This window comes from Anastrepha ludens, chromosome 4, assembly GCF_028408465.1.
Source record: "Anastrepha ludens isolate Willacy chromosome 4, idAnaLude1.1, whole genome shotgun sequence".
Lineage (NCBI taxonomy): Eukaryota > Metazoa > Arthropoda > Insecta > Diptera > Tephritidae > Anastrepha > Anastrepha ludens.
In genome coordinates this window covers 52,027,483-52,099,571 of record NC_071500.1, presented here as the reverse complement: position 1 = coordinate 52,099,571, position 72,089 = coordinate 52,027,483, and the positions used below count along the sequence as shown (strand labels likewise).

At 35.7% G+C, this 72,089-nt stretch overlaps 1 protein-coding gene across 1 annotated transcript; it reads right to left on the bottom strand.

The window, feature by feature from the left end:
• Window positions 1-23,176: 23,176 nt before the first annotated feature.
• Window positions 23,177-29,268, bottom strand: LOC128862307 (protein bric-a-brac 2-like). Its single transcript, XM_054100864.1, has 3 exons — window positions 29,213-29,268; window positions 26,955-27,382; window positions 23,177-25,916 (listed from the first exon to the last, which is right to left on the bottom strand). Exons 1-3 carry the CDS (start codon window positions 29,265-29,267, stop codon window positions 25,035-25,037), a joined length of 1,365 nt encoding a protein of 454 aa, XP_053956839.1. The 5' UTR covers window position 29,268; the 3' UTR covers window positions 23,177-25,034.
• Window positions 29,269-72,089: the final 42,821 nt, after the last annotated feature.

Genomic DNA, 72,089 nt, shown 5'->3' with positions numbered 1-72,089 from the left:
AGACGCAAAGTTTTGTTTCACCACGACAACGCAAGACCTCACACCGCAAGGCAAACATTAGGCAAGCTGAACGAGCTCGGATGGGAGCTAATCCCGCATCCACCATACTCTCCGGATATTGCAACTTGTGATTATCACCATTTCCGTGGACTTCAATCCTATATGAGTAACAAGAACTACTCCTCAAAAGAAGCTATATCCCACGATCCAAAAGTATCGCTTTAAGTAGATCCTCTTGGATGGCTAAGTCCAATGGTGGCAAAATTAATAAAGCATTAAGAGCAGAAACCATGACTTTGACCATAGTTCTGCGCCATTATATTATAACAGAATAAGCCACGACTGGTTTCACTTAAACTATGTAAAGGGTTTTCCAATAACAGGTGCTATGAATGAATGAATGGCGCTATCGAGAAATGATTAACGATTTTTATGGCCGGAATTGGATGGTATTGATCTATAAAACGTTTAATTTCAACAAGCCGGTGCTACGTGCCACACAAGCAACGAAACCATTTATCTTTTAAGGGAAAAGTTTCCGGACCGTGTAATCTCTCGAAGAGGTGATCAAAATTGGCTGAGACTTAAAAATACCAGACGTAAGAGGGAGACTTAAGCCTCCCTGAGAAATTAGCATAATTATAATGCAGAAATATCATCCAAATAAGCTTAGTTGTGATCAAAGTTTTGATTTCTATTAATAGAGAGTCCACTACCAAACACCACAAGAGAGATGAGGGTGTCCCATTTTGAGGACATCTTCGCTCCATCTCTACCACGCTACAAAGGCGAGTTTCCATCTTGAGTCAAAGCTAGCGTTGTCAAAAGCCTCTCAGTGTCAAGCCTTCCAGTTCGACTTAGATCTTTGTAATAGGGCCATGTAGAGTGGATTCTCAAGACTTTCTGCATTGATACACCCCATCCAGACCTCGTAACTTAAAGTCGAAAAAAAGTTTTCAAAACCTTCACTTGTTTCATAGTCACTACCCGTGAAGCTTTTTGCTAGTTTAGTCTGGTGTGTCTTCTTATTGTGTTGTCCTTTTTCATATATCATTTCTTCTTGCGAGAGGAGTTAATTAGCTGTTTGAAAATGGGTTTAGAGCATAAGATCCGTCAGGTCTTCTGAGAAAATCTAGCCTAACTTGCAGGTCTTGTTGAAATAATTGCATAGCTCTACCTACCCTTGTTATCAATAGCACTTTGAGAGCTTAATTTTTGGCGAACAAATTGGAACAGAGGGAATACCCTCTGCACGAAATGCTCTTGGGATAAGCCCTTATTCGGAGTTGAAGTGTTTCATTCCTTACCTGACCAAGGTCGAACATTTCCATAGAATATCCGCGAAAGTCTCATTATCTTCAATACAAATCGGAAATATGTCGCAATAGATAAGCTAAACTGTGTATGCAAAGCCGCGGGGGATTGTAATATCAGGATTAGTTAACTACTTATTGCCGAACAGATAACTAAATAGTTCAGCTTGTATGCGGTCCCCTATTATTGACCAGTACTTACTAAGTTCTAAGTTCAGCCACTCAGGAATTATAGATCTGGAAGTCGACACACTAAGGAACAGCAGAACTGGTGCCAAGAGCGGAATGGTACGAGTATCATAGTATGCCTCGACAAGCTTAGATATAATCCGAAAAAATAACTACCACAAAAAATAAATCTTCATACCTTTTTCGAGACTTGTGCTGCAGCAGGTGAAGTCTATCTGCGTCTCAGCTTAATACTCGATAGACGATTTATCCATTGCGAAAGAAAGTTTGGTGTCAGAGCAATATGTACCCCTATATACCTGTCACCGTTTTCTTACCCAACTTTTCTAAAAGTGTTATTAAAAGAAACCCCTGTGAAATACTGGATGGTTCTCATTTAGCCGGTGAGTTTTGCATCCCAGCATACCCTGATGAAAGAATGGTGCAGCTACCATTTCAGAAGATAGCAGAGTCCCCCTAAAGGAACCTTCAAGTGTTATGTTTAGATTCCGTGCAGGCCCTGGATCATTTAACATTAACAGTCTATACACCGACTTAGTCAGTACTACAAACTGCTACATATGTTTTCCCCTCTGCATTTTAAGCTTCTAATTTTCAAAATAGAAATGCGTAGCACATCCAACAATAACAACAAAAATTTAAAGAAATTGCAAATATGCTATTTGGAATGACATTTATCGTCCACTGCTCTCAACAGACACAAAATTTTCTTTTACCTACACATAAATACATAAGTACATGGACTGACACAAAAATGCTTCTTGGTATAAGTGTGTCACAACCTCGAATTAACCTCAAACAACCTTGAGGAATTCCCTGCGAACAAACACACGCGTACATACAAACATGTATTCAAGGATCAAACACTTATTTGCCACTTGGGCGTATGAGTAACACATTTTGCCAGGCACACCAACTCACAAAACATATGTACATTTGCAATTGAAGAGTAGTGTGAGCATGTCTGACTAAATGTCTGCTGCCAAGACTCTTGCCATTGCCATTGCCATTGTTGGTATATTCGACTTCATTTCCTTACCTTACTTTAGCAAGCATTTGCTGAGCTGCCATCTTCCAAACAGCTGTTCCGTCTTTACTTTGCTTTTCTTATGCCCACACACAATCCTATACAAATGGTATGTATATGTGAATGTTGGAATTCATGTGCTGTCTGCTTCAGCAGATCTCAACATTCTTGACTCTTGCCAAATGTTGCATGAATGGAATATATTGCCATGTATACCACAAACCTAACCTTCATACATATGAGTGTACGTAAGTAATTACTCGAACAACAACTGGTAGTAAAATTACTATAACAACAACTGATGTCGACTAAGGCAAACCATATGCAAGAAGTTCGAGTCACAGTACTCAAGAAAACGATATCAACAATCAGCCATATGCAGTACGAGATGACTAGCTTCGTGCAGCCGCTATGGTGAGGCGAAGTTCTCCAGAGCATAGGGTGACCGTACTACTATTTCTTATTCGTGTAGAAGTTGAAGCATCATTGTGCACAGTTGTAGTTGTAAATACATATGTATGTGTACACGTTACTTGCAGGAACTTCTTGTGTTAACACAAAACCCAACAATAAAAACAACATTTGAAAATTGCTAAAATAACAAGCGTGCCACATGCCATACAACTACTTACAGCATAACCGCATACACTCACACATGTGTGTATATTTGTGCACAAATGCATAGCAAACAACTTCCACAGATGTACATGCTCGTATAAGTATTTGTGCACTGCCACTTGAAATTTCTCACTTTCACTTTTCATAGTATGTTCCATATTTTACAAATTATCTCTGGTAATTTCTCGGCATTGAAGATGCAGCAGCAGACAGGCAACAGACAAGCAATGTACACAGACGATTGCACTATGCATTTGTATGGAAGCACTTAAGGATGTGTGTGTGTATACAAGTACGTGTGTGTTAGGGTGTACAAATCGTAACATTCATCCAATCTACTTACACTTGAACTTCCCAAAGGGGCTACTCGAATGCATGCTAATCCTCAGATGACTCCTCTTGAGAAATTTCATAAGTCAGACGGTGCATGGAATGCTATGAATTGTAGCAATAAGAACAGCTAAAGGTAGCTACAGAATAGGAAGTGTACATAGCTGTAGTGTAGGTAAGTTTACTTGTACATTTGTAATGCCACACTAAAATAGAGACGGAAAGGTATGTGAGCATTTCTTCCAAATATCATAAAACATACTTACTAACTCAGATTATTCATATGCTCTCGCATTTGTTGTTTGGGATGAGTTTACGTACATAATTGTGCATAAATACATATCACTTCTGAATCATTTGTTCTGTATGTATACTCTACAGGTGCAATTGTATAAACTGTATTTGAATCTCATCATTGGAAAGTCAATTTTGCCATAGCAATTACGACAACAACAAACAAAAATGTTTCTTGCCTGACTTCTCCACAATTACTTGCCAAATATATTTTACATTTTAATAAATGTTACTTCGAAGGACTTCGGTAGAAAAATGAAATTACAAACTCACTTACATATAAAAATATATTTACACTTTGATTTCACAAGTTGTTGGTCACCGTAAACCACCTTTTCATTAGAATCAATAAAACAAGATAATTTTGAAATATAAGAAATGACATTGAAAAGTTCTTTTTTATTAGGTCAGTCCATAAGTTCGTGCGTTTTTTAAAGGTGGTTTTAAAATTATTAAAAAAGAAAAAGTATTTATTAATCAATAATATATTTTCCTTCGTTATTTACAATGTCTTCCGAACATTTAGGCGAAATTTTAATTCCCTGTTTGTCCTTGGAGCCAAAATACGCTTCGATATCCCACGTGCTTCTATCCGCGATTAAGATCACTTGTTGAATGCACAATATATCAAAGAAAATATAAGTAGTTCCGTTTTACTCCGCGAATATTTTTTTGTATGCAAAAATCGTACAAAAGTGAAATTATGGGTAAAATACACACGAACTTATGGACTGACCTGATATACATATATACAGAATCATAGGAACTGAGCTACTTATAGAGCGTGACATTCAACTAATATGCTCTTGGTTCGATACCCAATGCATGTACGAAGCATCCAAAGTAGAAAAAAACGCTTCCTTTAGAATCATGACTGCTCAACTGGCAAACCTTTGCGGGTATTTCTGAAAGAAAAACTTTCTATATTAATAAAAGTGACTTGTCGTACAGAGGCGATTTTCAGTAACTTAAGGCAAAACCATTCCGCTTCATCAGACGCTTGCATGGAGAGAGGTTTATTCCATAGCTTATTGATAGCATCTACTAGAAAACTAAATACTAAAGATACCAAAATATTAAATGGTTTAAGATTGTTTTATGGTCGACCTTTATCTACTGGACGATGCTGCCACACTTACATGCCGATGAACTTCAATTATTTCGCTTCTTTCTTTTTAGAGAAATGTTATAAATACTTAAATACCTTTCATCATATTAGACCGAGTATACACTATAAACTAATATCTTTCTATTAAATGCGAGAGTATTTACATGAAATTCATATGGGATGTGTGAAAAAAATTAGGTGAATTTTCATTTTTCTCAAAAAATATTTATTTATTCATCAATTTCCATTTTATTTCCTTCAAAGTAGTCCCCCTTGTGCCAGTGTTTTTCCCAATCCTCGAAGCAGTTCTGATATGTCCTTGAGCTCTCTCAGTGATTCGGTTTTTATCTCCTCAATCGTCACAAACGCGACCCGATTCCGGGCGTTTTCTTCGTATCGCTACACACAAACGGCGCATTCAAGGTAATACTCTTTATTTACCTAACGACCTTGTGGTAAGAACTCTTGATCCACTACGCCATGGTAATCGAAGAAAACAGTGAGCAAAACTTTGACATTTGATCGAACTTGGCGTGCTTTTTTAGTATTGGCTTTCCTGAGCTCTTCCATTGGGAAGATTGGACTTTGGTTTCGATGTCATAACCATATAGCCATGATTTGTCACCAGTAATCTGGATCCTCGTTGACGTCATTCAACATTATCGCTGATGCGACGTCGATTGTGCTCAACAGTCAGCAATTTTCGAATGAACTTCCCTGCCACACACTTCATGCCCAAAATTTCCGAAAAGATTGCATGTCATGGCATTTTTTTGACCCAGAGTATTCTCCCCGTGTGCCACTACCCATATTTCAAGTGTCTTTGAGCACTTAATTCCATTTTTTACAGTGTATTACACATATATAGGGCCAAGGATAATGTTTTGTGGAAACCCCGTCTTTAATTGGCTTTAGGCTTGAATAAAAGCTATCGTACTTGATCCTGAAGTATCTGTTATTTAGATACGAAGTAAATATGTCTGAAAACTTGCTTGGAAGCAAGATTTATTTATTTCCTTAACATCAAAAATACCTGGACGGGGTCGAAGAAACCAAAATTCCACGTAATTAACTGTTACAACATCGGCACCATAAAAACCATTCACAATTTCAGCGGCCTGGCTTGCATTTCGCCTTTGTCAAAGAAAAACTGTAAAATGTACCGAATTTTCTCTTTCTGGAATTCCATGGATAATACCCTGCAACTCACAACAAAATGGGACAAACAAAAAACAGCAAACGAATTTTTTTAGTGTAAAATGTCATCTTTACAACTAGCATAATCTTTAAATTATTTTATCGATACTTTACGAGACATCGACCACTACTGCCAGCTACCGAGAAAATAAAGGATTTTTCCCCCCAAACTAATATAAACCTAACTTGCAAGCCCCGGTGGTTCGAAACTTTAACATACTTATTTTAATTAAATCAACAAAATGATTTGTAACAGAAAAGTAGAAATTATTCTTACAACTTACAAATTTTCTTACAGACTATTAAACAAATTCAGCTTAATTACTAATAAAAAGAGTGCTAACTTCTAAAAATATATTTTTAAAACATTTTTCAATGAGAAAAATATCCTCAGACTACATTAATTAGATTGTATTTAATCATAGCACGAGCAAGAGGGAAATTACTAATATATTCAGTTTTGTAATTGTCCTCTGAAAATGGCAAAAGGGATGCAAATTTCGCCTAGGAATGTAGAAATAAATTTGTTTATGGTTTAATTCTTCGAACCACTAATTATATTAAAAATAAAAGGCAACACATATTGTTCCCCACCTCAATTATATCCGAAATAAATTTTATGGAGATCGGAGAAAAACCGCACCCACTTCTCACAAGTTAAGACTACATTCGCAACCGTCCGTTTGATATTACAAGCTATAACTCTCAGTTAACAGTCAGCTAAAATAAAATTGTACTAAATTGTGTGAGAATATTTAAACTTCGGTTCGGGTCCAATTTCGCAGTTCTTAACTTTTTTATTTAATTTAATTTAAATCACAATTAAATTTAGTTTGAAATGGAAATGGATTCAACCGATGGCAACGTAAATAAAATTAAATAAAATTAAAAATAAATATAGTTTTGCTTATATTTATTGTTTGTAGACATCACAAAACTGTACCTAATGTTCTCCATTTTTATGAAATTCGAAAATATTTCGAATTTTATATTTTTTCAAAATATCTCACTTAGCGAATACTTTTTTTCAAAAATGCCAATCAAATTGAATCATATATATTTATGTTATATATGGTATAAGTTCAAGCCCAGAGCCGCATATTTCTTTTGATACATATTCAATGAAAAAGGGCTCTAATTTATACATTTGTAAGAGGACCACAAAAGCAAAATAATTCCAATATTAATATGTGATATTTGCCGTTCTTGGCGCTTGTGCGTCACGAATTAAATATAGGGGCGAATTCTAAGCACCCACTTGTACCGATTTTATGGTAAATATTTAAAAACAGTCAAAAGTCCGTTTATTCCAAATATTATGTTTGTTAATTTTATCAGCAAGTATTCACACTTTAAGTGACTCTCCGACCTTTACTCCCGTATACACAAGCTCAAGCTGTGATTTTCTTCATTCATATGTATGTACATACATACATATTTGAGGAAGCGTTCATGCATCCGCCTTCAATGCTGTTTTCTGCTTTTGTGCTTGTTTTCTGGCTATCTTGCGTTTGTTATATCTTGCAGGGTGTTGAGCTGTTAAGTGTCAGTAAGCAATTGTTTTTATTCAACAATAACAACAATTTCATGCTGTGGATTTGCACCCTGCATTAAATCCAGGTAGTGTAGAACTATACGAGTACAATATTTTTGAGTTTGTTCCGAATTGGTGTCATTTACTTGCGGAAGCATTCACAAAAAACAAATTTTTGGCCACTACTTTCACAGATGACAAAAACTAAGAGATCAACAAACCAAAACACTATTTCTCCAATCTTGGAACATTTTATAATTCAAAAATAGATAAACAAAACGCTAAGACTGCCCCTAACTTTTATCCTGCTCACAATGAATTTAAAAGAATTAGCTGATTTGCTGACGTAATAACATAACATTTTCAGTCATTTCGTTATATTGTTTTTGGCTGCCGTAGCCGAATGGTTTGTGCGGGACTACCATTCGGAAGTGCATAGGTTCGAATCTCCGTGCATAAAACGCCAAAATGATAGAAAAGTTGATTTCTAATAGCGGTCACCACTGGGCAGGCAATGACAAACCTCTAAGGGAGCCAGTTATTTATTTATTTGAACTGATTTGCTGACGTAATAATATATTTTTATTCATTTCATTGTTGTATTATTTTTATTTTTTGTTGTTATTCACGAGTAGATTACCCTAAAGGAGGTTCTCGTTTTTATTATGCCAAAATTACAAATGCCAAAATTACAAATTGCCAAATGCAAAGGTGTGGCCAATATCAAACCATTAGCCGGTTATCAGCGAATATGAAGGAATCAGTTGATTTGCTGACGTACATATTAGGGTAAAGACCACGCTGCTATTTTACAACAGAAGTCGCACAAACTAATATTATGTTGGTCATAAAAGATAAAAAATAGTTTAAAAAACTAAAAAACACGCTTTTATTGCTAATCGAACTAAAAAGTATAAAATAAATTTTAATGACAAAGAGACCTATAATGAAGCAATAGCAAATCGAACGATCAGTCATAGTCAACTACCTCAGAACAGAATTATAACAAAAATTAAGATACAAATAGAATAATTCAAATTAGAGTTAAAAGCGTGGGAAGCTGGATATAGTAAATATTACAATCATTCTATTGGCAACTACCTATGTACAGAAGGTTATGAAAGTGAAGCTAAATGCATCCCACGCTTTTAACTCTAATTTGAATTATTCTATTTGTATCTTAATTTTTGTTTTATTCTGTTCTGAGGTTGTTGACTATGACTGATCGTTCGATTTGCTATTACTTCATTATAGGTCTCTTTGTCATTAAAATTTATTTTCTACTTTTTAGTTCGATTAGCAATAAAAGCGTGTTTTTTAGTTTTTTAAACTATTTTTTACTTTTTAGTTCGATTAGCAAAAAAGCGTGTTTTTTAGTTTCTTTAAATTATTATTTTTTTTATTATGAATGAAAATTATTGTTATCATTGCAGTCAGTGAATAAATGATTCGATATATTCGTGTAATATTTAATTCCTTTCTTATCGACTGTGAGTCTAAAGCTATGCAGTTATCGGCCGTGATAAAGAAGTAATCGGGATGAAGAACTTATTTCGTAGAGGTAGCCTGAGAAACTGATTTACAAGAATAAATAAAGATTTTTCATTTTACAACCAAATTCACCTCACTTTTTGCCCACAGTAAAAAAAAGAAAATATTAATCCTGGCAATTCTAATAAGGATTATGGAAAACTTTTATCAAATTATTGCATTGTCATCGGTCCTTGATAGGTGTGCAAAATTTCAAGTCGATCAGATTTTTAGAAGCCAGTGCAAATTAAGCTCAAAGATTCCATTACATACAACCCGACCTAATAAAAGTGTGTTAAAAATCGTTGTAGTGATTGCTCAATATACTTTATAGTCGTCCGAACAATGACTGATTGAACCGTAATAATAAGTGTGAAACGAGCGGTCACAATGGTTTTGACAATTCGCTTATGAAGTAGCCACCAAAATTACTCTGACTACTTTTCTTCTCATAGCCAAATCTTGAAAATTATCACTCTTGACTCTCTTGGTTGTCGCTATCTTATAATCTATGATTCTGGGATATCCAACATCATTTTCCAATTCATTTCTAACTTTGGACTGCAAAAAAAAGTATTTAAGTTTATCTATGTCGTTTCCATTAAAAAGGTACAAACTATTGTATTAACTAATGACTATTTTGATTTTCATTTTCAGTAATTAGTGAGCATGGACGAATAATATCCGGTGGAATTCTACCAGCTAACTCGTCCGTGTTAAGTTCTGAAGCATTTGCAATTTACAAAGCTATTCAATATGATGTAGGAAACAAAGGGAGCTGTATCATTTGTTCCCATAGTTTTTCCTGCTTGAAAGCGGTCAGCAATATATACAATTTTATCACAATAGTTTCTCCAATACGTGACATGGGCTGCAAATGTAGTACCTAATAAATTTACATTGCTCTGGCTGCACTAACTTGAAATTAGTTTGCTGACTATACTGTAAGCTATTTTGAAGCAGAACCGACCTTCCAGTTTGCGTCATTAGATAACAAAGATCTAAAGAAACACATACTGCTCCAGTTTTATTCACAAGTATACAAGTATCAACTCAGACCCTATTAATACCACCCGTCACCAATCAACAAAGGGTTTGGGCCCGCCTAAGGATTGGACACACTAACATAACACATCAGGATTTACTCACTGGGGGCTCTCCTGCTTCCTGTTCTTTCTGCTCCAGATTAGCATCAGTGGAACACTTCTTCAACTAATGTTTCATTTTGGAGAGAATAAGGCTAAAACACTTTGCCTCTGTGAACCCAGCTACTACTCTAAAATATTTAACTTCGCGAAATATTTTAAGTATATATTATTTATTAAAATTTTGTTTTTATGTATACAATGTAAAATTTTTGGTTTAATATCTTTATAGCTCACGTATTTCTTACGTCTTCTCATACTTAGTATTAAATTAGAGAGTCGATGGCCTAAGCTGCTTGCACTCTAGATTTAGACATTAAGCATTTTATATTGCTTTTATATTGTTTAATAAATAATAATAATTGTAACTTCAATATCATGATATGATTTTCACTTTCTTTTTGTTTTTGTTTTTTTGTTTTGCTTTAATTCAAATTTAAATGTTATGTCAAATTAAAATGAAAACATAATTCTTCAATATAATCCCGACCCATCAACATTTTTCACATTATAAAAAACTGCTTCTTCTTTTAATTCGCAACTCCAATTCGTTGACAAGAAAAAATAAATGAGCACGGTCTGCACCAGATGCCTGAACGCTTTATTTTCTTTATTTTCCCGTCGGTGAGCAAGATTGATATATGTCATATTAGCGTTTTCATCCACGCAACTCTAACTGTTTGAAGGCCTCTAAATAATTCGATATTTCGAGGCTCGCAGACAGTTCAATCGGGAGAACATGCTGGACGAGGGAGCAATTCGTAATCCTATTTATTCAATTTGTCATTGCTACTACGAACTAAGTCGATATATGGACCTGTAGTAAAAGTCAAATACGGTCGTTTTTGCTTGAAATTGTTGTCGAATTCACAAAAAATCTCTGCATTATTAGCGCCGGTGAGCCTGGAGGGTAAGAGCAAACCTAACTCATTCCGCATCTTTAATTCAGCATGAAAACCCCACTCTGTGGACTATTCCGCTCGTTCTAGTGTGTTGGGATTAATCCATGTTTCGTCTACGATTACAAAATGAGAACACTCAACTGAAAAGTCCATTTCTATCTCTAATAACTTTCAGCAACTCATTAATCCACTCGCACTTTACTTTTCTCAGACAATAACATAGTATGTAGTATATGACTAGCCCTTTAGGAGGATACCCGATCTTTTCATTACAGGACGCATGGGAGTACCAAAGCATGCACGTATTTGTGAGAATGAGTGCTGGAGTGCCCATTAAAAAGCCACAATGGCATTTCTCTAAACCAGTCGACTAACAAAATTGTATGAGCATGAGCTTGACCTTGGCAATTGTTTTAACAACTTTGGAAGACATTCAACAAATGTATGTGACGGTGTAGTGGTATGTATGTACATACATATTTGCATCTCTTGCTGACTGTCTTCACTTCTCGGTAGCGACGTTTCCAACAAATTTGCAGGCCAGCGGCCAGAACAACAATTATCCCACAAAGTTTTGCATGTTTGAAGGGAGTATACGAGTATGTCAAATGTGTGTCTGGTTGTAGCATGAATTGTCTGAACTAACTTAGACATCCTTTCACACATCCGACTTACATTACATCTCACTATTCATTCTCGAGAAATGGTCACACTAATTCATTAGCCTTCAGCAAATTCTGTCAACATTATCCTTAGCATTTACATGTTCGTCTACAATAATGCCAAAACGCCTCATGCTTGCTCTCGTTCTAGCAGCTATCTTCGCAGTGCCACACTACGCTCGCCCACCCATTTATGCATTCATTCACTCATTCATTCATTCTTTTGAGATCTACTTGTCGGACGATTGTGGCGACAAACCAATTTAACACCGGACAAGAAGTAGCATCAAATGAAGTTGTTCTAAGCAAAACCACAACGGAGATTATTTACCCACTGACATGGGCAGTCAGCACAGAGCATACGAACAATAGCACAGAATAGCAGCAATAAATGGTTGTCAAGATAACTTAACGGGTTCAGGCATCTCATGGCTTGCCTTCCTCTGCGTCTGTAGCTTCTCAATGCTTACTGCTTTCGGCCATTGAATGAAAGTTTGTTCGGCTCCTCGCCTTCGTTCTATACATTTAGAAGTCAAGCGACTGTTTCATTCAATTTACACTTGCCACTAGAGTACTACAAAACTTTGTCCTTGGACCACTTATTCTCATCACACATTTTATATTTATTTATCTATATACTTACATGTGTTAGTTGCTATGATTTTATTGTATTTACAAGTTGGTAAAGCATTCTAGCTTCTACTTCTATGCCGCCTGCATTCAAAGCTATCCCAATAGCCCAAGAATATAATTCAAATAAACTACCAAAATAAAAAAATTATATATAAATGATCTAATGGAGTGGCAGTGTCCATAGAAAAACCTTTGACATTCAAGTCCATCGGAGTATCCAGTGGCGTATGAGTTACTTCATATTTAAGCTTTTCCGTTCACACAACGAGTTTGAATTCGCAGCTGCTTGCTTTTAAACGGGTGCAAAAGGACAAACTATTAAATAAAGGGAAGAAAAATAGATGGAGTAACAACAGTCAAATGGTCAGTGCTAACAGCAATTGCAACTGACTTTTCTGCTAACTTTACTAGCTCCTTAGTGAAGACAGAAAAGAACTATTAAATGGCACCAATTGACGGCGGCGCCAATCACAACAGTAATATAAGCGTTGAAGAGAAAAAAAAAGAATTATATGGTGTGGTAGGAAGAAAATAATAAGGGAAACAAGAAAATATTAATTCAGGTTCGAGCAGATTTGCAAATTTGAACTTTGAGTACGTGCGTTTTTGTTTTTATTTATTTAATAAAAAAGTAAGCAAGTCCATGTCATTATTTATATTCTACTAAAAGTTATTACATTTTTTAGCATTGTTTGGCAACTTTAAAAGTTATCGTTATATAGCCATTTCGAATGAAGATGTACTTCATGTCAAATCCACGTGTTATACGTGGTTTTTTTTCAGATTTCAAGATTTTCAAAATCTTGTCTAATAAAGTCAAATTAAATGCGTCCACCAATTCTGGTGTTTTGTTAAAGAAGTTTCATAAACATACACATTTACTCAAAAGTAAAACCTACCACGCCTATTTGCCTACATTTTTAAATAAATGTACTTATTTTCCAGAAATTAGCTCGGAATATCGTAACTTTTTCATTGTTAAAATTTAGTCTGGACGTGATTAGTGCCCGATTTTTCTTCTTTCCAATAATAAATCCTCTAAGCCCTTAAATTCTGGTATCTTATCCCTAAAGGGTTAAGTAATTTATGATTTCAAGTTCGCTCTCGTTCTTGCAAGATGTTTGTCTACAATATGCACCCTGTTAGCAGCCACATGGTAGAGAACAATTATTTTTTACATTGAATGAGTAGATCTTGATGAGTTTACGCTAAAATATCCGTAGCAGTTCGTTGCCGTTTTGAAGTTATGTGGAGCATAATAAAACATCTTATTTAGCGTCTCTTAAACCTGTTTGGCCGTCTGGAAATATTAAGGTATTTTTATTTGCAATTAGCCTTTATCGTAGATATTGAACAGTATTCTATATTTCCGTCAACTCAGCTTCTCTACTTTCTTTAACATCTTTTTGGCTCGCAATAGTCTTTATGCCTGTTATATAAATTGATATAGTGATATATCCATTTTGAGCGGATGTCCAACTGTATAGTTTCCATTGTTTTAAAGTCCAAGAATAATACGATATGTTCCTTAGCACGTTCATTATGTTCATTGGTTTCGTGCTCAAATTTTACGATGATACAGGCATAACCATCTTCTTTACTTTAGATGTTAAAGGTTTTCCAATAACAGGTGTTATGAATGAAAGGATTGCGTTATCGAGAAATGATTAACGATGTTTATGGCCGGAATCGGATGGAATTGATCTGGACAACGTTTATTTTCAACAAGATGGAGATACGTGCCACACAAGCCACGAAACCATTGATATTTTACGGGAAAAGTTTCCGGACCGTGTTATCTCTCGAAGAGGTGATCACAATTGACCACCGAGATCTTGTGATTTAACACCTTGTGACTTTTTTCTTTGGGACCACGTGATAGAGAAGGTCTACGCCAACAGCCCAGAGTCGATTCAAGACCTCAAAGATGGAATTTGTGAGGCTATCGAGGACATAGGGCAGCCACTTTGCAATTCGGTTCTGGAAAATTTCATGAAAAGGATATTGTCCTGTAAGCATGGTCGTGGTGGTCATTTGCCTGATGTTATTTTCCACTATTAGCGGCATATCTTCCTCTTTATAATAAAATAAACATCCGATCATTTATATTAAAAATAACTTTTTTTTAATATCAAAACAATTAGTTCACATCGAAGATAATTACATCAAAATTAATAATCTTGTTTTTTTTGTTTTCAGATGAAAATTGCAAGTTGTATCTTGTACAGAAGTTGGATACAGGCGCTCTGGGAATCTATTGATAACTCGGCTTACAATACATTGTTGGAGATTGTACAAATTTTTTTTTTTTAGTTCAAATATATATAAAACTATCCCCAAAACTTCATTTGGCTAATTGTTTTTTTTCTCATCCTACAACGCTTCGTGAAAACTACTGAATTTAGGACATCTAATTGGCCCGCCGGCCTTAAATATCATGGATCTCTCATGCAGTGCTGCTTCCGTGAGCTTTTTTTTAACACACTTTTATTAGCTCGGGTTGTATGTATGTATGTATGTATGTATGTAACGGAATCTTTGAGCTTAATTTTCACTGGCTTCTAAAAATCTGATCGACTTGGAATTTTGCACACCTATCAAGGACCGATGACAATGCAATAATTTGATAAAAGTTTTCCATTATCCTTATTAGGATTGCGAGGATTAATATTTTCTTTTTTTTACTGTGGGCAAAAAGTAAGGTGAATTTGGTTGTAAAATGAAAAATCTTTATTTATTCTTGTAAATCAATTTCATCCCTTTGAAAATAATCCCCTCTCCATGAAATACACTTATGCCAACGATTTTTCCAATCCCCGATAAAAGCTGAATCGAAGAAGGTCCAAATAGTCCATTTCCGGTATAGCCATCAGCACCTTCTCCGATTCAGCTTTTATCTCCTCAATCGACTCGAAACGCGTTCCCCGGAGTGGTCTCTTTAGTTTTGGGAATAGCCAGAAGTCACACGGAGCCAAATCAGGCGAATACGGTGGTTGCGGAACGATATGCATGGAATTTTTACCGAAATGGTCACGAAGAACGAGTGCAGTGTGAGACGGTGCATTATCGTGATGCAAAAACCAATAGTTGTTGGCCCATAATACTGGTCTTTTTAGGCGAATTGCTTCACGTAAACGAAGCATAACGCTCAAATAAAATTCCTTATTAACAGTTTGGCCAGGTGCACCACACCACGAAAATCGAAAAAAACTGTCATCATGACCTTTATTTTTGAACGACTTTGACGTGCTCTTTCGGTCTGGGCTCGCCACGCTATTCGCTTGATTGGTCGGTTGTTTCAGGGTCGTAAGCATAAATCCAAGTCTCATCTCCCGTAATGATGCATTTGAGCATGTCCTGATAGTCTGAAATCATTGTTTCACACACATCAACTCGACGACTTTTTTCCAAGAAATTGAGAGTTTTCGGTACCAAACGAGATTTGACTTTTCGTAGGCCCAAATGGTCTTTCAAAATGGTTTTCACAGATCCTTCTGATATTCCGATCATATCAGTAAGGTCTTTAACAGTCATCCGACGATTTTTGAGCACTAACTCCTTCACTTTATTGACGTGTTGGTCATCTGTTGACGTCGATGGTCGTCCGGAGCGCTCCAAGTCATCAACACGTTCTCGACCCTCTTTGAAGTCTTTGTACCACTTATAAACATTTTTCTGCGACATGGTCAAATCACCAAATGTCTTCTGCATGCTAAACGTTTCCGCAGCCGAAATTTCATTCCGCAAAAAAATTTTCAATCAAATCAGACATTGTAAAAATCGAAAAATGCACTCTTGGTCGTTTGGTAAACACAAGCGTAAATATATTACTGATAATGACATTCACATGAAAGTTGGCCCAAATATTATTAACAGTGCTGCTAACTCATGAAAAAAATAACTAGAGCGAAATTTTAATCCCGCGAAGTTTGACAAATAAATTCACCTTACTTTTTGCCCACAGTAGTAGATCTTCTGTAGAAGAGTAAGAAAGACATAGCTAATGCGCGGTCTGCGCATGTCTGCACTCTCCGAGTTACTCTTACGGATTTCGGAAGTCTACGACTTACTCTTTCGAATTCGAACTTGCTCGGGCACGCGGCACTGCAGTACGAATAGAAGGCTAAAACGTTTTCAGGGTAGTTGCATTCTCATTTTGTATAGTCTTTACACATGCGTAGATACTACAAGTCTCATACAGGCAATTTTTCTCTATTCAATGTTCATATAAGATGAAATAATTTTCATATAAGATGGAATTTTGTTAATTACAATAAAATAATCAAAACATAAATTTTGAAATTATTTAATTTTGGCAAATAAAGAAGGAATTTATCATTACCATAATTTCATTTATAAAATTTTATAGATTAAAGTACAATTCACAACAAAAATGAACTAAAAAAAACCAAACTGGAACTTTACATCTCGTTTTGATTGTGTCAATATAATCCACGGTCTCCTTTTTCTGTGCTGAGAGTATCTATTCTGTGTCAAGGCCAATGCTGTCCTTTCTTTTACATATAGTCGGTAAAGAAGAAATTAAATATAACAAAATTAAATCGGACTATAAATCACTGACTAAATGAAAACAATAATTTTCATTCAGAAAAACAAGGCTCGACCCTCAATCAATGATCTATATGGGAAAAAGTATGTAACATATTGATTATGTCAGTATATTTTGTTGTTACCTCTCCGTTTCAGGAGTGAGGTAGCCGTTTCTCAGGCTCCCTCCACGAAATAAGTTCTTCATCCCGATTACTTCTTTATCACGGCCGATAACGGCATAGCTTTAGACTCACAGTCGATAAGAAAGGAATTAAATATAACACGAATATATCGAATCATTAATTCCCTGACTGCAATGATAACAATAATTGTCATTCATAATAAAAAATAGTTAATCGACCTAAAGAGTAGAAAATAAAAAATAGTTTAAAAAAACTAAAAAACACGCTTTTATTGCTAATCGAACTAAAAAGTATAAAATAAATTTTAATGACAAAGAGACCTATAATGAAGTAATAGCAAATCGAACGATCAGTCATAGTCAACTACCTCAGAACAGAATTATAACAAAAATTAAGATACAAATAGAATAATTCAAATTAGAGTTAAAAGCGTGGGATGCTTGATATAGTAAATATTACAATCATTCTTTTGGCAACTACCTATGTACAGAAGGTTATGAAAGTGAAGCAAAATGCATCCCACGCTTTCAACTCTAATTTGAATTATTCTATTTGTATCTTAATTTTTGTTATAATTCTGTTCTGAGGTAGTTGACTATGACTGATCGTTCGATTTGCTATTACTCCATTATAGGTCTCTTTGCCATTAAAATTTATTTTATACTTTTTAGTTCGATTAGCAATAAAAGCGTGTTTTTTAGTTTTTTTAAACTATTTTTTATTTGTTGTTTGATCGAGTTGGCTTAGTTGCATTTAATTATTCGGTATGAAGTTCTATCGGTCGTTCTATACGACTTAATGAAGAAAGGAAACGCTTATAGGTCTGAAGTCTTCTGCTTTCATATGAGATGCCTTTACTGCCTTGGCTCTCCTCACTTACTCGTAATGGGGCTTTGAGTAAAGACTCCTGCAACAACAACTGCGTATGGCCGGGTTTTTCAACTTTTGAAATTATTATCAAATATCCCATAAAATACTCAAATAAGTATATTTTTCATTTGAAAATAGTTTAATTTCATCAACGTGGTGTCGGCTGTAAATTTTGACAACTGAGTATCTGCGTGAGTAACTTAGTGTTATTTTTGAGTACCAAATAAGCTAATCTCAGAAGCCTTTATGAACGTCTTTCTAATATCCAATACCACAAAAATATCTTCTTACTTAGAATAACATTAAGGTTTGCTTCGTCTGCTTTGTCTACATATATCAGCTATATCTAAGTCACTATATATCTAAATATGTATCTATTTTTTAGTTCATTTATTTCTGGTATCTATACATTGCGTTGAGATAAGAAGAGAGAGAAAGAAGATGGGGCACGAATAATAGATAACCAGGTTTGGGCTTCAACTATGGTGAAAAACGAAATTGAGCGAGTAACCTCGAATGCCACATCACCAGGGACTCAGCAGCAGAATTCTGCATGCTCATTTCACACGAATGTCCACACTCGTCCAACCCAATCTAAGTTTTTTCGTAAACAATCCGCTGTCATGACTCCCGTCACGTCAGCCAATAAGCTATTTTTTCTAATTCGCTGAGGCCGGTTAACGCTTATTTAATTGGCCACACCTGTTGAATTTTCACCGTAGGCTTGAAGGCTCTTGAATTATAGACAAAACAGAGTTAAATTTTAGGAAAATTATTTTATCTTCTTCAAAATATGACCCGTCTGAGCTAACACACATGTGCAAAGTTTAACCCAGTCTTCCAAGCACCCCTGGTAGGCCGAGGAAGGGATGGTCTTTAGCTCCTTCGTCGCATTCCCTTTGATATCCTCTATCGACTGAAATCTCCTTCCACCTTCCCTTCAGCTTGGGAAACAAAAAGAAGTCGCACGGGACCATATCAGGCGCTTATACGGTGCTTACACAATGGTATTTACTTGGAGTTTGGTCAAATAATCCAGCACAATTTGGGCTCGGTGCGATGGCGCGTTATCATCATACAAAATCCAAGAATTGTTTGCCCACATGAATAGTTTCCGGCCGTTTGCGACATGCAGCATTTCTCAAACGCTTCAAAAATCCTTGTTGACTGTCTGGCCCGATGAAAGGTATTAATGGTGCACTACGCCTTGGCAATCGAAGAAAACAGACAACATCACCTTCACTTTTGAGCGGCTTTGGCGAGATTTTTTCGGTTTCGGTGCACAATAGTGCGCGGATATAAAGATAGTGCTACCGAGTAACAGCAGGAATAGAAGAAAATGGTAAATAATAAAAAATACAGAAAATAGAAAATTGACAATGAACAATGCACGTTTCAAAAATTTCTGGATTAATCGAAGGCGGAAAGGATGAGTCATAAAGCAAAAGGAATAAACTCAAAAGACACGCCTATACGTTGTTTTAAATTAAAATATGTAAATATTGAGATTCTTTAAGTTTTCACAATTTTTATTCACAAACTCTAAACAATTATAGGGTCCAGCATTCGAAGTGTAACCAACTGTTGGTTAGTTGGCTAAATAACAGTCCAGAGTATTGTTTGCAAGAGCGCGGAAGCATTTTGTCGAGAGTAAACCCGAAAATAAATAAATAAATTGTTTATCGCACCATTATTCGTTACAATGATACTGGTAGCATCGCGTAAGGTCATGGAGGTGCTCATCAACAGACTACAACGTTACGTGTAATGGTTCAAAAGTGAAGAAGAGACTTGAGCGAAATCCCCGACGAAGTTAAAATCTTTTGGCGAAAAAACTGAAAATATTTGACCTTAGCATCCCCGCATACTGAAAAATGATCACTAAGTCAAGCCTTACAAGATCCAAAAGGCGCATGATCTCACACCAAATTAGCAACAAATCAGACTTGAGAGAGCGAAGGAGTTGCTTTCTGACGAGAGAACTTTTCAAATTGAGCAATTCGTAAACTCCCAAAACGATAGGTTTTATTTGACCGACCGTTCATACGAGAATTTGAGTCATCGATTGGCCACCAGGAGGCAGCAACCGCCGTTGTAACCGAAAATTGTCGCTCTCGTTACATCGAGCCTGGCGTCAAAGTAAATGCGAAATATGGTCCGGAAAGTATTCTGGAGGTTGGTTTGAAGCCGTGGGTAGACAAGCGTTTCGATGGTAGTCCATGAGCGTTTCAACAGGACTGGGCCCCGTCTCACAAAGCTCAAGTGACCCAAGCACACGAGTCCGAAGGATTATTCTCTTTGGGCCATTTTGGATAGCAACGTCCGATAACAGATTAACCAGTCTCGAGGTGCTGAAAAAAGCCATTGTCCGCAATTGAAAGTCACATCCGGACAGCTCAAGGCTCAAGGCCATTATTTCCAAACATTTTTTTTTTTTAATTGAATTGAATAAAAGTAATTTTCCAAACTAAATTTATGGCCTTTTTAATTGGTTACACTTCGAGTGCCGGACCCAATTTACTTGGAAAATTGTTCATTTGAATGTCCACGTATACGTCTGCTGGTAAAATCTGCTAGACAGTCGGTTCATGAATATCTAATTGATGAAAAGGTCAAGATAGCGATGTGCTAGGTTGTGTAGCAAAATTTTGCGCTACAGCAGCAATATTGTTGACTCATTCACACGGATATTTTCACCAAAAATGTCAAGAACTTTGAGATATGAAAGACCCTATAGCTTCTCGAGTGGTCTAAAATTCGACCAATAACAATTTTCACTATATATAAGGTTTTATTCAATTTCAATTGAACTATACAATTTAAATATAAAGGGTGGTTAAATTTCAAAAGCCGATATTGAATGTGAACCACACCTAAACGTCAAGTTTTTTTCTGCATTTCATTTGACATTTTTCAATTTCAGACTAACTCAATTTGAATCATGGCAAAATACACAATCGAGCAACGCGTTAAAGTTATTCAGACTTATTATGAAAACGGGCATTCATAATCATTGATGTTTGTTTTTCTTTGTTTTTTTTTTTTCTAAGTCCAATCCATTTAGTGAGGTCCAAGTATAGCAGCAAATTCTTTATCTCGATATCTGAGATCTCATTCATTTGCTGCAAGCAAGGCTTTCCAAAGAAGCCCTAGCTAGCCCTGGACATTCACGTAAGTAGTGGAAAAGACTTTCCTTCGCTCCTTCCGCTTGACAGCTTCTGCAGATAGGATTGAAGGGTAGATTGAGTCTAGCTGTATGATCTCCTACTTTCTAATGTCCTGTAAGGATTGCAGTGATACGTGAGATGTTTGGCCGAGAGCATCCTAACAGATCATTCGTCCTTTGGATTTTGTATGACCGCCATGTTTTTTTGTTGTAATACATGTAGTTAGTTGCTTCCATCTTCTTTCGGCTAAAGCATGTTAGTGTGAAGCAATGGAAGCTTTTAATGTGTTGAGTGGGGTAAAGACTGCCACCGCCTCTGCTATTTCTAGTGTCGAACCGTTCCTTGCTAGCTCATCCGCTATCTCATTACCCCGTATGTCCCTGTGACCGGGAACCCATATCAGAGTGATTTCGAGCCCATGACTAAGCATTTCGAGCTCCTCTCTACACTGTAAAACTAATTTGGATGAAATGGAGTTGGAGTCCAAGGCCTTTATAACTGCTTGACTGTCTGAGAAGATAGCTACTCTTGTACCAACTTCCTTGTAGAGTTTTAGCGATTTGCATGCTTTTCTAATCGCTAACAGTTCTGCCTGGAACACACTGGCATAGTCCGGAAGTCGAATTGACTGAGATAGGTTGAGCGGCTCCGAATGGAAGCCAGCTCTCACACCGAAGATCATCTTAGAATCATCGGTATAGATTTCGATATCGTATTTTCCAATCACCTTCCCTTTGCTCCATTCGGCTCTCGGTGAAAAACGTACCGTAAGGCCTTTCTTGATGTTAAGGTCGGGGACTGTGTAGTCTGATCTGTTTTTGAGCAGCGAGGGTCCTTGTAGGAGTATTTTACTGTGACCGTACGACCTTGTGGTCCAGCTTCCTATGTCTCTGAGTCTCACCGCGCTGCAAGTAGCTATTGTTTTAATGTGTAAATCTAATGGTAGCAGAGGAGCTAGTACATTGAGCGCTTCAGTAGGACTGATGGTAAACGCTCCTATAGTTAAGATACACGCTGTTCTCTGTATCTTGTTCAGCTCAGTTTTGTTGTATTCCTTTTCTGTTGCAGGCCACCAAACTAGTGCCGCATATGTTAGTATTTGCCTTACAATGGCTGTATAGGACCAATTGGATAGTTTTGGTTGGATACCCCATTTTTTACCCAACATTCTTTTACACGTGTAAAGTACTATATTCGCTTTCTTTACCCTGTACTCTACGTTGGACTTCCAGCTGAGTTTGGGGTCTAGGATAATACCTAGGTATTTTGCCTGTTGGGTTAGCGTGAGACTGACGCCGTTTAGTTTTGGGAGTCATATCACAAGTCAACCAAAGCAATGGCAAAACTACTTGAACTTGAAATGCTCCCACATTCACCGTATTCGCCAGAATTGGCTCCCAACGACTACTGCCTGTACGTAGGCCTAAAGAAAAATTCTCGCCAGTAAGAAATCTCGCACAGGAATGATTGCGTTGCTCCTTATGAAAATTACATTAATTAATAAAGCTTTTTTTGAACACAACAAAATTTGTGTTTTCTTTGTTAGGCTCAGCACCTTTAACCCATGACTCGTAGCCGCGGAAGATGTAAGCCGACTATCATATTTAAAAATAATGCGAACGTATAACGAAATCATGGATCCGATTATAAAAAAAATTCATTCCAATGATATTTCTGTTTTGTACTATCATTTTAAATTCTCAAGCTCTTCAAAAACACCCAATAGTGATGATAGCGCTTTATATGGCGCTATTATAGGAACCACTGTTTCCTTTTGAGATTTTATTGTACGCTCAGGCTCAAAACAACCCCCTCTACTTTTCTTAACAGCCTTGCCAAAAACACGTAGTTCGACTCCAAAGCAGATTTACGCGCTTCATCTGGTGCAATATTATATAAAGATATTGTAAGTATATAAGTATGTGTTTGCTATACTCACCACACCTTCCCATTTGAAATAAAAACGAGTAATTTATTGTTTTTGTTTCATATTCACGATTAACTAAAATATTTATTCACGTCATTTTATATGTATGCATGTTTGTTGACTTTCTCCAGCATACACCAATAATTATCATTACATTACATTTTATGTAGTATGTTTGTATGTATGTATATAATTTTATTATTTCTTATTTCGTACCTACGTGGCTAGTAAATACAATGTAAAGTAGATATATTTATGTATATATGTATGTATATTACTTATAGTAAACACCAAAGTCGCAAAAGCACAAGTCATGGAATTTGTTTTCCAAGTATGCAAGCAACACTTTTGCTTGTGTGCGCGTGTGTATGTGTGTGAAACACAAACTTTCTATATGTTTATATTAATTATGATTATGCAATTGCACCAAATACACATACAGGGTGTTAAAAAATATGTAAAATATTTAAGGATGTACTGGTGTGGACCATAAGAAGGAAAGAAGTCTTAATAAGCATGGGTCCGCAAGCTAACGATTCTGAATATATGGCATCATTAGATATTTCACATTCTTTATTTAATACCCTGTATATGTATGCATATATATGTATACTTTTCAAAAGTATCTCACTTATAATTTAATATTTTGCTTTGCTTTAGTTTTGAAGCTTTTTTACACTTTTTAATTTCATTTGTACATTATTTACAATTAAACCATAGTTTTAAAGGAAGTCAAGAAATACTTAGCTTAGTATTTTTCAGAGAACTTAATTTTGGAATTTTCTTTGTTTAATAAAAAAGGCATTTGTAATTTGGAAGGGATATCAAATGTCAGCAGACGTGAAGTTTAGGATTAAAAAACATTTTTAGCAGTCTAACTTTTTTCTATTTTTCACTATAACTAATTTTCTCTTATTATTACTAGTTTTTGTTTTTTGTTGTTTGTTTGACAGCATATACAAACGCCTATGCTTAAAATATTAAATATAATGACACTTAGACACCTATTCGCACATTTAAAAATGCTCAAGTCTATTATTTTCAAAAACTTAGTTTCATAAATATTTTTTAATTACGTAAGAATAATGTTTTAATGAAAATTATTGTATTTATGTGTGTAAGCATATGCATATGTATGTGTATGTATAATATGCAAGCATTAGACAAACACTGGGAAGCAAATAAATAAGAGAATACACTACATATATGTATACTTGTATGTGTCATACAACGAGATCTTATGCATGTAGAGTAATATATTATGTGTATGTAGTAGTGGAAATAAAAAATAAGGTGTTTTCTTTTCCTTCTATTTTTCCTTCTTCTTAATTTACTACGTCAGTTTTTTACTATTGTATTTTTGTCTGTTTTAGTACCTAATGGAAAACTAACTGTAAATATGTATATAATTTACTTAATTTTTTTAACATACTTATCAGCGCTGCTCAAACGATTGCGTGTAGCTTCAGCACTCACCTACGGCTAATCAAATTATTATACGTACTTACCTTTTTAAATATGTATATATTTTTTTTGTATTTAATTTTTTCAATTGAGTGCTTACTAGCATATTTTTGTGTGTACATGTGTGCGTGTATACTTGCATGTTTTTATTTTTGTACCTAAACCTAAAACTTATCAGCTAACTTACAAACGTTGGGGTTTAATAGCAGTCAAAAAAGTTTATTCTTAAAGAATTCTTTCTCCCTCCTTTCAACTTTATTTCCTATATGCAGACATTTTCATATACATATACGTACGTTCACTGGTATGTCTTCCAGTGACTAAATTATTATCTTACCCTTCCCTATTAAAAGAATACTTCAACTATTTCAGCATTTTGTATTTATCCTGCTCCCTTTCCTAACCTCTCTCTCTCTCCCATCTTTTCATTTTAATCCTCATGCGGTACTTCAGCATTCGCCTGATGCTCCAGCTTGATTTTCATTAGCGGCGATTCGCGTGTCGGTGGATATGCCGCTCCAGCGCTGGCACCACTTTCGGCATTGCCAAAAAATTCACTAGGGAAGAAATCTTCGAAACGCGGACTCTTATTTACCGTCTTTTGCAGCAATCCATTGGCGATCGCCTCGAAATCTATGCCAGGCGGCAGCGTCTCGGCAAACCGCTTATTAAATGCATAGTTGGTGGCATGCTCTTTATTCTTGTAGTGGGCATAGGCGGCAGCCGGATCAGCGACTGCAGCTGCAGTGGCTGGCATCTTTTGACTACCACTACCTCCACCACTTACCGCGCCGATAGACCCACGCGATTGATTGCCATATTGACGCGCTTGCATGGCTTCTTTTAGATCACGTTCTCGCTCGCGCTCACGTTCTCGTTCACGTTCACGCTCTCGGGCATAGTTAGCACCACTCTGATGCAGTTGACTAACACGTGAGGCTGCTTGTGTGGGCATCACATTCAACCCGGGTATACCCATCAATCCACCCAGTGTGCTCAAATCAGGCATGCTATCTGAGCTGCGGCGCGCTTCCGCATGCTGCTTGGCATTCGCAGCCGATACTTGATCTTCGATCTCGGAACGTTGCAAATATGCTGGCGATTTGTACATATTCATCGTCTGCGAGATGGGTGATTGCTGCTGCTGTGACATTATTTGGCGGCGCAATGTTTCGGTCATGGTGGAGAGTGGACTGGGCGAATCGGGTGGCGCAAGGGCAGCATTCTGTGCGGCGAGTTTGGCGGCATTATGATAGCCATTAGCCGCAGCGGCTGCGACAGCAGCATTACCAGCTACACCAAATGAGGAAGCCTATAGAATAAGGGAGAATTGAGAAGAAAGCAGAAAGGAAATTATTAAGTACAAAATTATTAAAAAGGAGAAATTAAGATAAAGTTTACGCATAATAAGTAGATTCTAATGAACTATGGTCTAAGCGTTTCAATGCATTTATTTTTAAATAAAACTTCTACATATTCTAAAAAATTTACTTTTATTCATTTTACAGAGGCGTCTCACTGGCAATACTGTCGAATTGCTATAATCCACAGAATTACTATAGTCCAGCGCGAGCGAGAGAAAAATTTACCTTTTAATTTCTGCAAAGTTTTGGAAATAGGGAGTTCTTCTGCGATATGCTTGTTTTAAATTAATACTTTATTAATCGATGGCAAAATTCTCTAAACAAAATTGATATTGGTATGAAAAAGCAACATGTTTATTTCTAAAATCACTATTTAAATAAAATCGAAAATAATTTTGTAAGAAAAAAACTCGTGTGACAACTTTACAAACTTTAGGTCCTAAGCGGAATATTTTAACATACTTTTCATACCCGTGTTTTAGCATCTACCATTTACATTTAAAATATGTATTATATAAATAAACATTAGAGGTGATGGCAACCCTGCTATTTTTTTCCAATATTAAAAAGATTCTGAAATGCTGAGAAAACAAACCCATATCAAAAACAGTTTATTTTCAATAAGAAACTAAGTGGCAACCGTATCAAAAATAAATCCTTTATATTAGTGTGTTTTATAATGACCTTTAGCAGATACTTAAATGTTAATCTATTTTACCTGTCTGTAAATTTCATTCTAAGACGGGTTAGTGTGGAATTTTTATATATGGTAAAGCCTTCTTAGTATAGAATGATCATTAGTACAGACAGATATAGTAGTAAATTTTATAGAAAATGAGTTTATCCAAATATCTAATGGTATTCATGTACAGACCCCAATATAACGCTTAAAAACCCAAAAAAATTGCAATAGACCGAAAACTACAAAAACTATTCAATCATATTTCTAGGCGTTCATATGAACACATCCAGTTCTATTGACTTACCGCTTGCATTTGTCCATTGGCATACACATGCCCCATATCCTCTTTAATTTCGCGATAATCCCTAAACACAACCGCTTTTATAACCGAGCGTATCAGCTCCTCCGGCCACATGCCCAACAAAATACGTTGTGGACGTCCGCGCGCTTTTGGACGTGGATCAGCACCACCATCCAGCGATGGGCCCAACATGTTATGCACACGATTTGCATATAGCACAAAAGTGGGATAGGGAATATCATATTTGCGTGCGGCCTGTGATAGCGAAAGACCCTCCTTCAACACACTAAATATAGCTTCGGCCATTGCTTCGGGACGCCAAGACTTTAACGGCCCACGTTCACGAAAGCGCAATTGTTGCACCAAATTTTGTTGATTAGTATTCCAACATTTTTGCCACATTGATTGCAGTTGATATTGATAACTGTCTGCTGAGACGAAAATGAGAAAGAAAAGGAGATAATTTGAAATGTCGAAAAAAACAATTTATAGTGTCTTCTTTTCTCGAAAAAAATGTCATCACTTTATATGACAACCAAGGCGAATTCATTAAAGGTCACGTCGAAATAGTCATTTATTTCTTTATTTATTTAAAACAAATAGCAAACTTTCTCATTATTTTATTTACTTGTAAAAACTTTGTGAATTTAAATTCATTAAAAAATTTCAATTTTCAAATTACAAATTGGAATTTAAATAATACGTTTTGTTATTTAATTTTGTGCTGGCATCCGAATGTACATGCGAAAGAAACAAAGCAAATCAGCTGGTCTACTGCTACCACCCAAATTCGCTAAACTCGCCTTGGTGGCAACATTACGAAAATATTGACAAACGCCTTATGAAAATGTTGTGCTTTTATATGAGAATATTTGGAACAAAAACAATTCAAGACTTCCGCAAAGGTAAATACGTATGTATATTAAATACTATACAATACAATATAATGAAATAGAACGATTTTAAATAAAAACTAGAATTAAAGTTTTCGTACAACTGCTTTGAAGAACTTATTAAACTTAATAGATAAATTTAAATCAGTTTGACAACACTCACCCTCATTGTAGAGGGAGGGAAATGCCACAGAGAGGAACCCTTTAACACTAACCGTACCGGTGTATCACGTATACCTATTCTTACCACAACCGGTCATTTGACCGGTTATGAAATAATTTTTTTTTTTTTTTTTTCAAAACAAATTTAAAATTTTTTTAAGCATAAATCAAACACAAAAAAAGGCAAACTGCTAAATTAATATATGAATTTATATAAAATTATTAAATTAACCAAGGAACAAATAGTCAGTTTATATTTTTAAATTCAATTTTGTAACCGGTCAATTGACTGGGTGCGGTACGGTTAATGTTAAATATACATACAACACTTAGAAAATAAACCTAGACATTTAGCGCACTAACGCAAAGCAGAATAATTGCGAGGCTATTACGAGAAGAGAAAACACCATTACAGAAAATGTCCATATATAATCATTTTTATAAATACAAGGTGGCGCAAAATTAATCACACTATTGGAAGATACGTTAATCTCATTTGACACTTGTGAAATAGACAGCTACAGTATACGGGCAGACAAGCACTGGAGCGCGAAAGGCCAAAATAAATATTTCCAATTTCTAAAAATATTTTTTTTTTAGTAAAAAGGTTATGCAAAAACAAAACTGGGCTTCATATAGACTAGGAACTTCATATACTTAGCCTAGGACAAACGCGTATCATATGCCTCATAGAACAAACCGAAGATTCAAAACTTTTAGGCGAAACTCTTCAAAAGCTATTGTGTGGCCTAAGCAAATCGTTAATATTGATTTGATTGATTTGAAGTTTCCCAAAATGAGAGAATAAATTTAATTCATATAAAAGGACAAAGTAAATATTTATTAATTTACGTAAGCTAAGAGTTATTCAGCAAATGCTGAATTGATAAATTTACTTTCTTTTTGTTTAACATATTATATATGGGGGGGAAATTTATTTGAAAACTATTTATATTTGTAATTGCGTTAATACTTTTTGTTTAATTGATTTTTTGGTAATTAAAATATTTTTGAATCAATATATCAAGAATTGCTGGTAGTAAAATTCAGGCTGGTTGGTGCAAAATTAATCACCATATCGGAAGGTTAATTTTACGCCGCCTTGTATAATATGAGATAAAATCAAATCAACAATCCGAGCTAAAAAGTGATTTGTTTAAGTAATTAACTAAATAACAAATAAAACAAACTAATTAATTAACTAACCTGTTACTGAAGAGGTTGATGCCCCACCCATCCAGGGATGTCCGCTTTCAATCATTTTAGCCTGTAAAAATAAAATATTTAATTAAAAATTAACTTTATTATACCCATTTGGTTTTACTTAAGTAATAATTATATTTGATTTATATAAGCATAATTTTATTTATAGTATTCTTAACCAAATAGAATTTCATCAAGGCTTTTGGAATTCAATACCTGATGCTTGGAGTACGTAAGGTGCTTACACACTTCGGTAGTAGCTCTTCGACGAGTAAGACGTCAAAAAAATCGGGACAAATACGGTGGAAATGTGGAAGAATATAAACGCTTATCTATTTCTCTTTCATTTTTGGATCAGTATTTAGAAGAACTTACTACTGTGCACGATACAAAAACATGTGCAGAACTTAATGAGGAAGAATTAGACACAACTATCAAAAAACAAGAAAATGTATGCCTTCCGAGAAGTATGGCCGACGAACGTTCCAGAATTCATTGAAAATTAAATTGCGCAAAAAGTTGTCGAAGAGTTACTCTTGAAAACCCTTGTCTCATATCAAGCAAAAATTTGCTCCTGGCTTCAGATTTTGTTCCAAGATTCTTTCAAAGAATCGACCAAAAAAATTTATAGAATCTTTGGACTTTTGCGATATACAATTTATGACCACATGCACCGATTTCTGCGACTTGATGCTACTCTGCCAGTTACTGTTGAATCGATGAAACGACCATTTTTCGCCTTAAAAACGTTAAAAACTTATCGGCGCAACAGGACTGAAGGAGAGCGATTGAAAGTATTGGCGCAACTCAATATTCAGAGAGATCTAAATACATCACTACTGTTAGTTCAATATATACTTCCGTTTTGTTTATAAAATGAAAAAAATAAATAAATTTATTGGCGAAGTTCATTGAGCACTCGCCACCATTCAATCATCTTTTCTCACGAAACACATTCTCATATTCAACAGTGTGGCCTATATCAGAACGTTAACTAACTCTCAATGATTTTGAAGGAAACAGCTGATTGACAGACATAACCGGGTATACGTAGTACAGGTATACGCTCATGCTAATGCGTGGCCTTCTGGGCGACGACAGATTGGACGAGTGAACAAATACGTGTGAAAAGAGTAGTCGAATTCTGCGTGACAATCAAAGTTACTCTCACAATTTGGTTTTTCACCATAGCAAATGGCAAAACCTAGTAAACTATCATCCGCGGATCGGAAAACCTGATCATCGAGAAACCAGTGCAACCTCAGAGATACAGAGAGTGACCCTTTGTTGCAAATTTTGGAGCGTTGGTATCACTGGCTAATTTTTCTTTGAAAATGCTTTCGGTCAACCGTGAGCGTTACAGAGCGCATAAGTACATGATAAACGATTTTTTGTAGCCGGATATTGAAATCGCGAAATCGATCTTTTACGGACCAAGTGCGGTAATTGTATTATCAATGGCCTACATATGTTATGCGAATAATCCAGTAACGATTGAGGCTCTTAAGACGAATATCGAGTAAGCCATTCGAGAGATACAGCCAAAAATCGTCACCCAAGGTTTTGAAATCTAAGATAACAGGATGCCTTACTGCGAAGCAACAGAGGGAGCCATGAATGAAATTGTGTTCCATAAATAATGAAATAAAATTAAAACAAAAGAAATCTTCAGACAAAAATGTGTGTTAATTTTTTTTAATAAAAAAATGAATACTACCCCGTATGAAGACCTGTAATAATTTCAAGAAGAGCACGTCTGGAGTGAGAATATTTTACATAACTTATTAATAAGACTCTATTTTAGTTCTAAACATTTATGCAAATCGGTTTAAATTATTATTTTTTATTTATTTATTCAAATGAGTAATAATTATGAAACTGTATGGCCAATTCTCAGACAAACGACGATCTTAATATTCCGGCATGATGAAATGACGGCTATTGATTTTTGAGCCTCGACGGATTGAGTAGTTTGTAGTGATGTTGGTACTGATTCCATTTGCACAGCGAACTTACTCATTTTTTTATATCTTCTGGAAGAGTGTATTCAAAAATTATAATGGCTCTTTGTTTGCTTCCTTAGCTCTACTATCAGCGTGTTCGTTGTCTTTGATGCCGGTTTGACCCGGAACACACATAATTTTGACTGAACCTATTTGTTATGTGACCACGTTGCCAATTTTTGTGATTACTGGGGAGTTATTAACTGAGTTCAGAATATCCTGGATTGTCGATTCGCTGTCACTGCAAATTATGTATTTATGGTTTTCTTGGGAAGCGAATAGTATGTGTGGACCAAACTATACTCGAGTCAAAAGTTGTTTGATATCATTTGACAACAATGCAGAAAGCAACTAATATTTTTTTTTTTTTGGTTTTTAGATAATTAATCTAAATAAAATTATGTTGTTCTGAAATTAAATGGCAACGATATCGAAAAAATTGAATTAATGCTATATAAGATACTCTTAATTTCATACCCATATTGCGGTGCATTATACATGCATCCACACAAATGTTTGTAAATATAACATTCCACTCTCTTCTCTCTTAATTCTATATCGTAATAATGTATTTAAACTTTATAGATAGCTGATTAAATAAAATATTCACTAAAACCCTGCTGGGCACCCAAACTCAAAACAGCCTCAGGATCAAATTTTCAAACTGATTTTAATAAAACTAAGTAACTGAAATATGATTTTGGTACAAAATTTCACTTTCATATATTACATAAATATTTACTTGTGTGCTTCAACGAAATAGGAATACAAATATTCGAAACTTATGAAGTGCAGGTAGTTTTTCAATTGATTTACTCCTTCACAGCACATATGTACATATGTACATACATATACTAATTAAAAAACTTGTGTGTAAATAAAAAAGCAATAATAATAATAAAAATAAATTATAATAAATTATTAGGAAAATAACATATAATAATCCACAACAAGAATCGCCTGTGTAAATCATACCACACAAATGTCAAATGTAGAAAGAACGAAATGTAAAAATATTTCAGGTTTCTCTACGAACGCCATCTTGTTTAGTGAGCTACTGTCATAAACAACAGCTACAGGCAGTTTACACATGTATTCACAAATACTCACACAAACATGCACACCTGTTTTTGCAAAATATTTGTGATGAGAATACGTGTATATGTATGTATATATAGGCTCTACTAAACTTATACAACTAAACTGCTCCTCGACCTTTGCTACCTTTGAGTTGTACATAAAGTTCAGTGGAGCTTGTTTAGACTCATTCGCGCGCCTGCCATAAAAATGTTTCCGACTTGTATATCAATTATTCATACATTTTATGACTTTTTAGCGTAACCAATATAAGCTCACACACCATCTCGTAGGTTCACATATGGACTTACTACCAGCTTAGATAAGTACGAGTATTTGAACACAAGCAGACAGCGCTTTGCGAACTGTTATGGATAGCAAGAATATTTGGATATGCTACTGCAAATAAGAATTCACATCCTAGTTGGAAAATAGCTCTTGGCGGACAATGTCATCAACAAAGTCATCGATGACCTTCAAGCCAGAAATATAAAATTGCAAATGACTTCGGTATGGCTGCCACATATTTGCTCTCTTCAAACACAAGCTACCAAAAAAATTGCAAAAAGGCTCGGTCTGTGCGTCTAACCGATCTTCTGCCCGTGCGTAGAACACGTATTTGCGATTTATGATGCTTAGATCCCATGTGAATATGATTGAAATCGAATAAAAACCATGCCCAGTTTTTATATGTTAAGACAAAATTTTCGTTCGTTCGCCCGTTTGAATTTACAAGTCCTATAACGTCCACGGCCGCCGTAGCCGAATGGGTTGGTGCGTGACTACCATTCACAATTCACAGAGAGAGCGTCGGTTCGAATTTCGGTGAAACACCAAAATTAAGAAAAACATTTTTCTAAAGCGGTCGCCCCTCGGCAGGCAATGGCAAACCTCCGAGTGTATTTCTGCCAAGAAAAAGCTTCTCATAAAAATACAAAAAATATCTGCCGTTCGGAGTCGGCTTGAAACTGTAGGTCCCTCCATTTGTGGAACAACATCAAGACGCACACCACAAATAGGAGGAGGAGCTCGGCCAAACACCCAAAAGGGTGTAAGCGCCAATTATATGTATAATATATATATAACGTATTTTTAAACAAGTAAAAATTTCAGACGGAATGTAGAATTTAATATGGACTGACAGTTAATTTTTCAATAGAGAAAGAAATATGAAATCATTTTCCTCCTATTTATTATACTCGTACCAGCATCAAAATTACATTTTACTAAAATGTGCGCGGTATTAAAATAAAAAGTTGGGATTATATCAAATTATATGTGCTTATGGCTTGAAGAGAAAGTGAGAAATGTCATAATGGGTGTCACACATGACAACTAATTATATTTATTTTGAGTAAGTAGAGTTTAACCTTGAACTTTGATATATGGAGAGCAAAATATGGCGCGTTTTCTTGGGTTATTCAGCTCAATATTACGATCTATTTCCAAGGGAATGATCCGCATAATTTGTATGGATGTTGATACAACTATTTTGGTAATAATAAAAAATATAATTATGTGTGGAAGTATTCTTACAATCTTTTGCTGTTTGAAACATGACAGCATGGAAGATGAAATTTTAAGAGAAGATAAATGATAATAATAATAATAAAATAATATAATATCACATTTTCTAGAGAACGATATTCAAGTTGCAAATCGGCGTAACATAGTTCTTCAACAGCTAATCAGTTCAAATGTTATCAATTTGCCGTTGCTATCAATTCGTTAGCATAGAATCTGCTGCCGTAAAATCAATTTTGTTTTGAATAACTTTTTTACTAAATAAAGAAAAATTATTTCGATGCATGGAAATCTTTATTTTGACCTTTAGGCATTCGATTGTCTGTTTGTATACTGCAGATGCCTAATTCACAAGCGTCAAATATGATTGACGTACGACGGCATTTGCAAAAATTATAAATCTTCCGATAGGGTGATTAATTGTGTGCCACCTTTTAGTTGACACCTAATGCGAAGCTTTAAAATTTTCTACAAAAATCCCATTCTAAATAAAATGCATTTATAAAATAATAGATTTTCTACTTCACTTTATATAACTTCACGTTTCTGTGCACATTCCCTTGTCGGCGCTATCAATTGCAAAAGGCTGTGCTGCTGAACGAATAATCAAAAACCAAACGAATAAAACGGATCATAAATTCAACCAGATCGCTATCAGCATAACCTGATTGTTTTTGCATTTGAGTGGAAAATTTTTATTCGAATGGCGATCATTGTTCATTGGACTACAGCAATAGTCTGCACCACACGATAGGTGGCACTTCATGATGAGCATCTTGCAACTTTATGGAGCCCTGGGAAACGCAACTGTTGTTCGAAAAAGCCATTGACACTCCTTTTTAATAGTTAGTGGAAGGTCATCGATGATTTTCCATGGATGACCTCAGTTGTGGATTTCCAACTGGCATGGCTAGTATATGCATGTGTATGAGTGTATATATATGTATATTTAGAGTTGTAAGCATGTTTACACATCATAAATGGGACGTGTTATACATGGTAATAACTTGTCCCTTAATTTCAAATATTTAGTGCAAATTTTTCAGCTTCCTAATCAAAAAACTAGGTATCCAACATAAAGCTATCCATCCCTCATTTGCCAATCTTTTCTACATTCATCTACCCGAGATAAAAATAGTAGAATTTTCTTTCGCATGAACTATCTATGTTTAGACAGCATGTGATCATGTTTATACGCTAATATGAAAAACATGCATAAATATTCCTACTTGTCTATATTTATGCGCTCAGGAACTCGCGCACAGCTGAAGCAAAAAAAGAGAAAAATAGGAAAAAAGAAAAAGCAGTTATGACCGACTCGCGCTTTTGCCTTGATAGGCGTTGAATGCCAGCAGCTAAGACCAATGTGGCTTTCCAAAAAAGCTCGATAAGCATGACAAAAGAAAAAAAATTCTGCTTCATTGGTCAAGCAAGCGGAGGCGTTATGTACATATGTATGCATGTATATGCAGGCCGCGTACAGCGCGAAGTTTATTACTTTCCTTTGCAGACATTTCATTGCATATTTTACGTTGGCACGAAACGAACATCAATTTGTTGCCGCCACAAAAAGCAGTCAACAATGTAATAAAATAGTAAAGTAACTGTGTACTTGCACCTACTTGTGTTAGTGAATTTGTATGCACACATATGCACGAGTGTGTGTCAGCTGTTCAGCAATGATCAACATGCAACAAGAGCAGCATTTTTTCGCCAGCTGACTGCTTAACTGTTTTCTGTTTTCTTCACAAGCAACTCGCTGATATTTTCTTTTTCACTCTTTTGTCGAGCTTATCCTGCGAGGATAGCGATTTATTTAAAGAGGAATTAGTTGCTTCCTCGCTAAGCCATTTCCTTTTCTACACTTTAGCCTGGCATGCGTTTTTTGCAGAGTTAATGTACTTATTTTTTGTTCCCGGTTGCACAAGCTGTATGCAAATGTTGCACGTTTATTAATAAATTTGAAAGAATATGTACGGAAAAAATGTGAGAAAAAAGTCGAGCAATTGAGCAGTAAGCACCACAATGATTCTTGTTAATTTTGTTACTTTTATAAATTTATGTAATTGTGTTTGTGTGTACTCATGTACGCGGTTGCCTTTGCCGCTTAGGCTGGCTTTCACATCGCTTAGCATTTAGCAAAACGGAAATGCAGCCTTTTAGGCGCTAACGCCAGCTATGGCAATGACTGGCTTCGTTGCCTTGCTATTGCAAATTAGTTTCTTATATTTTTTTTTCTCAACTCAGTTACTACTTTCTTGGTTGCGAAGATGGCAGGTTGCATGGGATTTGTGGCAGCGGATGTGAATTTTAATAGATGTTAAAACTTCCGTTTTTCATAGTAAAAAAGAAGTTTGCCAAATGAATTCAAACGTTCGTACCCGGCAGCTATTTTGCAATGCTAAAGTGACCATATAAATTTTGTGAGCGTATATGTGTATGTCTCATGTGCCAGTGTATTAAATGAGTGTACATTCATTCGTTATTTTCCAATGCAGCTGACACGCGCAAATGTAATTAAAGTTTTCCGCAGAAATCCGAAAGAACAACCAAAATACAGAAAAAAGAAACAATAGAAGCAAATAATCTGTTAATGGTTACTGGTAATTAAAAATCTTATATCAGAAATATTAAAAAATTATTTGCAGGCAACCTATTTCTATTTAAACATCTATTAACAAATTTAGTTTGATTTAAGTTAATGCGGATTTGTTTGAAATGAAGCTGAAAAATAAAAATTAGCCTGAGATGTTTATAATTCATAATTAGTTTGCCATATGCGTCATGCAAAGAAAAAAATTTGTTTGAGATTCCTATTGAAAAGAAAAGGCGGCCGTCAAAGCCGATTGAGTTGGTGCGTGACTACCATTCGGAATTCAAATCCAAAATAAAGAAAAAGTGTTTTCTAGAGCGATGGCTTTCGGTAGGCAATGACAAACATCCAAGTGTATTTCTGCCATGAAAAAGCTCATCGTAAAAAATATCTGCCGTTCGGGGTTGACTTAAAACTATAGGACGAAGAGGAGCTCGATCAATTACCCAAAACGGATGTAAAGGCCAATTATATATAATGTATATAATGAAAGAGATCATTATTTTATTTTATAATACAATAATTATGTGATAATCGAGTTATTTGCCTCTTTCTTGTATATCACTCGCCAGAGCACGCATTCCTATTTCTGTAAATCCTGTTTTTTTACTTCTGCCATTTATTGGACCAACCCAATTTTTCGGCTTAACAAAAACAACATAAAACAGGAAACCAATAAATGGAGCCAAATAAGGAAACTGGAACGGCACAAAGGGCCTTTATCTCTCCAAAAAATTGCTGAACTTTATTAGGAACAGAGCAAAATCTGCTCTCACCCTAGAAGAAAAGGGTCTCAGTTTGCTCTGTAGAGCACTTACCGGGAACTTTGCCTGCAATAAACCATTAAATACAATAGGATAATCTAGCCTAGTTTATGCAGGTTCTACTGTGAGGAGTAAGTGAGTGTGAGGAGCCCAGGTGATGAGTGAAAAGGAGTCCATGGAATACTTAATCACCAACTGTTAAACATTAGGTCACACTAGGAGACACATGAAGACTTGCAAATGCTGCCTCCTAAGGAGCTGCTACATCCTCTAGTAGGTTCGAGCTAATAATAGGAGGAGGAGCTCGGTCAAACAGCAAAAAAGGGTGTGCGTCTTGATGTTGCTCCACAAATGGAGGGACCTACAGTTTTAAGCCGACTCCGAACGGCAGATATTTTTATGAGGAGCTTTTTCATGGCAGATTCATCGAAGTACTAAGTAATAAAAACTAAGCACTTAGAGTCGGCAATAGATCAATCGGGCCATAGTACATAAAGGCCTTTGTCTAACCCGTACAACCGTTACCATTACCCTTTATTCGGACATTCTCATAAGTTATTTGAAGGAATCGGTAAAGAAATGTCTGCTTTATATCATGACAAAATAACTCCATTTGCCACCTCAGATATGCTAAAGAATTCAAACAACTAGATACAAACTAAACCAATAGCATTTATTATAATTGGATTTAAGTAATTTTTTTATTATTTATTTATTATTTTATTATTTTCTATTCGAATTCATTGGTATTGTTGTGTTTTTTCTATAATTTCAAAGAAAAATTAACTTTAAATTTTATTATCGGAAGAAATATTTGTGTTATTTGGTATTTCGTTGGTGTATTCAGTTTTCGTAAATACCGTCAGCATCAAAATAAAGTGTACACCAGATATTGTTACGTTTTGACTATGTGTTTACTTATTTTATAATTCCAATTACTTGTTTATAAAAATAGGGTTCGTACTAAAATAAAATTCATATAAACTAAGGTTTCAAACTTAACACAAAATTTATAAAAATTCTGCAAATGTTCAGCAATATTTCACAATTTTTACTTGGAATTTATAGAAAAATTCCAGGTACGCAGTTTTGTAGATTATTAAATTTTGGTAGTGCAAGTTTTAAGCACATTCAAAATTACACTGATTTTTGACAATTTTTTTTAGGAAGTGAACTTTGCGCATTTCGACACAATTTTCTTATATAGAAAAAACATCTTATACCGTCGTTTTTCACACAAAACTTTATACAGGTACTTTGATGCATCTTTTTTAATATGTAAAAATCGAAGACGAGCCGAAATACGTGCAAGCAAAGCAGCTGTCATCAATTAACTGAACAATGAAAATGGCCGAACTCGTCGGCATGAGTGAGAGACATGAGCACCAACATATCGCCTTAAAAAAATCTAAATTCGAATATACGTAACCTGCGAAAATTCAAAATTCGCAATACTTTTTGAACACACTTCGTACACCGATTTTCCACTGGCTTGCCTAAGACCGGCATGAAGCATTCAACAAGCTAATTTATATAAATGTGTGCATGCGTGTTTATATGCTTATACGAATTCTTGTAAATGTAAATATGTATATTATTTATTCGTGAAATGTATTAAATTAGAATCTAATGCAATTTTGTCTTATTTTCTATACTCCATGTCGTATAAGTAACCCGCAAAGAGGGTTGCAAGCACCATCACCCCTATCAAATTCTGCACTGCGATGTGTCCAATATCCAATACCGAACATAGCTGCGAATGCTTTACGTTGCTATTCAAAATTTCTTTGTTTTCAATATAAATAGAATATTTTCCTTGTCAGTTGGACTGCTTGTGCGTGGGTATGGAACGTGTGTACACATATATGTAATACTATATGTAAATGTACAGGCATACTTGTCGTCTTACTCATAAGTTTTACGTTTCTTATATAATTTAGTAGTTTATTTATTATTCATTTTCGATTCCCATATTTTACTACAACCAGCACTGTATTCGTTAACTGAACAGCCAGCAAACCAATTGCCCAACTTTACCAATGCCAATAAAAATAAGAAAACCGACAACAAACCTATATAATACGCGAATAAATCAATATGCATATGTACGTACATAGTTGCATACCTATGCACATGTATATGTGTGTATATAAATATGTATGTAAGCATTTGTTCGTAAAATGAGTATCCTTTTCATTGCGCTGATGGTGGCGCGCACTACACCAATCCAATTCTTTGCTTTAAGACTGCTTCTGATGCTACGAAGTAACTTCATTCCCATCAGAAAGCTCACTCACTTGTCCATTCTCTATTTGAATTAACCTCTCATTGTTTTCTGCTTGCCCAGTCTGCAGCTCACTCATCACAACAAATTTTTTGAGCATTTCTATTGCTTCACTCCAAGTTTCTTCAGCTGCGAGTCATTCTTAGTATGCATATGTAACGATGTAGATTTGTACGAGTATGTACAACTACACTTGCATTAATACCGATGCTTCTTGCTACCACTCTTACTGCTTTTGCTGTGCGCCTGATAGTTTTAGCGGCATTTTCTTCTATAGCCCCTTAACATTATCCAACAACCAATAACAAATCCTGTAGTTGTAGTTAGTTGGCCACATCCACACTATTACTTGTACCATCACTTTGATAACTGTGGCCAACTTAGTTAGCTTACTTCTCCTCCCTGAAACCATGGTTAGTCTACATTTCCTTCTCACTCTTTCCCCACCATAAACGATGACATTACATACATATTGTAGACATTTTATATTGTATTTTATACATTGTTTGCCGTTGAGCTCACTCCGTTCATTAATTTTATAAGAACCGTAACGCATAATAAATAATTAATTTAAACGCCGCCGCACCCAACTTTTGTAGATTCAAGATATTAATGTGTTATGGAATGGCCAACGAGGGAGTGCGCCGTGAAGGTTCACATTTAAATAAACTAAGAAGAGGCATTAATAGTGCTTGTATAAGTGTGAGTATGGATATGGTTATATTCATTGATTGATTGGAGTGCGAGAAGCAGTAAGCAGGAATTCGCAACATAATTCGTTTGGGTCTCGGAGCTCCTTTAGCAGGTCGAACTGACGATGCGCTTGCGAATAACGGAAATGAAAGATCAATTTTAATGAAATTGAATCTTATCGTCACAAAATTGCACAGTAAAGTATAAAAAACGTAAATGCAAAACTATTAAATGGCATTAAAAATAGTGTTTGGACTAATGTTAGAGAAAATGTGCAAGTAAAGATATTTATCAATTGTCGCTACTTCTTCGCGGGTTAGAATTAATGAAGCTACTGGAATTAAAGTATAAGAAATTGCTGCTAGGAGTCGAAGGTATGGATTTAAATCGTAAACAAGAATTGTATCGCCAAAGTTTTACGACAAATATTTATATATGATATTAACCATATTCATATATAACCGCCGTAGCCGAATGGGTTGGTGCGTGATTACCATTCGAAATTCACAGAGACAACGTAGGTTCAAATTTCGGTGAAACACCAAAATTAAGAAAAGCATTTTTCTAATAGCGGTCGCCCCTCGGCAGGCAATGGCAAACCTCCGAGTGAATTTCTGCCATGAAAAAGCTCCTTATAAAAATATCTGCCGTTCGGAGTCGGCTTGAAACTGTAGGTCTCTCTGTTTGTGGAACAACATCAATACGCACATCACAAATAGGAGGAGGAACTCGGCCAAACACCCAAAAAGGGTGTACGCGCCAATTATATATAATGTAACCATATTTTACTGAAGCCCTCTTCCTTTCGCCAAGCGTTAGCAAGTGGCGAATGATGGAGCAAATATATAAATCTTGCTCGATAACTAAGGATGATAGAATACTAGGTTGAGCCCATGAATAAACAAAAAGTGGAAGAGGAATTCTTGTTTGTGAAGAGAAAGAGCAGGCGAAAGCAATAGAAACACAAGAAATTATATCCACTATCTTGCAGCAGCGTCTTCCGCATAAAAATGCAAAAACACTGCATTTGGAGGCATTCACAATTTAACACGCGGTACTTCCTTTTCATTAGTTTGTTTAGTTTAAGTCTCACAAATCACAATATTGCCAAGTCATTCACTGAATTTTCACAAACATGCAAGTTTTCTTCTGTTTGTTTGTTTTGTATTGGTAAAGGTCCTGACATTACTCTTGTCAAAATTCCGAAAAGTAAACTAACTGTTTTGGGAAAACGTCACAAATTTGCATTGTTCGAAAGCTTTGTTGTTGCTTTCACATGTAAATTGTTTGTCAAGTGCGTTAAGTTTTTTATATAATATCTGTTTTTTTATGTCAGTAGTGAATAATTCCTAGACGGTTGCTTTTTTATGTCATCTTCGGCAATTGCCATATAGACAGATATGCAATTTTACACGAAAGAACAACGTGAATCTTAAAGAACAACATATCTTAAAATTCGTAATTTTTTTAGTTCCGTTGGGGATACAAAGAAAACTGGGAGAATAAAAACCAGAAGTTCTGTTCAGAATATAGCGTGCTGTAGCGCAAAGTGTTGCTGAATATTTACATGTTTTACATGATGCTTCATGCCACAATGAGCCTCAAACCTGGGCTCTACCGGGTTCTCTTTATGTCATATGGTAGATGTAGTAGTACGGGTTTCTGTAAGCTTAAGTATAGCAGAGGATAAGGTAAATTAATACTATTGAACTGCTTTTAATTAAAGAAAAAAACATTTATGTTAGAAACTAAATTGCTAAATGTTATAGATCAGGATATGAGAATAACAGTTTTATGCACTTCCCCATGCCATTTAACATATTTGCCTACTTAGACATGCACATAATTTGTTGTTAATAAAAGGCCAAGTGTCAAATCGAACAATTTTTCTATTTGTAAATATGTATTTATGTATAAAATGGATTACATTTTATGCAATTTTTCTGTGGCACTGCAACAAATGTTTACTTTATTTCATATACCTATAAACGGAATTTTACATATGCGGCTCATAAATTTTCATATGCTTTCCCAGGTAAAGCAGCACGAGACGGACGGCATCGTTTATGATATTTTATATTGCACTTAAATGTAAAGGTTAATAAGCCAACTATATTTACTTATTTATGCGCATACGAGTATGTAGCTCCAAATAAGTTTATGTTACCGAAGACGCAAAAAAGATTCCTATTAACTAAATGTATTACGAGTAAAAAACTTTTATTCAAAATGACTTTTATAGTAATTTTATTCAAACTTTTACTTCAACAAATAAGAAAAAGAAATTGTCATACTTGTTACTTTGTCTTTATTTCTAATTTTCTTCTTTCGTTATGAAAAATCATAAAAGCCTAATGTAAATGTTTTTTTTTTTTTAATATTGTACAATATAAGACCAGAAGCAATTGCAGAGAAGCCTTTAAGTGAATTTCTACCCAAATTCTTGATAAGATATATAAACAGTCTTCTTAATATTCTAATTTTGGTCTGACCTAGGTCGATCATACACATGAAAAAATCGATATTCGTTAAAAAAAACCAATAAATCATTTCAATAGAAAAAATTGTGCGATATGAGTAGAAACAGAGTTGTATAACTGCTAAACAACCATGTATCAGTATGTTTATAATTTTTTTGAAAAAGCTATTCCTAAACAAACTTTTAGCATGGCTTTACTGTAGACATTCAGCAATTTATACTTTAGATGAAAACGGGCCAAGAAGGCGAACAGAAAATATTCTAAATAATTATATGTTTCTTACTATTATTTTCACTATTCTATCTGAAAAGCAAGAGTTAAATGATTAAATTAAAAATCAAATTGCATAACGTTATTCACTAGATAGCCATTTTAAATGCCTTTCTAACTGCTAAATGCAATTTTTCACCAACGATACCCTTCTAGGGCAAGTGAGTCATATATCTTGCTGGTATATTCCTGCATTTTGATTCATGTATGTACATACCTTCACAGTACTATCAATCTGTATTTATTTGTGCAACTAAGTTTATTGCTACAATCATATCTAATTAATACATTCCATTCGGCAATATGCTTGCCAGCGTTTGCCGCAGTTAAGACAACGCCGCCGAGTCTGAAATAAGTAATTAATTCAAAATATACGCATACCAATATCTAACATCAATAAACACATACGCATATATGCACGCATTTATATGTACTCAGTTGTCTAGTTGTGGGGTGTGTACTTAAGAGCAAAGTGGATGTAAGTTGTTAAATACAATATTTGCTAGTATTGACAAAATTGTATATAGGTATGTACATAGGTATGTACATAGGTATGTACAGGAAGGTGGTGCAGGGTGTAGTGACCGCAGTAGCCGAATGAGTTGGTGCATGGCTACCATTCGGTAGTGCAGAGGTTGGAACCCACCATCGCGAAACACCATATGACGTTTTTTTCTAAACTCCATACACGTTTTTTCTAATAAGAGTCGCCTATCGGCTAACCTTTAAGCGTATTTCTGCCATGAAAAAACTTCTCATAAAAAACCATCTGCCACTGGCAGTAGCATGAAAAGGTTGGTCCCTCCATTTGTAATAATAAAGGGTGTAAATATTTGTAAGTTATTTGAATTTCCGCTAGCCCGAAAAAGCAATTGGTACCATAAGGAATGTTACGATGCCACGGAAAGAAAGAATGATGCCTATAGGGCCACGCTGCGATAGGTCGCAACGCGAGCCATATGGGATCGTTACCGAGAATTGAAAAAAGAAGGGGGACGTATTATTACAAATAAAAAACGTGAGTCCGAAATATGTGCGTGCGAGGAGCTTCAGATGCTGAGCGCTGGTCGCTGGCGCTGATGCAAAGCCGCGGGAGCCGACGGAGTGCCGGCTGAGCTATTCAAACATGGCGGCGAGGAGCTGGTACGGTGCATGCATCAGCTTCAATGCAAAATATGGTCGGATGAAAGCATGCCTGGCGATTGGAACTTAAGTGTGCTCTGCCCAATCCATAAGGAAAGCGATCCTGCAATCTGTGCCAATTACCGCGGGATTAGTCTTCTAAATATCGCCTATAAGGTTCTAGCGAGCGTATTGTGTGAAAGGCTGAAGCCCACCATCAACCAACTTATTGAACCTTATCAGTGTGGCTTTAGATTTGGAAAATCCACAATCGACCAGATATTCACAATACGCCAAGTCTTGGCGTAAAGACCCATGAAATGAAAATCGACACACACCATCTTTTTGTCGGTTTTAAAGCTACATTCGACAGCACGAAAGAGAGTTTCTGATATGTCGCGACGTCTGAATTTGGTATCCCCCAAAACTTATACGGCTGAGCAAGATGACGTTGCTCAATAGCAGATGCGCCATTAAAATTGCAAGAATAGCTCCGAGCCATTTGATACAAAACAAGGTTTCAGACACGGTGACACTATATCGTGCGACCTCTTTAACCTGATGTTGAAAGAGTTCGTGCGTGCAGCAGAACTTAATCGCACGGGCACAATTTTTTACAAGAGCGTACAATTGTTGGTGTCCCTTGGAGGGTTTGAAAGAAAGATTCTGTGGAAGAGTTTGGGCCTTTGCACGTTGGTGAGGATGAGTAACGCAGACGATGGAGCAATGAGCTGTATAAGCTTTATGACAACATAGACCTAGTGCAGCGAATAAAGATCCAGCGACTGCGTTAGCTAGTTCACGCCGTCCGAATGGATATAAAGACTGCGGCTCTGAAAGTGTTTGATGCATACCAGCAGGGGGTAGCAGCGGAAAAGGAAGACCTCCTCCACATCGGAGAGATTAACTGGTGCCGGTTAGCACGAGAGAGATACAACTGGCGCACTTTGTGAAACTCGGCGAAACTCGCTTAAGCGGTTCTCTTGCCAATCAAGAAGAAGGAGAAGGAGTAATAATTACTTAAATTTAGCATTTGGAAATAATAAAAGTAGTTGTAGATGATAAAAATTTTTGGTAATTATCAGGCAAATGCAGCTGTCATCAATTGTAAGCTGGCAAAGCTTTATAGGAACTAGGATATTGTGAAATAGGATCCCTTTTATTTATTTATTTATTTTTATTCATTTAATTATAAAAAATACATAAACATTGAAGGAACTACTCATTTAAAATGACCTTGTGTATTTAGTATTAGAAAATCTCAAAATTTCCATGCACTTGATTGAATAGAATATTTTAAATACAAATGATGGAGTAAAAATTGAGATTAGAGAGTAAAACTTGAAAATTATTAAAAACAAAATCAATATTTATCCACAAATAAATAATACATATTTCAGCCACAGCTGAATCTATCACAAATGGTAATATCTGAGGCAAGTCTTTTAAATAACTTTTTTGCACACAAAATACTTGGGGAGGATTTTCCCAAATCGACGGAGAAAACATGTTAGTACCCTTAAACAAATTTCCAGCTTTGTTACAGTACTTTTGAATTTACGATTAGGACGGTTTCTATTGTATTTAGATAAATTTCATTAACAAACGCGACAACCACTTGGGCCACTTTTGTCTTCTACTACTAAATATAGAAGTGACTCAGGGCATATGTTTTTAACTTGAGCTATGTATTAAAGCTTGCGCACGTGTGTAGGTATGTAAGTAACCGATGGTCAGCCTCATGGGTGTCGCCCTGAACGCTATTATTGTCAAATGATAATTCGGTTGCTCTCGTGGTTCCTTATCCTTTCATAATCGCTCACGACTGCTTAAAATACATGTATTCATACATAATGGTATTTCATATAACTCACTATAGCAGAAACTTACTTAGCCAATTTGACAATCACATAGGGGCAAACGCAGCTGTGTGTAATAAGTAATAAGTAACTAATAGGCAGTTATCAAGGTAAGGGTAGTACCGTAGGCCATTACATAATACATGACTACAAGTATAGATGTTTAGGGTGAGTCATCGGTTGGTTTACATTTAAATCAAATAATATTTTGACACTTATCACTTTCCACTTGAACAACGTTTCGAAAATTTTAAAACATCTCCCTACAAGAGTGCTGCAAGTGTCCCAGATATGCGTTGCTTGAAAATAACCTTCGAACTTACACGTTAACGAAACAGAAAGACTAGAGAACTGCGATTACCGACTTTTTATAGGTTAAAATTGGATGGTTGCTATTAGATGAACTTTGGCTTCGACAGTATAACGCAACATAATAAGGTACATTTTTGCGCACTAAGTTCGAAAGTACATATTGTCATCAGCTCAGGCGTTTTAGTTTGCATCTATGGAGCTGAGTTGGATACAAATAGGGTCGGTTACTCTGTGCGTTATTAAGCGCCGGATTAGCTGCTGAACGAAAAAAAAACACCATCTAATAGATGCAAAAAGATAAAAAAAAGTATTTCTTTAGTGTAAGTTATTGATATTATTCGCGCTATTGCAGGGCGCAAAAATGAACTTATAGAATGGACCAGCCCAGACAGCCATTTGCATAAAGTACAGAGTATGTATTTCAAAATTAACCATTGAAAAATATTGAATGACATTTCTTTAGATATTAAAAAATAGATCAGCCGGTGCTTACCGTATTTTACTGCAGCGAAGCCTGCGCTCAATTTTAGTATTTTCCAAACAACTTCCAAGCTTACGTGTATAACAGTATATGCGCAGAGAGTAATTTAGATAGAAACTTTCGGATTAAGCATATTCACATTTAGGCTGCTCTCAAGACCTTGTTATTATTTGGCTGATTAACCCTTGAGTTCATGTAAAAATTAAATATGCTAGGAATACATACTCGCACCCTACTCATATATGTAGGTGTCAAGGCACTGGGGTATACGGGAAAAAAGTAGCGGATGCATTGGATAGAGCGGCTGCGGCTGCGGTACTAATAGGGTCCGAGCCCTTTCTTGCAATGGAACAGCACACTATCAAGGAACTGCGGAAAGGGTATAATCAAAAGAGATTTAAGCATTTCATAAGCCTACCTAAAAACAAGCTGAGAAAGCTCACTGGCATTCTCACAGGTCATTGCAGCCATCTTCAGAGGCTTGGAATATGATCCACCGACTGCTGCAATTTTTGCAAGCAATCCGCTAAAACTCAAACACAACTTCTTCACGCTATCTCGACATGGAAAGGCACATACGCTCAGCCTAATCCAGCTCTATTGAAGGGACTGGTCTTCGATGAGATACTGTAATGAGTAGAGGGCACAAAAGACCTCCCTATTTTTTCATTTCATTTCATAACCCACTTGCTGGTTGAAAAATTTAAACGATTCCTCTTACCCAATTTGTCAAAATTAAAAATTGGAAAAAGAATCGATTTACTTCATATGGTTTATGTTTATTCATTATCCCTTTAAGAAAGTGTATACATACAATTAAAACCATATATGTGTGTGTGCACCTTCATTATACCTTGCATATGTAGTAAATACATACCTTTGGGTATACGGATGCAGGAATGTGTGGTTAGCAGCTATGCTTGTATATGCATTTGGTTGCGTATATATTTAATCATAGTCAAAGCACTAGCTGTACAATAATATTGATTTAGTCCGCAGTGTTAGATATTTCACTACATATACATGTATTTGTGTGCCTAAGCGCGAAGCCAAGCTTATTTCATTAGTATTAATACCGTTATATGTATTATCTTAATGATATCCAAATATAATTTTGATTCCCGTTAACCTTTCCACCCGACATTAGTTTGCTGTAGAGAGTTTTGGCCGCTAACGGTATACGCTGTCATTTAGGTAGAGGTGCTTAGGTATAGGGTTTTTCAGTAAGAGCGCTTCAACTTTTGAACTTTTTTGAATAAAACACAAACGGTTTGACTTTTTTAACTAATTTTTTTTTTATTATCGAGTTTAAACATATACATTTAAGTATGAAATTCGATTTCTTTTGCATGACCACCGCGTGCACGTTTTACGAAGTCCAATCATTGAACCCAATTTTCGACCACAATTTTCGATAAGTCGGCCGAAATTCCAGCAATTTCGCGTTCAATATTGGCTCTGACCTCACAAATCGTGGCCGGCTTGTTACTGTAGACCAATGCCTTCACATAACCCCAGAACGGGACGGCTTGTTAAATGGACCGTAAAATGGCCGTAATGCTCTTAAAGTAGCAGCAACAGAACGATTATTTTCATAAAAAAATTGCACGATTTGCAATCGTTGCTCAAGTGTGTAGTGTTCCATGATGAAATGTATACTAATGAAGTTTACAAATGACAAGCGAAAAATAAAAAATATTGCGTCGTTCGCCCTCCCTATCGGAAAAAAGTTGAAGCGCACCTATTGAACAACCCTATATATACTTTTATGTAGGTGCACATGAATGCTGCATGTATTTATGATATACACACATACATATGCACGTTAACATCAGTTGCGGACATTTAAGTCCGGTCTGGTAGTAAGTGCAAGTGTACAAGATTTAGGCGCTACTTTTTGAAGCCATTTGTCCTGCTTTATAAAAAGTTTTTGTGCAATTGCATTGAGAGTTAACGTACGTCGACATTTATGCAAATGAAGAGAATTACGTTTAGATGAAGGATTTGTTCAAAAGTGTTGAGAAAAGAAGTTTGCGTTCTATGAAAAGAAAAATATAAAAATTATGACAGAGTGCAGTGTGTTGAGATACGGACGTGTTGAGAACCCGGCAGAAAGACTATTTTGATGAAGGATTATAGTTATATATAATTATATGTAATAAATGTTTATAATTGGCGTTTACACACTTTTCGGTTGTTTGGTCGAGCTCCTCCACCTATTTGTGGTGTGCGTATTGCTGCTGTTTCACAAACGGAGGGACCTACAGTAGGATGAGATACTGTGATGAGTAGAGGGCACAAAGCGCAATGAGGTCGAAGTGCATGCCTCGAATCAAATCTTATCAATTAAACCTATCGCACAACTACAATATTTTGACAAACTTGATAATGAACAAATAAATTAAAATCAGCTGGACAACGCTCACCTTCTCTTTTTTAGAGGATAGAAAATGCCATACATACGAGTACGCTTGGTCAGAATAAAACCGTTTGAGGAAAGAAAATTCAAATTTTGCAGTCCTGGCGCATGGCGCAATAAATGAGACATTTTTGTGAGAAAAGAAAACACCATTCAGTCTGCTTACTACTTAGGTGCATAGCTGCTTTATATTCATTAAACATTTAGATATTGCAAGTTTTCAGTGCATAGACTAACACTGATTAAAAGTCAGGGCCTTTGACGAAAACAAAGAATCACATAAATGTAGGGCCCTTGCATTCGGACTTCCTAGGCAGTTAAGGTTAAGCGAGTGTACTTTCGTTATGATTCATCTATTCAATGCTGTAAAGTTAAATATAGGTATATATATATATATATATATATATATTTCTGGCTGAACAACGGGAAGAGGATATTATTGTATTTCAAAATATTCTTCCCTATTATTATTTAATATTAATAGGCAAACCAATAAGCGCAAGAAAAAAATTACAATATGAGAAAAGGAAAAGTATGGTAAGCTGTTAACTGTGTGTTGAACAATTGCAATAAAAATACAATTAGCTTTTGTACTGACATCACCTTCTATGAATGCGCCTCCGTTATTTGTGTATCCAACAGTAACTGAAAAATCCTAAGTACTTTCCAGGGGCCGATTCACAATAAGATATTTTTTACTTTACAACTCTATTAGTGCATGGCATGTACTTGTAGTTTAGCGCTTTCAATTTAAGCCGGCTGTATCAACTGAAGTAGGTTAATTTGAGTTGTGGCTTTTCGCACAATTCCCTAAATTTCCTAATGTTATTTCGCAAGTAGAATGCTAAAGACTACAGCTCTTCTCTAACCTGCATTTCAAATCATCAGTTATCAAATTTTCGGAGTTTTTCAACTTTCCACTTTCTTGTGGCATACTGTTTTACTTTTTTCTCTTCGATAATAAATAAAACACCAAACAGACACAACAATTCCATCTGTACAAGCAAAATTTGGGGTTTCATAAGATATATTTTCATTTTAAGAACAAGCCAGAGCGAAGGAGGCGTTCACTCTTAGAAAAGTTTACCGAATAAAGAATCCTACTTGAACTGCATTTGCTGTTATGGATACCACCAGACGTACGGAAATTTAGTCTTAGTTTATAAAAAGTGGGCATACTTTTTTCCGATCTCAGTAATATTTAAGTTGGATCTAAATGAGGTGGGATGCACAACGTGTACAAATAGAACAGAGCACCACAAATTTTTCAAAATTTTAGTTGCGTAGTATTTATTTATGTTCTTCATTTATTTATGTTCTTCATTTGTACGAAATGTTAGTAATTTCGCTTTATTTATAACAGAGATTCATGGACCGCGTGTAATATTTATAAAACTCAGTAAAATCTTCAAAAAGTTCCTACTTTTTTTAAAAATAGTATATTCATAGTAATTTTTATAATTCCCAGTTTAAGGAGCAGCAGCTCTTACGCTTAGTCTACTTACACTGTGGTTTGCATTTGCACTGAGCTTGATTATTGGAAAAATAAGAATCCTTTTTTTATTGAAAGTCTTTTGCTAGAAATAAGAGGTCGAAAAAGAAACTCGGTTTCTTTTTTTTTTTTTTGGTTTTTGTTACCATTTCCATTAAAATTTGCTACCCATTTTGTCAGCAACCTGCACTTAACGAAACACATAAGCCCTTATTACCCGGTCACCTTGCAACATGCAAATGCAATTGCTCTAAAATGTTAATTTCTAGCCGAGCAAACATACAGAAAAAGCAAAATTATACACAAGCAAGTAAGGAAGTGCCAAATTCGATCCGGACCGAACTTTTCATACTCGCGCACGTTTTAGAAAAATTTTATTTGGGTTGGCTATTAATTTATGGAATAAAAGAAACTCATAGACAACTATAAGAGTTACTTATATAACTAATTTGTATCATCAGGTGAGCGGACTGAAATTAAATATTAATATATGGAAAGTGGGCATGGTTTTTAAGCGATATGTATATTTAACCGTCCATAATGTTTACGTAGGGTCAAAATACGGAAGGAACAATACGTGCACCAAGTTTCTGAAATCGCATCTCAACAAATGCGGGTACCTTTGAAATATTTCTGAAGGAAATAGGACTTTTTTTTTATTTCTTAAAATAACAGCAATGTGGGAGGAGGCCTGGTTATTGACCGCTTTCGACCAGCATGCTTTGAACAAATAGTGTCGCAGGTTTCACTGAATTATATTAATCGAATTATTCTACACATCGAGGGACAGATAAACGGCCAGACAGGCATGGCTAAATCGACTCTGCCGAGCATTTTGGTATAAAGTTACAGTTTTTATTTGATAGAGACGAAAATGTAAGCCATGCCGCTGAAATTGTGGATGGTGTTTATGGTGCCGATAGCAAAAACTTTGGCTTCGTCAATTTCGTTCAAGAATTTTTGATGTTAAAGAAAATGTCGATAATGTTGATAAAATCACATAAATAATCGAAAATGATCGGCATATTAGTAGTCGTAGCATCGCCCAGGAGCTAAATATAAAGCATAAGACAGTTATAAACCGTTGACACAAAAAATTTACGTAAGATAATGGATTTCGTTTTCCCCAAACTAACATAAGGGCTTGAGAATTTAAAACGATTCTGCAAAATAGAAATATTGTTGAAATTAATTTTCTTTTATTATAATCTGGTAGATAATTTCAAGGCATTTGTTTTTCTTTAATATGACACCTGGTATATGACCGCCGCGACTAAGAGCTACATGGTCCATTCGATTAGTCTAATTTTTGTCTACTTTTTCCAATAAATCTGAAAAATAAATCTAAACAAGCGCCTTCAGTATAAATGCGACGAAAACGATGGTAATTTGGCTTCAGTGCGAGCTATACTTTGTAGGCATGTAAGTCAAAATGGTTACGTAAAATTTTCCACGTAGTCAAATGAAAAAGTCCTGCAAAACCAAGAAAACCACAAGGAGTCGGCATCTTCTTCAACTATTCAACTTCCTAAACAAATCTGCCCCTTTTTTTCTTAGTAAATTTCCACAATTTGCAAGCGTTTTGCTGGAGTTAAATGGTTCGAGATTACACAGTTTGCAATTCTCAGCCGTCGAACCATATTTATTGATATGGATAATTCTCATGCAGCTAAAGAGACACCGATATATTATATTAACAGACTAATAATACCCATGTGCACAAGTGCGACGGGTATAAAAATATAAAACAAATGCGCTTTTGCTAATACAAAATTAGCAAACTACAGCAAATGATATGTTAAATGAAAAGTACTTCCACTTGCTTTTGCAACAAACATTTTGTATAAATTAATGAAGTTATAATAGCGCAGCAAAAGCGGGAAATGGAGGAAATTATAGCTTGAATCCGAATTCAGTTTGCTTGCAATGAATTTTCTTTCACCTCCATTGTCATGCAGTAAATTTTCAAAACTATAGAGGAACAATTTTTGTTTGTTAGCAAAACTTTGGCAAGTAAATACATACTTTTTGAGCACTTTTGATCGAGTCTTTCCATGGGTACGAATATATAATATATATTGCGGTAATACCACATACATACAAATGGTTATATACACACATATTTATGTTGGATGTATGCAGCACATTTCCTATACGTTTACTCAAGTGTAATTATTTATCGCATTGCAATTCGAAGTCATTGTAGCTTTGCTTTTTTATTTTATTAACCATTCCTGGCCAAGGCGAGCCATCTCACTCATTCGCGAGCGTGGACGGCCTCCTCTCACAACGAATACCGTCTTGCTGCATTACTGATTATGGTGTTTTACGAAAAAGGAACAAAAACTCAATATACAAAAAATATCTTTCATTGCATGCAACTATAAAAATGTAAAGCTACATACATCGCGATTTTAGTTGTAGTTGTTATTATTATTTCTAATGTTTGTTGTAATTTTATAGCAACTGAGCTCCTTAATTAGTATAATTGTCATTTGTTGTAATTAAATAGCAGTTGTGCATTCGAAATAAAACAATGTAACAAAGTGTGTTCCAATGAAAGGCAGAAAAATTGGAGTAAGTAAATATACACATACATATGGACACATAATTGAAAGGCGGCAAGTATCTATAAGATACTTTGTATTTTAGAATATTTTCAGGCTTGTTTTGAACTGTTATTGCGAATCTTTATCTAATACATGCATATAAACGTTGGAAAACTATCGCACGGGTGCGTTGGGCAAAGTGTACACACATACATACATAGCTACATGAACATATCGACATTGGCAGACTTAAATAATTTCAATAGAGTAATTAGGATTGGTTGAGTGATATTAGATAAGGCGAAGACGTTGTTTAATTGGAATTTATTCAGTTGACAGATTTAATTATTGAGTTAAAAATTGACAAAAAATGGCATATGGCCGGAAAGCTATGAAGTCTTTTCTGTTTTCCAATTACGTTAAAACATTACACTTCTTACTCTCTTTTGACACTTATCATCTTATCGAAAGATTTATAATTTTCGCAAATGACGTCGTACGTTAATAATTTTTGACACTTCTGAAATAGACACACACGCAATGAAGCGCGTAAAGGGAAAAAAGAAGATTTTCTTCACTCAAAATCACTTTTTATTTTTATTTAGTAAAAAACTTAATCAAAAACCAAGTTTGTGTGATTAATTTTGCGCCACCGTGTACTTGCTTCTAAGGAAGAACTAATCGATTATTTTCATTTGTTTGATTCGTTGGAAACAGTTTTCAAATCCAAAAAATTGTATCGAGCTTTCTTCGATATCTGCCAAAGTCTATCAGAGTCTCGAAATTCAAGGCAAACTGATACAGCTTCCTTGGCATACATCTCAATGCACCGGCGCCTGCCTACACACGCCTCAGCTCATAAGTTACATATCTACACTATCGTACACTATGTCGTGCTCTTACTCTTGTACAAACACCAATTATGCCAAATTTATTGCTTATGAAATTGTATGCAATAAAATTGCACGAAATTAAATATTTAATTGTGAGTGAGCACTGCTGTGCTACCTACGAGTGAATACATTTCCACTGTAGAAACCCATTTTAACTGTCGGCTAAGAAAGTTTTGCAAAGTTTGCAAGCCAGCTTGCACTCCAATGCCACTCATAAATGCTACTCAGCTTAGAAGCCTTGTGGTAGCTGCATTACATAGTACTAGCATATCTTTATATTTGTATTTGGCTCGCGTATATACCTTTAATATCAGCCCAACATATTTTGCATTAGTTCGCCTGCACACTCACACTAGCGTAACACAGTATTCTTTTTTAGTACGTATTAATATACTCTACATAACCTGTGAATGCCTTGGATTTTTTTTATTAGTTTTTGTCTCGCCTCCAACGTCACATTGTTGACTATTTAGATTAGCCAAACAACTGCTGATTGACACTTTTGGCTAGCCTTTAACGCAATTCTCGACACCTATAACGTCGATAGAAGGCCCACGTTGCCCATTAAATAACGACGCTGGCGCAGGAGATTGGAGGATATGCGCATGCAACAAAGGCTAGCCACAGCCAATTACTTCAATTGCGGCCTTTCCTTTCAAACACAGTACTTTTTACTTCAAATATGAACAAATAAGTGCAACGAAAAAAATATGAATGCAACCTCTGCCCCAAAACTTGTTTAGCCAAGTAGATCACTCCATGGATTTTGCACGGTGCAACTTCTATCTGTTTCTTAAGTCGAATTTTACAGGAAAAGAAATAAATTATTAGTCTCTTAAGGATATGAAAGGAAGAAGATAGTTTACAGCCTTCTTTCGAACAATGGAAGATTCGCCTGGGCCGTTGAAAGTCTGAGAGATGAGTGTATTGAAGCTGAATATGAGTAAAATCCAAAAAAAATATTTTGCAGCGTCAATGTCATTATTCAATAGCCACACTCGTACATATTTACATGTGTAGAATAATGATTTTTGGTTACTCAATTTATGTATAGCGAGTTCAATATCCACTATAGGTCTTTATTTAAATTGTTCAATATTTTCTCGTGACTCATTTACGGTAAAAATATACTAATCGCTTCCGTTTTATTTTGGTAACTATCAGTTTTGATTACCTTCTTAAAGTAAAGAAAATAAATTATTTAAATATTTAGAGTTAAGGCAACAAGACCTTAGAGAATATAGTATTTTTATAATTTGGCATTTGCTACCGGATCATTGTAGTATATCGCAAATGGAAGTAGCTGTTATCAAAAACTCAATCGACTGGCTGCTCGGTAGCATTATAACACCTAAGTTGCTTGAAATTAGGGGAACAATGCCTGGATTTCCTTTCCGGCGTATCTGTAGACTTCAAGCTCATATGGGTACCAAGTCACATGGGCATTGAACGAAACTACTGTGCGTTAAATAACTCCAGCGCAGAGACTTATTGAAAAGTATACTGCTTATTGAATTTTAATAATTTTTTTATGAAAATATGAAATAAATCTAAGTTTCCAATTAACTAACACATTTTCCATAAAATTCAAACCTGTCAGAGTTAAAAAAAAATGTCGTGTATGCAGTTTTATGGGCCACTGAGTTTTGATATAATAAAGTTTAAGCTTGAATGATTTTTGTTTTGCTGCGTCGATTTAAAATTTATTTTTCGTTGGTGGGGTTGAGTGTTTTCTTCTATATAAAAAAAATTCCATAAAAACACAGTTGTTTTAGATTTACGCGATTTTTCAATATGATCAATTTTTTTAGTTGGTACAAAGTTTGAAGCTTGGATTTGAATGTTTTTTGTGAGAGAATGAACCATGTTTTCCTAAAAAGTAATTAAAATTAAATGGTTTCTACAAAGAATGAGAGGATTGTGGTTTCCTTGGCTAGCTATTATGACGCGCTCTTGGAAAGTATACGTTTGGAAGCGTGATCCTTTCAACCATCATGCGCAGAACGGAAGTGCTCGAAAGAGTTCTTAGGACTAAGGTAAGTGAATAACCCTTACTAATCATTGTTGGGAAATCACTTGTACCCTCCCATCCCTTTTGTTTCACATTCCTCCTTTCAATGGTAGTACAAAGACATATTAACGACTGATTTGGCTCAAAAAAGAAAAAGTGCTTCTGAGGTTAGAAAATGTGTAGTTGAAAAGATTCTTGACCTAATTCTAACAGTACTAACAATAAAAAAGGTTTATATCGAAATTTGTTCACTCGATGTATTGTAATTTGTATTGCCGGTGTTAAATCATCAATACTTATTAGGCATCGATCTAAACGTTTAAGCCTACGGCTGAACCAGAAGATCAGCTATACGAAACGACTTACAAAACTTCAGTTGGGATTGCGATATTTCAAACTTTCATTGACTCCATTCAGAAAGCACAGGAGGTTTGTATGTAATATACATGCCATATATTCTCAAAGGCTAAGCTACAGTGTCCGTATGTGCCTATTAATATTTTCTACGAAATTTGAAAAGTATGTATCAACAACAAATACTGTGCATATTGTGCAGCATTTTGACTTTAACTGTAAATGATTGCCAGGTTACGCTGATTTAGGGAATAAATGGATTAGGAATTAACATATAACAGTGGATACAACAACAGTGTTAGTTGCTAAATACGCTAGAGATAACAAACCAACTTTATAACAAATGAGTCGGAAAATGGAGAGGAATAGAATGTGCAATACATGTATGTATACAACAAGCAAGCACATAGCAATAGACATACATACCAGCAAATATTGTTACTAATTCTGCATTTCCCGCATCTGCACAAACACTTCAACCTATTTGCGTTCAGCGATATATTTGGCCAAGGCGCGAGACGGCAGGCATTAATTTAATTAAAGGCCCCTTTGAAATATCTATAACCGCTTACATATACATACTTGTATATACATACTTATATAATGACGGAATTTTAGCTCGATAAATCAAATATTGAAAGATTCCAAAAAAATAAGCAGGCCCGAGTATGTTGTAAATGGCCGCAAATACTCCTCAAGGGCGCAATTTATAAACTAGAAATTTAATTGTAAAAGTTCAGGGAAAAAACGTTTTCGTTTGTTGGCTTACTTTTGTATAAATATAAAAATTATAGTAGTAAACTTTCATTTTCTTGCTGGCACTGGTGCCCAAATTACTTCAATAATATTCGTAACAACTCATATATGTGCCTCGTTTGCAGCAATTATTGAGACTAAATGACTTTTGATCTTATTTCAGCCTAGCCGCCTAGAGATTTAATAGTTTTTAGTAAAATTATTTATATGATAGTTGAATATTAATAGAAGCAAATTTGAAATCAGCTATTGGAACTTTGCCAATCACGCTGATAATGATACCAATCATGCTATCACTTGGCGTGGTAGCCTTTGCAAACTTTACTTAAATCAAAGAGACTTTGTTTTTCACTTTTTGTTTTTATATCCGTGTCTGCCCAAGTTACGTGCTACCTTAAACGTGGAACCTGCCGCCATGTTAAATTTTATAACATGGATATTCCACAGTGTAATGATCCTAAATACTTAGCCATGCACCTCAACAGCAACCTCACGTGGAAAATTCATATCTTTACAAAACTCAAAGCGCTGGAAATGAAGCTCAGAAACCTATACTGGTTACTTAACTCGAAATCTCAAGTCCCACTTGAGAGTATGTTCTTACTCTATTCAGCTATTTTGAAACCAATCTGGTTATGGAATACAACTGTAGGAATCCGCAGTAGCTACAAATGTAAAAATGTCTCAAAGATTCCAATGAGAGCCTTTTAGTATGATAGGGAACGCTCCATTCTACGTCACAAGCAATCCAATTCAGTGTGATCTTGAAACCCCTACTGTTTCTTCTGAAATTAAAAACACCAAAAAAAAATTCCTGATCACACAAATCTCCTTATTTCCACACTCACAATATTGAATATCAGTATAGCATAAAATACATATGTATGCGCTAATGGGAGCACTACATGCACGATATTTGTTAAATATGAAATTGTGCCAAACAGATTGTAATAAGAGAAACGAATTAAAAAAATATATATCCGTGCACTTTAACTATTTTCGTTATACCCAAAGTTTGAATCTAATTGCATAGTGAGCTTCAAATATTTCTCATATGCAAATTCTATCTCGTGTAATAATTTTCATCCACAGTTGCAGCTGCACTCAAGTGCCAAATGCGTTTGATTAAAAACTGGCGTTCAAAGCCAGTTCACTTATCAACTCAGTAAACAGAAAATCCAATAAGTTGAGTGAATGTGCTCGAAAACAAAAAAGAAACCGCATGAGCACACAAGCCCTCGCCACTGAAAGGCGCTACGTGGCGTATACGTTACCTAAGCTTTATCTATGTATGTGTGTATGTATATGTGAGCGCAATCGAGCCTAAAAATATTTTTACACACTCATAAGTAAATTTACATACATATTGATTTTGATGAGGTTGGAAACTAGTTTCAAGTGTCCAAAACTCACTTAACACATACACAGACACGTGCATTTTTATTGCTTGGCACGCATACAGACTAATCAACAAAATGAAAAACTTATTAAAGGACATAAGTAAAAGACCGAGCTGACAAAATGCGCCTGCACTTACGCATACAAAGATATGCACGTACAATTTCACCTAAATGAGTGAGCGCTTGTGTATGATGTATAAAGCAGACTAACTTAGTATCAAAATAACTTAGAAACATTCATGCGATTTTTTTATTGCTGCTGCTGCATCGAAATGCCCAGCTGGATGCATTAGCTGAGTACAAGCAGCGAACCACCACTTACCTCCTCCCACCTTTGGTAGCCCTCTGGTGGTAATGCACACATACATCACCAGTATACTTGACTATAACAAGCCAACAACAATAAACTCGCCACAATCCGTTGCAATCGCACTGCTGCAGTGCATAGTTGTTAAGTTGCAGCAACGTTGGCTAGCTATTTTGAACTTACATAAAATTGCTTGTCGATGTAGATGTGTGTTGGGTGGAGCGCCAGTACCACCAACACCAATCCCATCAACGATGGCAACAAAAACAGAAGCGCATGTTCAGCAATGCCAACGTCAACGGCATCGCTAACGCCAATGCCTGTGATTGTGCCAGTACTTGTGGCCCTCGAAATAATATTTAATATTTAGAGAGAAATAAATATTAAATGAATGTGTTACTTAGAAAATCTAAAGGTATGCATAGAAGCAATAGCAATGCATGCCCATGTCTGTTCCTGAATGCACACATTCACACATATTTATATACGAGATGCAAGTGTGTTTGATATGCGCGCATGGGCTCGGCTGTACAGCAGTGACAAGTGTGTTTGCAATGGGTGGCAGCTATGCCCGCTACCTGAACATACATACGACCCAACGGTCGCTGCTGCATTCGTAGAACTCGTCGACATACTGGTTCGCGTGCTATGTTTTTCGTTAGTCGCTTGCACATAAGCGCCATACATACATACATACATACGAGTATTTTTTTGTTCAACACTGCGTACTTGCTCTGCTGGGAGAAATGGGTGAAGTTGAAGCGGTAAACAGGTGGCATTTCAAGCGGTAAACAGGTGGCAATCTATTTTCTTTTTTCTGTACTTTCTACACCTTTGTTCGTGTTAGTGCATTTCATTTTCTTCTGTTGCTAACTAATACAGTCAGAGGTGGCAGCACCAACAGCGACACCAACATATTCGCTGAGTTAGGCCCACAAACCCACAACATAAATCAGCAGGTAAGCAGCGTTTGAGCCCATAAATCACCACAAATCAGCAAAGCTTTGTTTCTGAACGGTCTGAAGGCTGACGACTACAAAACGGCGTTCTCTGCTGGAATTCAGATGCACAGTATATGTATATACAGACTTTTCGAAAGCCTTTGACAAAGTCAATCACATAACACTAATCGAAAATCTCGCCTGTTGAAGATTTCATTTCTGCTTTTTGAAGTGGACGAAATCCAACTTGCCCAACAAGCGATGTGTTATTTTGAGTTATTTGTGTGTCTTCAGAATCTATTGTGGCTTCTTTAATGGTCGCGCAAAAATCATTCGCGAATTATTTCCTTTTATTAATCAAAGATCAATTTAACGAGGCTGATATTTGTATCCTTAATTTATGGTGTCTGAAACCCCGTCTATATTTAAACATAAACAAATACTTTAGATAACGTATGTGAAAATTTTAAATGTTCGAAATACGTCTTATCGCATCTCGAATGTGGCAAAGCATAATAGCGCGATCAAATATAAAAGATCTAGCGCTCTAAACTTTCATTTAATAACCATGTCAACTACTTCATAGTGAAAACACACATACATACTCAGTACTCGGATTTGTGCACGCATTTTTCAGACCCATATACTTTGGAAGCTTGTTTTATATGTTTTGTGCATTCTTAACTGGAATATGCCGCTTTAATTTGGAGAGACCACAACTCACTTTCTAAAAAAAAAAATAAAACATATGCAAAAGATTTTCAAATTTTATCTACCATCCAAGCAAGCCAAGAGAAAAAGTAGTAACTGAGCAATAGCAAAAAAAATTCAGACCATGAGAGTTTTTGATATGACCAGGGCAAAGCAAAAAATGGAGTAGCTTCAATGAAGGCAAACGAATATTGGCAGAAGCAAGAAATCTCAACTATTTAAGATTCTTTGAAACCAGCCATGCTGCTTCGGGAATTTGGTGAAGTTTAAAAAGTTGTTTGTATTATAGAATATATTATTTCAGCAAAACCACCTTAATCAACAAGTTTATGGGATTTACGTAGGTCGAATGGTTTCCGAATAGTGTTTCTTCAAGTTTATCTACATCACAGCTCCGGTATAAGTCAAAAACAGAAAATTTATTTGCTGTGGAAGTCTCCAAATAAACAATTCGGTACTATTCATCCATAAAATACTTGATTATCTGGTATAGGCAGGGGCTCTTCTTGTACGTGAAGCACCGTTCTGTTACTGCTATATTTAAAGCGCTCGGACATGTCAGTGAACCAACCGATATTAATTAAGGAACACTTGAAGATCTGTATTAGAGTTTATAAATATTGGGAATCAAAGTTGAATACTCACGGATATTGTGAAGAACCGTTGCTTACTACTATGGAGCGTACAACTATAGTACTGAATGTTATGCGGAAGATCTCTCTGATCTGCACGCTTTCCAAAAGGCCGGAACATTGGTCAGTGTGCCTTATTGTTTTAAAATTGTTCTTCTTGATCTTCTTGGAAAGGCTTATATCTTTTATTTGTCGCAATGGGGGCAACTCACCTACGTTACAAATCATAGTCGCATGAAATATTGGCCCCAAACATGAGAAAAGTCATGTTAGTCTCAAACTAATAGGACTATGAATAAGTTCGTGCGGTTTTACAACAGATGGCGTAACTTAATTATTATTCCATCGATCCACATTTCCAAACATTCATTGGAGAGCTACTGTCGTAAGGCACAAACGTCAGTATAAGTTTTTTATTTGAAGCGTAAACAACAATATTTTTACCACACTTGAAAATGTCGAATTTCGTGCCAAATAATGTGTTTTTGCGGGGAATTCTTCTTCATTATTTTAATATGAAGAAAAAAGCAGCCGAAAGTCATCGTATCTTGGTGGAAGTTTATGGTGAGCATGCTCTATCTGAGCGAACGTGCCAGAAGTGGTTTGCACGCTTTAAAAGTGGTGATTTTGGCTTGGAAGACGAAGAACGCGAGGGTGCGCCGCCAAAGTTCATGGATACCGAATTGGAGGAATTGCTCGATCAAGATCCGGCTCAAACGCAAGAAGAGGTTGAAAAAACTTTGGGAGTTGATCAATCAACCATTTCCAAACGTTTAAAAGCCATGGGAATGATCCGAAAGGTAGGCCATTGGGTGCCGTATGAATTGAAGCCAAGAGACGTTGAACGCCGTTTTATGGCATGCGAACAACTGCTTCAACGGCACAAAAGAAAGGGTTTTTTGCATCGAATTGTGACTGGCGATGAAAAGTGGGTCCATTACGACAATCCAAAACGTCGGGCAACGTATGGATACCCTGGCCATGCTTCAACATCGACGTCGGCGCAGAATATTCATGGCCTGAAGGTTATGCTGTGTATCTGGTGGGACCAGCTGGGTGTTGTGTATTATGAGCTACTGAAACCGAATGAAACGATTACGGGGGATGTCTACCGACGACAATTGATGCGTTTGAGCCGAGCACTGCGAGAAAAACGGCCGCAATACGCCGATAGACACGACAAAGTTATTTTGCAACATGACAATGCTCGGCCACATGTTGCACAAGTGGTCAAAACATACTTAGAAACGCTCAAATGGGATGTCCTACCCCACCCGCCGTATAGTCCAGACCTTGCGCCATCCGATTACTATCTCTTCCGATCGATGCAACATGGCCTGGCTGACCAGCACTTCCGTAATTACGATGAAGTCAAAAAATGGATCGATTCGTGGATTGCGGCAAAACCGACCGAATTTTTCACAAAGGGAATCCGTGAATTGCCAGAAAGATGGGGAAAAGTAGTAGTAAGCGATGGACAATATTTTGAATATTAAATTTGTAACCATTTTACGTCAATAAAGTTTCAAATTTCGAAAAAAACCGCACGAACTTATTCATAGTCCTATTACCTTAATAGGATAATTTATTAAGAAATCCATCAGATTGCGAGATTAAAGGTACGCGTTCAGTGACTTGGAAAAGTCTTCAGGATCGATGGCTTAGAGACATTTCAAATCATAGTCTCAGAGGAAAGAAGCTCTGGGAGCACTCTACCATAATTCGTATTGCATGGTTTGATTTCACCCAAGTTTTTGATTTCCAGCGAGACAAAAAAATTCACAAGTGCAACTGCAGGAAAAGATAACAGCTTAAAACAAATAAATTGGACATTCTGTGGCAAAACACAATGAACTGAAGACTTATGAGTGCAAAAATTTAAGGCTGAAGCGACTGCGTGGACAATAGTTAATTTTAGTTTGGAAAAAAATTTTCTAAATCTTGCTGAATGACGACAGCAAAAAATATGAAGAACCTCAATTCTAAGTATACAGGCGCAAAAGAATCGAAATGCCACTATAGACTACGTCAAAGTAATACTTCCAAAAACAATATATAAAAATCCCATTCCCGTTAAACGTAGAGCGAGAGAAACATTTTGGTCAAAAATTCCTTAATATTGCGAAAAAGTGCTTGGATACATTTAATGCTTTTTCTGCATATTTTTTGTTTCATAGTCAGTTGCAATATGTACAATAAATGAAATTAATATCTCGATTAAATATGGACTTTTAAGTCGAAACAATAATGTTCTTTTGAATTGTACATAGTAATCCATTTAAATTTATTGCTGATATAAAGCGATACGAAGGACGCACACGTAAGTATGCAAAGTGGAATTGGATGTGGGAGACAAATGGATTTCCTAAGTCCAGACCACAAAATTGCATTGTCTTCCCTTGTGATTTATTTACTGAAGTTCAGAATACCAAACAAATTAGAAATTGAAGCCAGGGAGAGGCTGGGTTGCCTTCGTCTTTCGGTGCATAAATGTGAGCGCTTGGTAATACCATATTTGTTGAACTTAGACCCATCTGTACACAAGTTTTTTTTGCAGAAAGATACAGAAAAGAAAAGATATATAACCAAATTAATCTGAAAATTAAATAATAATGTCCTTAAATATCTAGGACTGTTTTCCCTTTAACCCTGTATATTCCGATAAGCACGCTGACAGCAATGAAAGAAGTAGCAAAATAAGTTTTTGCCTGGCTATTTGCCAATACCGAATATCTGGGCAGTCATCTGTACAAGATCGGGATATGATCCACTGGCACTTGTCGTTTTTGCGACCAGTCCCAAGAGACTCCAATGCATCTTCTACTTGAATGCAATGTTGAGACATCTCGGCCCTTTTCAGCCAAAAGAAAGGCACATACGCTCAATTCAACCCAGCTCTATCTTAAATTTAATAAGTTTAATAAGGAAACTGGGTATGGATGAGGTACTGTGATGAGTAGAAGGCACAAATGATCATGAGGTCGAAGTGCAAACCTCCAATAAATCTAAATTTAAATAAGTCTAATAGCGAATGTATAAGGTAGAATTGAGAGGGTTCTCATCACAAAAGTAGATTCGATCTAAAATCGTGAATGTACGAGCAATACAAAAACAAACTATTGCTATAGCGATAGAAATCTGTTGAGAGGATTGCGGGGTAACATCACCAGCAAACTGGTTCAAAAGTATCTAAGTGAATTAACTATACACCCCGCCAGAGTTTCATTCAAATCTGTTTGACGATTTCAGTAATTAGCGAAAAACGTTTTCTTTTTAAAATAAATAAGATCCCGACAATAGTACCACATATCAGGTTCAAAAGTCTATCATAGATATAATTTTAAATAGAGCATCTAAAGATTTACAAAAAAAATGTCTGATTGTGTAATTTTTCTGACCACCTTATTATGGCAGAAATACGCTCGGAAGCTTACCATTGCTAGCTAAGGAGCGATCGCTTTAGAGTAAACTTTTTTATCATTTCGTATTTCATGCCCGCAGCCATGGGGTTACCGCGGACGTTCTTTTAATTTTTTCTACAGCTGGCAATAGTATGTACTCTTCTTTCTGATCTATTTTCAAAGAGTTTTGCACGGTGTGTGTAAAATACCATATTGCCCACTCTTAACCTTAGGTAAATTCTGACATGATGCTTCATCAGCCTAACCCCTTACCTTTCCCCCACCGATTTCCTTCATATTTGCTATTTTTATCTATGTATTTCGTTTAAAATTGCAATCACATACATGTACTTGTATGTGTATTATGTGCAAGTATTTTACCACCCTATAAAGAGACATACCCATACACACACACATGCACACGCTACTATAAAACACATGCATATGGCCAAAACCTTATAAATTATGTAAGACGAGTGTAATTTCTTATTTAAAATGCCATTAAATTTTTTGAATAGAAATTTCTCTTCACTTTCAGGTGAATACGGAGTGTTGTGTACGGAAGGCGCTGCTGATGGTAGCTGGCAATTCAAATGGTAAGTGATGAATAGGAATGACAAGAAGAAAGAAATATCGTTAATAAAAAATATTATAACTGTAAAAATAAGCACTTGTGTAAACGTTTGCGTATTGCCATGTGGTAAAAGGTGGTTAGAATGTAGCACTTCACATACTTACATACGTAACTGTATACCCTTACACCTATTGACAAAACCATTTACAGTCGTTGGAATTAGTTGAAGCTTTGATTGTTTTACGCCAGGCGAAATTCTCGCAAACGGACAGCATTGACGTTGATGGAAAATTTATGAATATTGGGTTTTTTGAAATGTTCTTTTATGTACTTACATGCATTTGAATTTATTCCTTATTGCGGTTGTTATAAATTTGAATATTAAATCTATTTGACATGGTTGAATGTAAAGCAATTTGGAGTAAATGATTTGGATAACGCCATTAGAAAAAGTACTATGTATCTATATTTGACTTGTCTAGGCGAATTACTTAGTTACACATTTCTTATGCATTCGCTCATTCATTCATTTCATTTACTTGATTTTTTTTTTTAATTTTTGTCTTAACTGCAATTTTTATTCAACTAGAAATTATCTGCTAAGGAGGATTGACGAAATGTATGCATATTCGTGCCATACATTGAATGCCAATTCCTATGTAGAAGTCAAATCTGAAGCGAAACTATTGGGAACAAGTGAAAAAGTGGAAAAATGACTATTTATAAATTCATTTTTTTTATTTATTCTACCATATATATGTATGGAGCAGTCCCTCACGATCGTCCCACTTCACCAAATACCATATATTTATATCTCCAGCATTTGCCAAGCCAAGCATTTGCCAGCATAAGACATGCACCTGATCAATGAGCTTAATGCTACTACTTGGTCAGCGTACTTGGCTTAATCCTGGGTACTCACGACCCTACTCACCACACACGTCAAGTAGGCTTACCAACAAGGGTGATAGATTACCACGTTTGGCCTATGGTGAATAACGATATTGTGAGAGAAACTTGAGCTTCCACGACACTGGGGACTAGACTGAAGAATTCTGCCCGATCATTTAACACGTATTCACATACTCGACCAATAAGTAATTTCAGATGGCAACGAAGCAACATGAGCGGAGATTATGTTGATTTTTTTCGTATATCATCAGCACTATCTCAGTTTTTTCGAAAACAAACCGTTGTCATGACCCTGGTCGCGCTAAAAGCCGGTTAACGGGTTTTGATTGGCCACACCTTCCACATTTTTTTCCCAGGCCTTATCAAAAGGGCAACGAGACAAGTTAAAGTTCACATCACTATAAATAAAAACGCTACTTTTAACGGAGAATTTTTGTTTCTGAGTAATAATTTTCATGCAGTTTAATTTTTTTTCCATTTGAGAGATCCGTAATAAACAATGTCCCATCTTCATTGCAAACTAATATAACACATAGACCACAGTCATACTTCGCTGTGAACATCAGTTTCAAACTATTTACACTAAGGCTCTTCTTTGCTTCAGCAATCTCATAATAAAAATGTCTAAAAATATAAGTCCCGCAAAATAAAGTGGTTGGCACATATTTACGTATACGAAAAGTGTGGAGATATTTTCTGAATACTTATATTTGTTTCAAAACATATCTGTGCATATGCGCGAATCCTTAATAATTCGCCAATTCAACCTAGGCCCACATCTATGCATGCATGCATAATTTAAGGCTATTTACCAAAGTTCCACGCAAAAGCTCAAGAGATATTTTTCTACATAAAAAAACACAACTGCAAATGTATGCGTGTTTAGGTTAAATAAATATCACGTTCACAAGCATACGTATCCTAAAATTTTGCACTCAAACATAGTGCGCGTAGATACGAGTATAAATTGGCTTGGTTGCTCTAGTTGAGCACACAGCACCTATGCAGAATACTAAAACACAATACAAAACTGCAACGGTTGTATTAAAAAAATTATGTGGAATTTATGAAAGCCTGTTTCCTTGAATATACACAAATACTTGTATATGCTAGCAGTCCTGCATAACATACCGACATTTGTAGCAAATGCAAAAGAAATAAATGTAGAAATAGTTTTGAAGGAGTGGTAGCCTGTACTGGCCGCTTGTGGATTCATTTGCAAAAAAGTTCTATGTAAACAGTAATTCATAAAATATTTTTTAACCTAAAAGTTTATGTTTATACAAATGCAAGTTCCTTTCTTATATACATACACGCATGCAAGCGTCTTTTAGTGCATATGTATGTATTTATTAGGTGAAATCATTTTATTTCCTTTCTTTTTTTCTAGTCACTGGTTTACTTCTCATCTAGTGGACATAAGCGACTGCTGAGATGGCCGGAAATCAAACCTGCTGGCAAGAAGAAAACCTTATGGTTGAAATGAAGTGAATAAAATTGAAACGAAATTAATTCAAATGAAATGATATGAAAGAAAATTAAGTTTAAATGGAATAAAGAACTTGAAATTAAATAAACTAGGTTCATAAATGCATGGAATAAAAAAACAATAATTTTAACTGAAACAAACTGTTATCAAAAGAAAAAAATGAAATGAAACAAAATGCAGTTAAATAACACGGGAAGTCCTAAATTCGATCCATACCAAACTGTATATTATATATAACCGCACATTTAAGTAAAATTTAATTTGGGTTGACTATTAATTTTTGGACCAAAAAATCTTATAGCCAAATAGAGTATTTACTTGTTACATAAATTTACTATTAACCTATTTTGTACGTCTCCATATACTTCCTGAGTTAGCACATCGCACTGTGAAGTGACAGGGGTTGTTTCACATTAAAATGTATAGTGCGCTTTCGTGCGGCTCTACATGTATAGCGCTATGATGATTTTTACGATTCCAGTATCCATTGCATGCAGTTTTTTTCATTGGAGTTAGATTCAATATTTTTTAAATATTTTTTATAGAATAACGAAGTTGCAGTAGAGTAATGCTAAAATAGCTGAATATTTAAATAATTTTCTTTTTCTTATAAGAGTAAGGTTAGGTTAAGTAGTACTGGCTGATCTGTAAAAAGAGCTCATATAGACCTCTGAGCGAGCTCATCGACTCTCCCATTTCCTTATATTCCTTTGTATTCTGATATCCGGTAAATAGTTACCTGCCCATTTCGGCATAGTTAACCCATTTTGGATCTGCATGCATTGTTGACTTAGTACTTTTTACAAGGAATTGCAAGATTCCAAACTGATCACCTCCTCGACTAAATACCTAGGTATTGTTGTGGATATCACACTATCATGGAGATTAGATGTGGACGAAAGAGCAAGGAAAGACTCTATGTAATGCCTTATACGCATGCAGAAGAATGCTCGGTAAGACTTGGGGCTTATCTCCTTTTCTCACAATTGGATATTTATGGCGGTCATTAGACCAATAACGTTCTATGGATCGCTAGTAAGGTGAACAACGTGCGATAAAGTGACTTGTTTTAAAAGATTGGAAAGCGTGCAAAGGATTACAGGAATTTGTGTAGCCGGCGCTATGAGAACAACTCCAACAGCGGCAATAGAAAGAATTCTCAACTGGCATTCAATCAAACTAGTAGTAAGATACGCAGTCAAAAGATCTGCTGTAAGACTGAAGATGTCACGACAATTCTCGCAGAGACTTTCTAGTCACAACAATATTTTAGATTCAAACGAAAGGTCAGACTACGTAACTCCACAAGTTAAATTTGGCTTCGTCATTATGAGCAAAATGGGTGGTATTAACTCCTGGAATTAACTTCTCATAACAATGGGACAAACATTTTCATTGATAGCCAAGCGGCTATTAAAGCAATTTATAAGAATAATAAGAATTATGAAGAACTATTTCACCAAAATTTTACTAGAGCGCTGGCTACTAAAGTCTTAGTAAAATTTTATGTCACTTGTATATAAAGACATCAAAATGCCATAAGTTATGTATGTATATTCTAGTTATTATATAAGCTTCGAAAAAAGAATATTGGAATGTTAAATATTAGTAAAATTCCATTGGGAAAGGACGTACACTTTTTTGGCCCCTAATTTCTCTCGAAGAAATAGTAGCATAACATGAATAAAGTAATATTAACATACTTTTATATTTAATCTACAGTTTGAATATCTATTATATTAACAAATTTACAGCAAAAATTATTTTTTCAGCTGCATGCTCCATGCTTTCAGCTCCACACCAGAGCTGAGAATGTCAAACTGTGTTGACATTTCTATTCAGTAAGGTTTCGCAAGTCATTATGAATGGTTCAACGCCCATTGAATAACGATTCCAAATTGTACAAATTTACTTAAAAAATAAATAAATGTGTTCGCGAAGTTTTCCGTTACCTTGAATGACGAGAGCTATTGAGCCTTGCCGACTGAATTTTTGTTTTCAAAAATTAATTAGCTAAATATCGACATTTGGCTCCTATAAGGCTCCGTCAATTGCCATACAACACGCCTAACATCGATTTATTGCTATGCTCAAGCAGCCTGTAACGCCGTCGGGTCAATTTATTTGAAAAATTAATCGAAAAATGGGCTATGTAACTCGTAGCCTCGGTGGACATATGCCGGATACCATAATAAAAAAAGAAATGCCAGATTATAATAAAATTACTTCATTCCGACAATATTTCTCTTTGTACCCGAATGGGTGAGTGTGTGACTACCATTCGGAAGTGCGTACGTTCGAATTTCCGTGCACGAAAATTAAAAAAAAAGTTTTTTGCAGAGGTGGTCGCCCCACGGCAGACAATGGCAAACGAGTATTTCTACCATGAAAAAGCTCCTCATAAAAAACCATTTGCCGTTCGGTGTTGGTCGTAAAACTATAGGTTCCTCTATTTGTGGAACAACATGAAGACGCACGCCACAAATATTATTAGGAGCTCGGTCAAACACCTGAGAGTAGTGTACGCGTCAATTATGTTTTATTTTCATATTATCAGTTCAAGTGCTGAAGTTCTTAAAAACCACCTGATGAATAGGTACAAATTATTACTTACTTACTAACGACGAAGCAGTATTTTTAAAGCACTTACCTGAAAAGAGACAAAACAGAGTTTTAGTTAATAATATTAATTAGTTTGAAACAAAAAAAAACCAAATTAAATATTTATTTGTGCGGAAGCACAAAATGTTGATATAATAAAACGCCATATGGGTAGCAGCGACACGTGCGCATATAAAAACGTATTATATATATTACAACAAAGTTAATTAGTTGTAACTTTTTTTTATAAAAAAATCAATGCCAAAGAATTTAATCTCCCCCACCATTTCTCAAATGCCATTAAAAAGTTGTTATTTGCGTAATTTAAATAAGAAAAATAAAGAGAACACCGCTTGCGTCATTGGCGCTGCTGATTTAAGGCAGAAAATTATTCATAATATCAAAAATAAACAATATTAATACAAATAATTGAATATGGCAATTTAAGAAATGAGAAAAAAAAGAAAATGTGTACAAACGGAACACATTCGTACAAATATAAATATAAATGTACACAAAAATCTTCGTATTTTGGTACAACTTTATGAGCAAATACTCGTACATACCTTGAATAAAGCAATACAAACTTAATTCATCTACATTTGGCGTCATAAAGGGCACAATAACAGAAAGTAAATTATATGGTACAAATACAGTATTGACTGAAACTCAAGCACTTTGGTATGAACTAATTTCACACATTTATAAATATGTCGGCTTAGTACTAAATTAATTGAGTAAAAAAAGCAGTGGGCAAGAGAATAAATTATGTAACGCGCACATTTGGTAAAATTTTATTTGACCTGGCCGTTAATTTTGGAAATAAAACAAATCCGCAGACAGTGAGAGTTATAGCTTGTACCATCAGGCAGACGGATGGAAATCTAGTTATTTAATGCAATACATGCATTCACCCAAAAGTGGGTGTGGCACCGCCTAAATTTTTACTTGCATCGTACTTCGCTTCTTGGGTTCATCAATTGCACTAAACTTGAGTAATTTTGCTTCATTTCGAACAGAGATATCAAGTTTTCTTTAATTACCACTATATGGGAAATAGGCGTGGTCACTGGCCGACTCACTTTCAGTACAAACTTATCTGGGACAAAGAGTAGGTAGGTAGATGGTAAGAGTGCCTCAGGTACACTACAAACAGCACTTACGTGCCGTTTTCATACCATAATGTGGAGCACTACCTGCGAAAAAATTTAGGGAAGAGAAAACTATCTACAACCATCCAGTGTTGTTGATATAGTGAAGGAGAGAAAAGGGATCTAGGCTGGAGAATTTCTTTAAGCCATCCCCAAAGGTCACGCTAAGGAATCTTAAGCGCCTAGCCGCCAGAGCCGGACATTTGCAGAGAAAGTGCTCAACAGTCTCTCTAACAACGGTCAAGTGGAGAAGCGGACAACTGAAATGGGTTCTGTCGACCCCTTCCTAGCAAGCTCAACGGCAATTTCATTTCCCTCTATATTCCTGTGCCCAGGAACCCAGATAAGGGAAATGTTTTCTTGCACGTTCGAGACGTTTGAACTCCTCCTTACAGGAGTTTATGAGAAGAGAGCTGCAGTACGGCGACGACAGGGCCTTGATCGCTGATTGACTATCGGAAAAAATATTTATGTCTCCCTCCCAACAGCGATCCCTAAGCATTTTGAATACTTGCAGGATCGCGAAGACCTCTGCTTGAAAAACGCTGCTCGTTTCTGGCAGTTTAAAGGGGACCGAAATATTCGCTGATTAAGAGAAAACCCCCGCTCCCACTCCAGATTTCATCTGGGATCCGTCAGTGAAAACAGATGTACCTATATCAGAGTAATATGTACACAAAATTTCATTGAAAAATATCAACTTTTGCTCGAGCTATCGTGCGCACGGACGAACAGGCATGGATAAATTGACTCATCACATTATTCGGAGAATTTTCGTGAACATATGTTTATATCTATCTCGATTCTTTATGCAGTGTTATGTGA

Excerpts from the sequence above, each read along its gene's own strand:
- LOC128862307 (XM_054100864.1), bottom strand. The coding sequence starts at position 29,267 with ATGATTGAAAGCGGACATCCCTGGATGGGTGGGGCATCAACCTCTTCA. Across the intron at positions 27,383-29,212 it reads ATCAACCTCTTCAGTAACAG|CAGACAGTTATCAATATCAA; the intron begins GTTAGTTAATTA and ends TTTTCGTCTCAG. Across the intron at positions 25,917-26,954 it reads CCAATGGACAAATGCAAGCG|GCTTCCTCATTTGGTGTAGC; the intron begins GTAAGTCAATAG and ends CTTATTCTATAG.